Raw genomic sequence first — 72,089 nt, 5'->3', positions numbered from 1 at the left:
TCCAGCTGTTACCAACCTCTGGAATGTTTTCCTATCCTATATAGCGTTTGGCTCTTCCGTCACTTGTGTAAACATTTCCTTCTAAAATTCCCTTCCTTATATCTTATTGGTCAGGGTGATATCAAATGCCCATGCTTAAACCTGTCATGGGCAAGGGGACTGAAATTATTAACCTGAGTGCCTAACATTAGTTCACATTCATCTCTGGGACAGAGGATGAGTCCATGAAGCTCTTGGTTACCTAATGTTCATTTTCCCATTTCACCTATTTATCACCAGCAGCTGTTTCCATTACTTCTTAATCAAAAGAGGAAAAAAGATCAAGATACCCACTCAGTTTATGTCTCTACATATTTGAAGATATTAGTGAGTATTCTGAGAACATTTTCTACTCACTGAAAGCCTTCTGGGGGTGGGAGTGAGATTAGAAACTGAGACTTGCTGTGTTTTTGCATTTTGTTCAAGAATTTTCTTTCTTTCCTTTGGTTGTCACTTTTTGAAATGTATTATGTTACGTTATGCTTTTATTGGATTGTTGCGGGTGAAAAATCTTACTAATTTTTTACACTATTTTTCTCATTTTCCATTGGGAATGAGAAATTCTGTGAGGAAGTTTCCATGACCATCTTAATGCAGAAGTCAAACAATATTTATATAAAATCCAATAGGAAGCATCACTAAACTGTACTGTATAGGGATGTGTTGTTATGAGATAAAACTATAAAGGAAATCAAGGAACTAAACATACTATAAAAGTTAGGATGGTAATTAGTCTTGAAGAAGAGGGGAAGTTTTGCTCTAGAAGAAACAGGTGCTGGGGATGCTTCTGGGGGCTGGCAATTGCTATTTCTTGATCCAAATGGTAGCTGCATGAATCTTTGCTTTATAATTATTTATTAAACTCTTTATGCATGTTTTATATATCTTTTCTATATGTGTTGGAGCCCTAGTGGTGCAGTGGTTAAGAGCTTGGCTGCTAACCAAAAGGTTGGTAGTTTGAATCCACCAGCTGCTCCTTGGAAACCCTATGGGGCAATTCTTCTCTGTCCTACAGAGTCGCTATGAGTTGGAATTGACTCAACGGCAATAATTTTTTTTAATGTGTTATATTTCACAATTTAAAAAATGTTAAAACATCATACTAGCTGCAAAGTGTAGGACATTATTCCTTAAAATAAAATCAGATTATGCTACCCACATGCTTAATGGTGTCAGATTTCCCAATGCAATTCAGATGAGATCCATACTCCTCACTGTCGCCCACAAGGTTTTACAGGATCTCCTACAAGTTGTTCCTTGTCTATGTACTACGCCCTACCCACACTAGCCTTTATGTTCCTTGAATATGTCAAACTCATGACCATCTCAACACTTTTGTACTTGTTTTTTCTGCTTAGAATACTCATTTCGAAGCTCTTCAAAAAGCTGAAGGAGCCCTGGTAACACAGGGGTTAAGCGCTGGCCTGTTAACCAAAAGGTCATCAGTTGGAGCCCTGCAGACACTCCAGGGGATAAAGATGTAGCACCATAAAGATTTAACTCCGTGGAAACCCTATGGGGCAGTTCTACTTGTTGGAATTCAACTTGATGGCAACGGGTTTTCACAAAAGTTTTACCACTTCAAATGTCATATTCAGCTCTTAGTTCATTATCACTCAGATACCTTTCCTTAATATCTGATCTACATGAACACCCCTGGCCCTACCCTTCACCCCATCCTCTCCCTACCACTGCACTCTATCCCATTCCCTTGCTTTGTTTCTTTTATATGTTTATCACTACCTGAAGTTTTCTTGTTAATATGTTTACTTGTTTATTGTCACCCTCTATTAGAGTATAAATTCCATAAGGGAGGAATCATTTTTCTTGCTTATTATTTTTATATCCAGCACCAAATACAGTGCTTGGCACATAGTAGGTGTTTGTTTGTTGAATATTTGTTGAATACATGCTATTTCTTCATAAGTGCCTCTGCTGTGAATGTAAATTATCTTTTCTTCTTAGTGTGTCTCCTTTAGGGGCACTTTGTCTCCTCAGTGGGTTTAAGCCAGCGATCAGACAATGCCAACAGTGGCAAGACAAACAACATAAGTGAGCAAAGCTCAAGGAAAGGGGAGGGGTGGGAACTGTGGAGAGCTAGAGAGTGAGAGACCGACCCACCTAAGCTGGGAAGCCTCTACTCTTCTCAGGCTGACTGCGGCCACATAGAAACAGAGGCCCGGTATGGTTTGATCTTTTAATTTTCTTGAGAAAATCCAGATTTCCATGTGAAATGTCTCAAATTGTTAAATGTTGGCTCAAGTTTTTTTTAATCTTTTCTTGGGTGAATTATTATTATTATTATTTTGGAATTTTTTGGTGATGTCATGTTTTTTCACTAATGGAATGGATGCTGAATCATTGTTTGTTGGTAGTTTTTTATTGTTTGAAAAAATGGGGTGCCAGTTGCAAGTGGACCATATAGGTACCATGTTCCATGAAGTGCATTGCAAACATGGTACATATCAGTACCATGGCCCAGGAAGTGCTCCACATTTCCTGGTTATACTTGAGCCATAAACTATCTTACTCATCTTTCCAAAAAATACACAGAATACTAAATAAACATTGCAGTTGCTGCACATAAAACTGTTATCAGTTTGATTTAGAGTAGGCCATATCAGTACCGCATTTCATGAAGCACATCACACACACAGTACACACTGGTACCATGGTCCAGGAAGTGTGGGCAGTATGAGTGGAAGGTTTATCTACTAGTAACCATTAAAGGGTTAAATGCTATTTGGACCAAGTAAATACATCTGTAGATCAAATTCAGCTCTGAGGTCTCCGGCTTGGAATCTGGTTTAGGAATTATGAAAGAAACTGCCAATCACAAACCTTCTCTGGGGCAGTGAAGCATGGAGCCTGTTTTCAGATTGAATGGAGGGAAAGGAAAGAGAAAATAAGAGTAAAGTAAAAATTAGATTAATATTGCAACATAATCTTGCCACAGTGTTTTTCTGAGTGGTATTCTGTGTGACCTTTTTCCTACATCAAAGGGCTAAGATGGTTTTTAAAGGAGGAACAAGAAGGCGGAATATTATTTTTGTTTCTTGGATAAAATAAGGCAAAATGGTGTCTTGAGGAAGGGACTGTAGATGAAACTAAAGGCTCTCACTCCTTATAAAGCCCATTACTGCTATCTTTAGGGTAAAAAGAACACCATATGACAAGGAACAGAAATGCATTAGAGACAATCTGTGGAAGCAATTGAAGTAGATAAGAAGGCAAAGGAGACAGGAATTGAGTTGACTTGGATATATATGCGCACGTAAACTGGAGTGGCTTGAGAGGAAAACCCAGTTAAATAACAAAATCATTAAAGAAAAAGAAACTTACTTTTTTTGACCAATGACTACTTAGATTAATTGGATTAGTGAAGTCTTGATCTATACATTTTGGCACAAATTGTATCTGTTTGATAAATATCAGACACAATTATATTTTGTGCATTATACGGCAGAACAAAACAAATAATCTGCTCAGGCTTTCTGTTCTTTTGGGGTGATTAGGTCTGTTTCTCAAAACCAGTTTTCATAACTCCAAATAGACATCAGATTTTCAGATGATGAATGGAAGACATTTCACCTCTGCTTATTTTGATGGATGTTGAGATTGCCTTCTAGTTAACAGATGGACTAGAAGTACTTTCATTTGATGATGAGAAGTGCCTGTCATAGTGAAATCTACAGTCCAATAACTAAGAAGATTTCATGTTAATGAAATATATCAACACTGACTAAAATTTGAATGTATATAAACATATGTGTTATAAATTATATAAATATAAATATATATTATATATATTCTCTCTTCTAATATTCAAGTTTTAGTCAATGTTTATATATAAACTGGAGATGATGGTGATGAGAATTTGATCAGTAAGAACTAGAATAAAAACAAGGCAATAAGAGTAAACGAGATAAGAATAAATAGGGCTAGCAATGACTTAGATATAGGATATGGAGGGAACAGGAAAAGAAGACACTAAATAAAAAAGAAAAATGTAAAGGGAACTATGGAAATGGAAGATAAAACACAAGAGAAGCAGAATAGGAAGACTTTAGCAGTAGTAGGAAAATGTTTGACCCCAGGTCTAGGAAGTCTCATAAATTTTACAATAGGACATATGGTTGAGAAATAAGAGGTTACAGAAAGTGTAGTTGGAACAGAGTTGTTTTTCTTATGCTCTATTGATGACTTCTGAGTTCTACTATTTCTCTTTCTTAGATTTCTGCTCCAGATGATAAAGAGCTTAAGTTGGTCAGAGACTTAAAAGCAATTATCAGAAGAATTGTTGCCCTAAGTTTCAATTTTCTAAGCGTAATATTGGCAAGTGGGAGGACTTTTTCCAAAGAGGACCTAATTTGTATGACAAAGGACTTTCTGAAACTGTCTTTGAAACACTAAATTTCATCAGAGAGCACGGGCTTCTCATAGGGCTTTGGGGCTTTCTGGTCATTGATGTACAACCCCAAACCATCAATTTGTCACAAAAGTCCATTTTATCATTTTATTCTGCTTCGCTAATAGGGATTTTAAATACATTCTTTGAGGGGGCCTAAGACAGTATTTTGCTGCATTTTTTACTCTCCATAGGGCAGACAGCCAGCCACATGAACATTCACTGATTGGCTCATTAATTCTGCAAATAGTTATGAAGCTATAACTACAAATGCCTATGGAGTGCTATCAAGGGCAGGCACTGTGTTACTCGTTTAGCCTTAAAGATTAACGGATACTAGTCTCTGCCTTTAAGCCACCACTCATCTGTCAGTTTGTTGTACTGTGGTAGCCTATGCATTGCTGTGATGCTGGAAGTTATGCCACTTGTATTTCAAATACCAGCAGGGTCACCCATGGTGAACAGGTTTCAGCGGAGCTTCCGGAGTAAGACAGTCTAGGAAGAAAGACCTGGTGATTTACCTACGAATATTAGTGTGGTAAAATGTGTTCCTTTATGTGGTGTTTGGCCTTGGTTCTTTGGAAAATCATCTTGAGATATTTTTTTTCCCTTAAACCCTGGTTGAGCCCTAGTTTTCTACCCCAGAGTGTTTGCTGTGTCCAGGTTGATCAACAGTTCCTGGGTGTTATGGACTGAATTGTGTCCTCCCAAAATACGTGTTGTAAATCCTGACCTCTATGCCTGTGGTTATAATCCCACTTGGGAATGGGTTGTCTTTGTTATATTAACAAGGAAGGATTAGTGTAGGATGTGTCTTGAGTCGATACCTTTTGAAATATAAAAGAGATTAAAACAAGCAAGCCAGCAGAGGACAGATGGTGTAAGATAAATGCCAAGACACATGGAGATCTCCAAGGAACCAAGGAAGCAGAAGCTAAAGAGACAAGGACCTTCCTCCAGAGCCAACAGAGAGGAAGCCTTCCCCTAGAACTGACACTCTGAATTTGGACTTCAAGCCTCTAAAACGTGAGAAAATAAATTTGTTTGTTAAAGCCATCCACTTGTGATATTTCTGCTATAGGAGCACTAGATAACTAAGATGTTGGGTAAGCTGTAAACAATTTGTAGTTTGATACTTTTTATCTGGCCCTGGGCTGCAGCCTGCCCTGTGATTGGTCTGTTTTACATACCTTGCAAGGATTGGTCAATATATGTATACAAATGAAGTGACTATAGCCTACTGTTATGGATTGAATTGTCTCCCAAAAATATGTATCAACTTGGCTAGGCCACGATTCCCAGTATTGTGTGATTGTCCACCATTTTGTCATCTAATGTAATTTGCCTACATGTTGTAAATCCTACCTCTATGATGTTAATGAGGTGGGATTAGCAGCAATTATGTTAATGAGGCAGGACTCAATCTACAATATTAGGTTGTGTCTTAAGCCAATCTCTTTTGAGATATAAAAGACAGAAGCAAGCAGAGAGACAGGGGGACCTCATACCACCAAGAAAAAGAGCCAGGAGAACACAGCATCCTTTGGACCCAGGGTCCCTGCTGAGAAGCTCCTTGGACTGGGGAAGATTGGTCACAATGAACTTCCCCCAGAGCCAACGGAGAGAAAAAGTCTTCCCCTGGAGCTGACACCCTGAGTTTGGACTTCTAGCCTACTAGACTGTGAGAGAAAAAACTTCTGTTTGTTAAAGCCATCCACTTGTGGTATTTCTGTTACAGCAGAACTGGATAACTAAGACACCTACTATGCAAAGTAAGTGTCTGTGGCCTACTGATTGGGGATTGGTCAGTTCATGGCCCTGGTGGGTGGGCCATGCCTTGAAACTGACCAAGAATTTGCTTATATATGCAGCCAACCCCACAGAGTTTGGTGGACAGAAGAAGAAGGAAGAAAGAAGCAAAAAAAGGAGAAAAGTAGAAGAGGCAAGAAGAAAGAGAGGAGGCAAGGAACTTCCTAAAAGAACTGTAATACAGGTTAAGGGCTATAACACTGACAACAGCAAAAGGCCTAGAAAGGGCCCTGCAGCACAGCTGGTGGCAACACGCCTGGAAGGGGCCCTGCAGCCAAGTTGGTGGTGATGGCAGAAACATTTTGCTAGGAAGATAGCTAAGAAAGCTGAACAAAACTGCTACACCAGCTATGAACTTGGTTAGTGAGCAGTGGAGAAGCCAACAGCAGGGAGGTTGAGGGCAGAGAGGCCTGCATGGTTGAGATGGTGTGTGCATGGCCAAAAGGAGGCCTCTGCTGACAGGGCTGAGAGGAGCCTGTCCTGAGGGGGCCAAGAGGAGGTCTGTCCTGGGGGGCTGAGTGAAGGCCTGTCCTGAGGCGGCCGAGAGAAGGACTGTCCTGAGGGGGCTGAGTGGAGGCCTGCATGGCTGAGAGGGGCGTGCACAGCAAAGAGAAGAGCCTGCTTGCTTGCAATGCCGAGAGGAGCTAAGAAAGCTGTTCTGCACTGAAGAAGGGAGGAATGTGCTCTCCATTTCTGAGGAGCCTTCCAGACTTTGCCTACATGCTTCGTGATCCTCATCCTAAGTTATAGCCTGTTGATCCTGATCCTGAGTTGTACCCTGTTACTTCCTTAATAAACAAATTAACTATAAGTATGGTCTGTGAGTTCTGTGTGGACATTGCAACAAATTATTGAACCCAGTAGAGAAGTAGAGAGTGCTGTGGAAGAGATGGTTGGTGTCAGAATTGGTAAAAAGTTTGGAAAGTGGAGGTATGTCTGACCTCCACCTCCTGGGAATCAGCTTTGGGCTGATCCTGGTTATTATCCCCCCTGAAGTTACACAGGCTCTGATGCTACTACTGCCATTTTACAACTAGCCAATGAAAATTTTATGGATCACAACAGAATATTGTCTAAGACAGTGCTGAAAGTTGAGTCTTCTAGATATGAAAGCACTAAAAATACACAGTGGATGCAAAAATGGACTCGAGCATACCAACGATCATGAAGATGGCACAGAACAGGCAATGTTTCATTCTGTTGTACATAGGGTCAACATGAGTCAGAGTTGACTTGATGGCAACTAACACCAACAACTTCCAAGGGTCTTATAATCCAGTGGGGAAAAGGACATGAAAACTCACAGCTACAAATGCAACAGGAAAATTGCTATAATGGAATGCACAAAATGCAGAGAGGATATAAGAATAAGATAGCTTTTGAACTAGATCAAAGAAATATGAAGAATCTGCAAGGCTGGGAATAAAGGGAAGAAGGAAGTTGTAGACTCAAAAAACAGTAGTTGCAAAGATAGAAAAGCAAGAGTCACTTTGTGTTTGGGTGCACTAAGCTCAGTGCTTGGGGAGTTGGGAGAGATGGGGAGGGAGTTACAGTTAGTATGTGGTGAGAAATGACACTGCACAGTTAAGAAGAGGCTGGATCACAAAGGAATTTTTGCAATGAAGACATCTCTAGATGTAAGGGAAATGAGAGCTATTAAAGAAGTATAACAACAGGTGGAGGCGGGGCAGACCCAGCAAGGCTGTGTGCTGGTGGCTCTCTAGCTGAGTGGTGCAGCTCATCCTGTTGAGACAGGGCAATGGCGGCGCACGGGGTTAGGTGGGCAGGAGAAAGGAAAGGAAAGAAGGGAAAGACAGAAGAAAAACAATAACAACAAAAATAAATATGGTTCTGGGGGTGCTGGCTGCTGGGGGCCAGCTGGAAATGGGGTTGTGGTAAGGTGATGTCTCTCTCATTGAGTAGTGCCGCAGAGACCATCAGGAAGGGGCAGAGTCAAAGCAGGGCCTAGGTGCAAGGGAGAAGGAAAAGGGGAAAGATAAAAAAAAAAAAAATTTAGCATCGAGGCAGCTGGGCTGTGGGATGGCGCAGACCAGGGGAGGTCATGTGACAGAGGCTCTCTAGCTGAGTGGTACAGATTGTCAAGAAAAGGAAGGGTGGCTCACAAGACCAGGTGTGTGGGAGATAGGAAAGGAAGGAAGGGATAGAGGGAGAAAAAACAATAACATAAAAAAGAAGAAAGAAACAAATAAAAAGAAAAAGAAAAGGTGCTGAAGGAACCTGCCAGTAAGGGTGGTGTGGACCCGGGGAGACTGTGTGCCAGTGGCTCTATAGTTTAGCAGTGTGGCACAGCCTGTCAAGAAGGGGTGGAGATGGCACACATGTCTAGGTGGGCGGGAGAAAGGAAAGGAAAGGAGGGAGGGAGAGAGAAGAAACTGAGAAAAAAAAGAAAAAAAGAGAAAAAAAAATGGCGCTGAGGAAGCCTACTGGTGGTGTGGCAAGGACACAGGGATGCCATGTGCCAGTGGCTCTCTAGCCAAGTGGTATGGAATGGAGACAGCACAGGTGGCTAGGTGGCATGAGAAGGGAAAGGAAGGAAGTGAGAGAGAGAGAACAAACCAAAAAAAGCCCCCCCCCCACATACAATTAAAAAAAAAAAAAAAAAAAAAAACACTATTGCTTATTAAAGATTGTAAAAAACTAACCAAAAAAAGCCCCCCCCCCCCAAAAAAAAATGGCACTGAAGGAGCTGGCCAGTAGGGGTGCGGTGAATCCAGGCACCAGGAGCTGGTGTCTCTCTGGCCAAGTGACCTGGCCCATTGGAGAGCAGCAGAGGCCAAGGAGAGGGAAGAAAAGTTGGAGGTGGGAAAGCATGTATCCCTGGTTACCCAGTGCTCTGTCTCCTGTTGGGAGCTCTGTGAGATTGCCTTCCTGTACTCCCTGTCTGCGTTCCTTGGTGGCTGTGGTCCAAGATGGTGAATCTGGGTGGCATTAGCTGGTAGAGGACCTCCACTCTGTAGCTTTCCTAGTTCTCTGTAAGTTTCTTATTCCCTTCAGTGGTTGATCAAGTTCTTTATCCCTTCATTTGATGCTTAGGGTTCCAGGATTGATGTTCTTATCTGGTTCACTTAGTTTTTCAGGTCTTTGCTGTAGAGGGATGGCATGGTGCTTCTGTTTATAGTGCCATGTTGAAATCTTATACATTCTTGAAGCAAACTACATAAGTTTCACTGTAGACTCATTGAAAATCTTGGAGAGAGAGTTTGTAAGTCCAACTACCCACATTGAAAAAAGAGGATCCATTCATACTTATAATTTACCCAGAAAATAATATTGTTATCCTAAAAGTTATAATGAATTAAACACATTTAGAACAAATCACACTAGATAAAAAAACAAGTGCTTACTTTTGTAATATTAATTAACATTAATGCATATATTTAATAAGTACATAAATAAAAGGCAATACACATTCTCAGGAAATTTTTGTTGTTGTTGTTATTCTTTTTTTTTTTATTGTGCTTTAGGTGAAAGTTTACAGGGCAAATTAGTTTCTTATTCAAAAATTTATACACAAATTGTTTTGTGACATTGGTTGCAACCCCAGAATGTGTCAGTACTCTCTCCCTTTCCCTTTACACTCAGGTCCCCCATGTCCGTTCGTCCAGGTTTCCTGTCCCTTCTTGCCTTCTTGTCTTTGCTTGTGGTCAGGTGTTGCCCATTAGGTTTGCTATACTTGACTGAACTAAGAAGCACATTCCTCATGTGTGTTATTGTTTGTTTTATAGGCCTGTCTAATCTTTGGCTGAAAGGTGGATTTCAGGAGTGGCTTTCAGGTCCGAGTTAGCAGGGTGTCTGAGGGCCATAGTTTCGGGGTCCCTCCAGTCTCTGTCAGACCAGTAAGTCTGGTCTTTTTTTGTGTGTCTCAGGAAGTTTTTAAATAATAAATTAAACTTTAAACTACGTAAATGAAATCAAATTTATTCCCTAAGGAGGTGCCACATAATGATTTATATTTAGATTATTTAAATATGGTTCCCATTGGAAGCTTTCACACCTAGTACACTGGATAATTCCTATTTAATAAAATTTAGAAGTTTTGTAGTAAATCCACTGATTAGGCAGTTAATCTAGTAATGCTTAGTGGGCAAAGTACAGGATGAATTCAGCATTTCTGAAAACAAGAAGTACAACGTGAACTGAGAAAGCAGAAAATTCCCTATATCCTTTCATTTGAAGGGTAGTGAGCCAAATAAGAAGTTCATGGGAGCTATACTTGGCATTAGCACTCTCTACAGAAAACAAAACAAAATTCACATATTTATTCCTTAGGCTAAATGAGTTGGTTCTTCAAAATGTTTTCCAATACTGTTTAGCAGTTGAAAATGTAAAATAAAACAATGCTCCATTTGGCAAGAGTGGACATATTTTAAAGTTCTTTTTTACTCTATTTTGTTATTTTAAGTGGTCAGTAGGTAATTAGACAAAACAATAGGAAAACTATATCTAATATAGTCACACAATCAACGAATCTCTATTGAGCATTTATTCAAGACCTAGGAAATAGAGAATAAACACGAGACAAAGTTCCTAATCTTAGGAGTTGATGTTCTAGTTGGGGAGCACATACGTGCACAACAAACACACAGTCACATCTCCTTTTCTGATTCTGGCCCTCCTGCCTCCCTCTTATAAGGACCTTTGTGATTACATTGGGCCAACCTGAATAATCCAGGATAATTTCCCCATTTCAAGATCCTTAATCACATCTGCAAAGTCCCTTTTGCCGTGTAAAGTAACATATTCACAGATTCCAGGGATTAGTACATGGACATCCCTGGGGGGAAGGGGAATATTACTTAGCCTACCACACATAAAATTTGAGCTTTAATTTTCTTTCCCCAAATAATCAATTTCAGCTAACCATACATTAACTAGATCTTCTTCATTACCTTATTACCGTCTTTATTTGATTCAATATCACCGATTTTGTGTCAGACTGTGTCTATTAGAGCAACTTTAATTTCTCCTTCCTTTACCCTCATAAGTACAGAACATCATGAAACATCCATTTTGCCTTTAAAAATAATTCATTTCTCTTGCTTTTTCATTTTCTTTCTTGCTCCTTTTCCATCTCCTTCTTTCAAAGTTTCCAAATTGGCAAAATACAAATATACATAAAGATCAAACACATGCTGTACTTTAGGTCCAAAGCAATTTTCTCAAGAATTGGCTTATGGCTGCATATGGTCGTTTAAATATAGTAACTCGTATGTTTCTTGAAATCAACAGAAAGAAGATAAGTGTCTAATGAATAGCCCTGGGTATTTAGCATAAGTAATCTGGGATTCTTGTGCTCTTCAGGCAAACATACAGCAAAAACTTATCTAGAAAATATTATCAGTCCTTCTTCCTTCCCATAACAAACTGAGGACCTAAGATAAATTTCTTTTTTAGGATTACTTACCATCTGTCCTTCAAAGATGTCTAAGCTTGTGGAAGTCTATTTCATGCATATGGACTGAAGGTAGCACAGCACAGGGAATAACAGTGCAGTCTCTGGAATAAGACAAACCATAGTCAACCATAGCTCCATCGATTACTGACCTTGGGAAAATTACTTAAAAACTCTTAGTTTTCTTAACAGTGAGATAACAGTATTTAGCTAGGTTGTTGTGAGTATTAAAAAAAAAAAAAAAAAAATTCAAACGAAGCATTTGCCCCAAGATAGGCATGCAGTAAGTTCTCAGTAAATATTAGCTATCAGTTCCGTCTTGATCAGATCACATTAAAAATGTTCCAGACACGTCAAATCAGAGATTTTCTCACCAGCTTTGGTCAGCCTGAGGAACTGATAAAACAGACACAAACCTGAAGCAATACGAACACTGGCTAAAGAAAACGTTTAAAGCCCTTAATCTCCCTGTGCTTTTCATTAATGCTGTCCTCAACATCATTTATGGCTTAAAAAGACACAAACTGATTTGTGTTGCCATTATCCCAAAATCTTAAATATATATTTATTCAAAAGAAAACAGGAAAAGAAAGAGCTAGTCCTTTAGAATGTCTCTGTTACTATTAGTTGCATCACTCCTTTCTCTTGCTGGTAAAGATAAAAAAATATTTTTAAAAGACATCTGAAGTTTCTTTGTCCCTGGGTTAACACCCTTGGCTACTAACCAAAAGGTTGGAGTTTCGAGTCCACCCAGAGGCATCTCAGAAAAAAGTTGTGGTTATCTACTTCCGAAAAATCAGCCGTTGAAAACCCTATGCAGCGTAATCTATTCTGAAACACGTGAGATTGCCATGAGTCAGAATCGACTTGACAGGAACTGGTAACTGGTAAACGTTTCTTTGCTTTTATTTGGAGACTTTGAAAAAATTCGGACATCCTTAGAAGTAAGGATGACAAGACTTTGTCTCACATACTTTGGACATGTTATCAGAAGGGACTGGTCCCTGGAGAAGGATATCAAGCTTGGTAAAGTAGAGGGTCAGTGAAAAAGAGGAAGACCCTCAGCAAGATAGATTGACACAGTAGCTGCAACAATGGGCTCAAACACAGCAATGACTGTGAGGATGGCGCAGGACTGGGCAGTATTTTGTTCTGTTATACACAGGGTAGCTATGAGTCGAACCCTGCTCGACGGCATCTAACAACAATAACACAGTTATTCAGATAAATCTTACAGGAACCCTGTTCTTGTTTCTTTGCTTAGCAGAAAGGACTGAAAAACAAGACCTTGGTTAGCAAGGATGAAACTGGAAGAAACAGATAGTGTAATAATTTTTTATATCAAAGAAACATACACAAAATTCCAGAGATACTTGGCTGGAACTTTCTGAGAAAATCAAATAAATTAATAAATCTAATTGCTTAAATACAGTGATTTAAAACAAAGATATGGCAGTTGTCCTCATTCCCAAGATTTGCTTAAATCCTTAAACTGCTTAAGTATCAGCAGATGCTCATCAGAGTAAAATATGCAAGACTGGAAAGTAATGAACATATAATTCTTGAGTCCTAAGGTCAAAATTCACATGAGGCACCAATGCTAGGCAGAGTAGCTGGTGATATTGTGATTGTACTTTGAGGTTTAAACCTCAGTGTTTCCCCTCCATGTGACATTTTTACCAAGTGGTTATGGCTGGGTCCTTCCCCACTCGAAGCCCCCGGACAGTGTAGAGTGATGTTATGCAGACTCTGCATGTCACCTGCCCTCTATCCAAAGCCTTATTTAGGAATTCATAGAGGTGACTTAGTGGTGAAAGATTATTCAAATACTTTCCTCTCCTTTTTATTCCCTTTGAACAAACACTCAAAACTCAGAAAGCCAAGGCAGCTGTCTCACCCCATGTCTAGACCTCAAAGCCCTGAATATTCATCAGTCTTTGAGAACTCCAATTCTCATATTCAGGTAGTATACTAATCTTACTTGGTTGTTGTTTAAACACTTACTTGCTATGGTTAACATACTTGAAAATAACTTTTTTCTGACTATAACTGTGAAACATTCTCATTTGGAAAGTAAAGAATGATACAAATAAGAAAATAAAAATAGCTATGATACCACCATCAGTGTTAACACTTTGATTTTTCTTCCTCTCTATATATGTACATGCATATAGACACACGTGTTCAGATTTTTATGTTGGTTTCAAACTTTATATACAATTTTTATTCTGCTTTTATTAATTTAACGTTATTTTATTATTTCATTATTGAAACAGAAACATCTCTTCATTCAAAAAATAATTTTGGAAAGCATTATTTTAGCATCTATGTGTAGCATAAGAAAAATGTTTTCCTATTTCTCACTAACATGGCAGTACTGTAACTAAATAACAGAAAGCTAATTACTACTAACAGCAGGAAGCTGAGAAGAGAATCTCTGGGAATAGTCAGAGAGCAGAGATGGATAGAAAAGGAAGTGCCAGTCTCTTTAAACAGTACCCTGATGCTATTAATCCCTTCCAATGGCTCTTACTGCTGAGCAAAGTCCAAACTTCCACATCCGGGATTTAAAGCCTTCCACAATTTGTTACAACTCACTTTTCCACCCTTTGTTCTCACTGTAGTCTTATACTCCCCAATATTTCTGCCAAATAGACCAATTTACTCTTCTTTACATAGAAGTCCAAGGCTTTTGCCACCTTCATATCCATGCTGACTTTTTCCCTTTAACTTTGAATGTCTCTGCTCTTTCTCCTATCAACCTGTGTAAATCTTATCCATTAATTCATGACACAATTCAAATAGTACCTCCTTCATGGAGCTGTGCCTGATTCCTTTAATCTCTCCTGGCCAGAGCTAGTGTCTTCTTCCTCTCAGTTCCCATCTCTTCCTATGCATCAATCTTTACTTGAATTATGCCCTGTGAGCATACATTTTATCATTCCTCTTAGATTCTGTATAAATTTTTTTTGACATTTTCATGTCACAGTATCCTTTTGAACATTATTTTTTTTTTTGACACACACTAAGGAATTAATTTAAAAAAAAAAAACAAAAAACCTGTTGCTGTGGAGTCGATTCTGACTCATTAGCAACCGTATAGGACAGAGTAGAACTGCCCCATAGGGTTTCCAAGGATAGGCTGGTGGATTTGAACTGCCAACCTTTTGGTTAGCAGCTGTAGCTCTTAACAACTACACCACCAGGAATTAATAGTAGCTACAATTATGCTAGGAACATTCTGATTGTATTTCTTCTAAGAATGATTTTTTTTGTACTTTTGGCAGTCCACGGTATATTCAATATTCTTTGCCAACACCACAGTTTGACTACATCAATTTTTCTTCTGTGTTCCCTTTTCATTATCCAACTTTCACATGCATACGAGGTGACTGGAAAGACCAGAATGTTCCTTAGAAGCAAGGATGGCAAGACTTCAACTCATTTACTTTGGACACATCATTAGTGAAAGACTAATCGCTAGGAAAGGACACTGTTGTTGGTAAAGTAGAGGACCAATGAAAACAAGGGAAACACTCAATTGAATTGACACATTAGCCACAGCAATGGACTCAAACATACTGACAATCATGAAGATGGTGGAGGACTGGGCAGCTTTTTGTTCTGTTACACATAAGATCGTCATGAGTCGGAGCAGACTAGACCACGACATAACAACAACAATTATACTACTCACATGTCACATTGTTTAAGCAGGATTTCCTTTACTCATCTCTTATATACTCATCAGATAAAATTTTTGTGTGTGTAGTAGCCGGTATCCAAAGATGTCTCTCACTAATTCCTATTCTACTGCCACGCATGCTGTCCCACACATCAAGAAAGACACTTATTACCATCTCTCCTCCCCCCAAATCTGGGTTGGCCTTGACTTTTACGATAGAATTCAGTGGAAATAATATTCTGGGACTTCCATACGCAGGCCTTAAAACGACTGACACCTTCCATTTCCTATTCCTCACAACCCATAGCCATGTCGTGAGAAACCCATGACATAAGGAGAGGATATAGAGTAACCAACACTCTCTGCTTGACAGCCACAGTTTCCCATCAACAGCCACTGACTGCCAGATATGAGGATGAGCCATCTTGAACATTCTAGTGCAGTCAAGTACCCAGAAGATTGACTCCAAGCAACAGTACATGGAGCAGAAGAGCCAGGCATCCGACCCTCATCAGCCTGAGAATCATGAGACATGACAAAACGGCTGTTGTTTTAAGCCACTAAATTTTGGGGTGGTTTGTTAAATAGCAGAGAACCCTAACACTAATATACAAGCTAAGCCACGTGAATTGCTAATATTGGGCCATTTTTGATTGGCAATTTCTTACAGTTTAGCATAATACAAATGATGGTGCCTGTCTTAGTCATTTAGTGCTGCTGTAACAGAAACACCACAAGTGGATGGTTTTAACGAAGAGAAGTTTATTTCCTCACAGTTAAAGTAGGCTAAAAGTCCAAATTCAGGGCATCAGCTCCAGGGGAAGCCTTTTTCTCTCTGTCGGCCTTCTTCTCTTCGGTGTTCCCCCGGACTAGGAGCTTCTCTGCGCAGAGACCCCAGTCCAAACAAAGCGCTCTGCTCCCAGCACTGCTTTCTTGATGGTATGAGGTCCCCCAACTCTCAGCTTGCTTCCCTCTCCCTTTATCTCTTGAGAGATAAAAGGTGGTGCAGGCCACACCCCAGGGAAACTCCCTTTACGTTGGATCAGGGATGTGAACTGGGTAAAGGTGGTGTTACAATCCCACCCTAATCCTCTTTAACATAAAATTACAGTCACAAAATGGAGGCCAACCACACAATTCTGGGAATCATGGCCCAGCCAAATGGATGCACACATCTTTTGGGGGACATAATTCAAACCATGGCAGTGCCCTCTTCAGTGGGCAGCATATAGACTCCAGAGACTTCTTATCTTCTCTTCCAACCGTATTTATCCTGTTAGCCAGCTCTACAGGCTTTGTTCTCTAACAGGAAGCAGCCAACTAATCTAAAAAATTAATCTAGTCTATTTTGTTAATATTTATGCCTCCAAGGTACCATGTATGCACCAATTATTTTATTTGTTGGTTTACATCTTTATATTCTGTCCTTTTCATAAAATATTTGAGGTGAGTTATGGAAAACGTGTTTAATAAAATGTGAAAATAGGGGAAAGGCTCGGTTTTACCAGAAAAATTCTAAAACTAGTATAGAGACATAGACTAAGGGGAAAATAATACTCAAACAAACAAAATAGGCCATGAAATACCACACAAATACTATGGTTGAGATATGAATTTGGCTAATAATAATAATTTATTGGTAATCAAAAAAGAAAGTAAAATACGGCCTTTGTATTATTCTCATTAATCATGATTTAAAAGGAAATTAATTCCATAAGATAAGCATTTTTTCTTGCATTATAATCTAAAATAAATTTCTCACATGGGTCTTAATAAAATGGAACTGAGGAAAGTAGAACATAGTGAAGAAATGGTGTTTCTTTGTAGTATTCCTTGAAAAAAGTGAGCTCGGAGTTTTACTTCTAGTCAAGATGAGGAAACAGAGACTAGATTTACCATTCCACCTGAAACAATTTAAAAAACAGTCAAAATATCTGAAACAATCGTTTTCAATCATTGGATATGAGCAAGCAGAGGACAGTGATATCTGAGACAGTGGAAACCAATGAGGTGAGCCTTATTATTTCCTAGGCTTACTGCCTAGAGAGTTTCCAGGCCGTAACTCCTGGAGAGAGAAGCCAGGCAGAGCCCAGTGGTTTCCTGAAATCAAGGATATGGAGGTGGGAGTCCAGGGAGGCCAGGGTGGCTAGAATGTGTAGAACAGCATACTGGAGAAGAGAGAGCTATACAAGCAGATTTATGAAGATTTTCCTCAAGTCTTCAGCTGGGGTATGCTGATAATTATGTTGTATTATTATAAAACCCAAAAAATCAAACTCGTTGCCATGGAGTCAATTACTACTTATATATTATGTACAAAAATCTACTGAAGATTGGGGAAAGAACCACCCGTTAAGAGCAAGGGGAATATTTCTTAGAGTTCCACAGGGCCAGGAATAATTTGTGTTTCTACTAGCAAGAGTGGAAAGATCTCATAAATCATGGGGTATCAGGTAGAGTACTCAGAAGGATATTGACCCAGTAATAAAAGAAAATTAGCTCTAGACTAAAGATGACTTTTGTCCCACATTAATGTCAATAGATTTGAAAACATAGATGAAATTAACAAATTCATTGATAGACACAACTACCAAATAGTTGAAAAAGAAATTGATAACCTAAATAGCCCTATACCTATTAAAGGAATTGAATTTATGGTTAATAATCTTCCCACAAGGAGCCCTGGTGGTGCAGTGGTTAAGCACTCAGCTGCTAACTGTAAGTCCAGCAGTTTGAACCTCCCAGACGCTCCTCAGGAGAAAGATGTGACAGTCTGCTTCTATAAAGATTACAGTCTTGGAAACCCTATGGAGCACTTCTACTTTCTCATAAGGGTTGCCAAGAGTCAGAATCAACTCTATGGTAACTGGTTAATGGGTAATCTTCCCACACAAAACTCCAGGTCCAGATGGCTTCACTGTTGAATTATACAAAACATTTAAAAAAGAAATAATTCTAATTCTCTACAAACTGTACCAGAAAAATGAAGGGAAGGAAATATTCCCCATCTCATTCAATGAAACCAGCATTACCTTAATAATAAAAACAAAGACATTATAAGAAAACTACAGACCGATATCCTTCATGAACATAGATACAAAAATCCTTAATAAATATTAAGCAAATCAAATCCAACGACATAAATAAGTATAATACATCATTACCAAATGGCGTTTGTTCATGGAAAGCAAGGTTTGTTTAACATTCAAAAATCAATCAATATAATTTAGTTCAATAAATGTAGAAAAAGCATTTGAAAAAAAAAAAATCCAACATTTACTCCTGATTAAAAATTCTCAGCAAACTAGAAATAGAAGGAAACATTCTTGGCCCGATAAAAGGCATGTAAGTAAAACTGGTAACTAACATCATACTTAATGGTGAAAGACTGAATGCTTCACCTCTCAGACAGGGAAAAGACACGGATGTATGATATCACCACTTTTAGTCAACATTGTACTGGAAGTTCTAGTCATTGCAAGAAGCAAGAAAAAGAAATAAAAGTCTTTCAGATTGGAAAAGGTAAAACTATTTTTATTCCCAGACAGTATGACCATCAATATAGAAAATCCTACAGAGTCCTAGGAAAAAAAAGCTCCTATAACTAAAAAGTGAGTTCAGCAACATTGACAGATACAGGGGCAACATATAGAAATCAATCTTGTTTCTTTATAATCACAAACAATTAAAAATTGAAATAAAAAATAATACCTTTTATAATAGCATAAAAATATGAAATGCTTAGGGTTAAATTTGACAAAAGATAAATAAGACCTATACACCAAAAACTAGAAAACATTGCCAAGAAAATTTGAAGAAGGACTAATAAGTGGAGAAATATGTGTGATTATGGCTCAGAAGACTTAATATTGTTAAGATGTCAATGCTCCCCCAATTGATTTATGCATTCAGTGTAACTGCAATAAAATAATTTTTAAAAAAATTCAGCAGGATTTTTTTTAGAAATTCACTAGATTTTTCTAAGATTTACACGGAAATGTAAACGACCAAGTATAGCCAAAAGAATTTTGAAAAATAAGAACAAATTTAGAGGACTTACACAATTTGATTTCAAGTCTCACTGTAAAGCTACAGTAATCAAGACAGTATTGTGTAAGGCTAGACAAATAGAAAAATGGAATTCAGAAATAAACCCTTTTGACAAAGGTACCAAGGTGTCTTAAGCTGGGTTCTCTAGAGAAGCAAAACCAGTAAAGCATATAAATATATATATAGAGAGAGATTTATATCAAAGAAATAGCTCACACGATTGCAGAGGCTGGAACATCCCAAGTCCGTGGATTAGGATAGTGGCTTCTCCCAATTCACGCAGCTGCAGGGGCTGGTGAACCCAAGATCGGCAGGTCAGAAAGCAGGCTTTTGCTCACAGGCTGTGAATATTGACAAATCCCAAGAATGACAGGCAAGACCACAAGGCTCCTGATTCATGTAGCTGCAGGGGCTGGTGAACTCAAGATCGGCAGGTTGGAAAGCAGGGCTCTGCTCACAGGCTGTGAAGATCAAGGAATTCCAAGACTGGCAGATAAGCTGACAGCTCAAGTCCCAAGAACCAGAGGTCAGATGAGCAGAAGGCCACCGCAGGATCCTGAGGGAGCAAAAAGCCAGAATGTCTGCTTATATTGGGATGCATGTCACACCCCCAAGGAAACTCCCTTTCAACTGATTGGCTACTTACAGCAGATTCAGTCATGGGAGTGATCACATATAAACACTAAGAATCATGGCCCAGCCAAGTCGACACACAATCTTAACCATCACGCAGGCAATTCAGTGGGGGAAAGGACAATCTTTTCAACAAATGGTGCTGGAAAAATAGGATACTCATTGGCTGATGACCAAAAGGCTGACAGTTTGAATCCACCAACCGCTCCTTGGAAACCCTGTGGGGCAGTTCTACTCTGTCCTATAGAGTTGCAAAGAGTAGAAATTGACTAGATGGCAACGGGTTTAGTATTTTTGTGTGTGTGTGTATGCAAAAAACAAATCTTACTCAAAAATTAACTCAATTTCATCATATGCCCAAATATAGGCTAAAACTTCTAGAAGAAGCTAGGAAAAATCTTAGTGACCTTGACTTTAGGAAAGATTTCTTAAATTCAACACAAAAAGCACAAACTATTAAAGAAAACATTAGTAAGTTATACTTCATCAAAATGAACAACTTTGCTCTTCAAAGATACTGTTACAAAAATTAAAAGGCAATCACAGACTGAGAGAAACATTGCAAAACACAAGTCCTACAGTAGACTACATATATTATATGTATCTAGAACATATAATGACCTCTTACAATTGAATAATAATAAGACATACACCCCAGTAAAATATGAGCAAAAGGATTGAATGGATACTTGATCAAAGAAAATATAAAGATGGGAAATAAGCATGTGAAAAGATGCTCAACATCATTAATCATTAGGGAAATGCAAATTAAAGCCACAGTAAGATGCCACTACACACCAAACAGAACGACTAAAACTAAAAAGACTGACTATATCAATTATTGATGTAGAGCAACTGAAACTCTCATACACTGCTGATACATGTATATCCGTATCAAAACTACCACATACCTGTTGGTAATGTAAAATGGTACAACGACTTTGTAAAACAGTTTGGCAGTTTTTTGGGTTTTTTTTTAGCGAAACATCTACCTTCTGTATGACCCAACCATTCCACTCGTAGGTATTTACCAACAGAAATGAAAGCAGGCAGCCACACAAAAATATTTACCAGTGACATCAATAGGGGGATGCAAGAGGTGTGGACTGCATTGGGTGAAACTGTCAGAGGGGGTGACATCAAAATGACTGTCTATAAAATTTTTGTGCAGTGTTTCAGCAGAAATTTACTGTTTTTTATTAAAATATCCCTGTAGTTAGTTATAACAACAAAAACATTTTTCATAAGACCAGCTTGCTTGTATCAATATACCTACAATGCTAAAAACAAAACAAAACACACAAAAAAACAACCAAACCTGTTGCCATTGAGTCAATTCTGATTCATACTGACCCTATATAATAATCCACTTTTTGACCCTTCTTATGCTCTCAGTTTAGAGCTGTCATAATTACCCAATTACAATGACGCTATGAACAATGTGATTTTGTCTGCATGCACTATTGTTTTCCTTACTGCCGATGTTTTCATAGTTGCTGATTTTGTCAAATTTTCTGGTGTTTTAGCTACAATATCATGGTAATTAGTATATGTGAATCTATATCAATAACTTTTTTGAGAATGAAGTAGTAATTGAAGGAAAAGAAGGAAAAAATAAAAAATATTTCTGCTCAGTTACTAATAATGTTGTAACTAATAAAGTAATTCGATATAGAAAGATTTTACAAAACATTTTGTTATTAGTGTTCATATAATCTAAGAAATAGTACGTTTAGGCAATTTACAACTATATCACATAGTATTGTATGATTTAAATTGATAATAAACATTACTAATGATTGTATATGGTCTAGTACAGGAGAAGGTCCATGGCGGGGTCGGAGGTGAGGCCAATGACACCATGAGTTACCGCACTGGATGACATCAACCCTAGTGATGCCACTGACTTTTACACAAATGTTCATATCCACTTTATTAATAATAACCAAAGACTGGAAACAAATGTCCATCAATTGGTGAATGGGTCAACAAATTATGGTATATCATACAACGGGATATTACTCAGCAATAAAAAGCAATTGATGCTTGCAACGACCCTAATGAATCTAAAATCATTATGGTGAGTGAAAGATGCCAGACAAAAAAAAAAAGAGTGCATTTCCTCATGTGTCTATTACCGCTTGAATGTCTTCTTTGGTTAAGTGTCCGTTCATTTCCCTTGCCCATTTTTTAACTGGATTATTTGTCTTTTTGTTGTAGAGGTGGGGGATTTTCCTATAGATTTTAGAGATTAGACCTTTGTCTGATTTGTAATAGCCAAAAATTTTTCCCAGTTAGGAGGTTCTCTTTTTATTCTTTTGGTGAAGTCTTTTGATTAGCATAACTGTTTAATTTTTAGAAGATCCCAGTTATCTAGTTTATCTTTTGGAGTTTGTGTGTTTTGGTTATGGTTTGTATCCTGTTAATGCCGTGTATTAGGGCCTCTAGCATTGATTGTATTTTTTCTTCTATGAACTTTACAGTTTTTGGCTTTATATTTAGGTCTTTGATCCAAATTGAATTAGTTTTTGTGTATAGTGTGAGATATGGGTCCTATTTCATTGTTTTGCAGATGGACATCCAGTTTTGCCAGCACCATTTGTTAAAAAGAGTGTTTGTTCCCCATTTGATGGACTTTGGGCCCTTGTAGAAGATCAGGTGACCATAGGTGGATGGATTTACATCTGGGTTCTCAATTCTGTTCCATTGATCAGTGTATCTGTCATTGTACCAGTACCAGGCTATTTTGACTACTGTAGGTGTATAGTTCTGAGGTCAGGTAGTGGGAGTCCTCGTACTTTATGCTTCTTCTTCAATAGTGCTTTACTTATCCCGGGCTTCTTCCCTTTCCATATAAAGTTAATGATTAGTTTTTCCATCTCTTTAAAGAATGTTGTTGGTATTTGGATCGAGATTGCATTGTATTTCTAAATTACTTTAGGCAGAATTGTCATTTTCACAATGTTAACTCTACCTATCCATGAGCATGGTATGTTTTTCCATTTAGGTAGATCCCTTTGGGTTTCTTGCAGTAGTGTTTTGTAGTTTTCTTTATATAGGTCTTTTACATCCCTGGTTAGATTTATTCTAAGTATTTTATTTTTTTAGGGGCTATTATAAACGGCATTGTTTTCCTGATTTCCTTTTCATCATTCTCTTTATTGGTGTATAGGAATCCAACTGATTTTTGTATATTTATCTTGTGTCCTGCTACTCTACTGAATCTTTCCATTAGTTTCAGTAGTTTTCTCATGGATTCCTTTGGGTTTTCTATGTATAGTATCATATCATCCGCAAATAGGGAGAGTTTAACTTCTTCATTGCCAATTTGGATGCCCTTTATTTCTTTTTCTTGCCTTATTGCTCTAGCTAAGACTTCCAGTACAATGCTAAATAGGAGTGGTGATAAAGGGCATCCTTGTCTTGTTCCTGTTCTCAAGGGGGATGTTTTCAGCCTCTTGCCATTAAGAATGATGTTGATTAAACATCATGGTTTGGAGGCATTGATTCTTCTTTGGTTTTCCTTGTCCATTGTCCATGTTTCAAATGCATTTGAGGCGATTGAGGGCACCATGACTTAGGTCAAGTGCACCTTGGTCCTCGGGGCGACATCTTTGCTTTTTGGCACTTCGAGGAGGTCTTTTGTGGTGGATTTGCCTAATGCACTATGTCGTTTGATTTCCTGACTGCTGCTTCCATGGTGCACCCAGACTGTACAGCACTTTAATATGCAATTGCATTTTTTAAAAAAAAGTCATGTGGATTTTTATTTATTTTGGAAATCATTAAGGAGCATTTTTAAACTTGAAGTAAAAGAAACTTTCTAAAACACCTTTCCAAAGATCCATCATCAGCCCCTTGGGGAAGCATGTTCTCCCAAGGAAATACTGCCTACCCTTCTTACCTAGACATGAAACTTTGAATAGCTTCCAGTGGTAGAGAAAGGTTATTATTTAAATGGAAGAATCTGTTTTTCTATCAGCTGGAAAACTTTATTTTTCTGGCAATGAGTGTGAAACTTCACAGCAATTAAAGTTATCTTTCTAGCTTACCAAAAAAAAAAAAAAAAGAATAATGTTGGCTCTTGGTTTTACATAGATGCCCTTTATTATGTTGAGAAACTTCCCTTCTATACCTGTTTTATTAAGAGTTTTTATCAGGAATGGGAGCTGGACTTTGTCGAATGCCTTTTCTGCATCAATTGAGATGACCATGTGATTCTTTTCTTTCCTTTTTTTTATGTGGTTTATTATGTTGATTGATTTTTTAATGTTGAACCATCCTTGCATACTTGGTCTGAATCCTACTTGGTAGTGGTGTATTATTTTTTTGATATGACACAATTCTGTTGGCTAGAATTTTGTTGAGAATTTTTGCATCTATATTCATCAGAGATATTTATCTGTAATTTTCTCTTTTTGTGGCATCTTTGCCTGGTTTTGTTATCAGGGTTATGCTGGCTTCATAGAATGAATTTGGAAGTATTGTTTCCTTTTCTATGTTCTGAAATAGTTTGAGTAGTACTGGTGTAAGCTCTTCTCTGAATGTTTGGTAGAATTCTCCAGTGAAACCATCTGTGCCATGGCTTTTTTTTGTTGGGTGTTTTTTTATTACCTTTTCCATCTCTTCTCTTGTTATGGGTTATTCAGGTTTTCAGCATCATTTTGTGTTAGTTAGTGAGTTTCTAGAAATTTGTCTATTTCGTCTAGGTTTTCAAATTTGTTGGAGTACAGTTCTTCATAATACTCTGTCATGATCCTTTTTATTTCAGTTGTAACATCCTCCATTTCATTTCTTATTTGGGTTATTTGCATCCTCTCCTGTTTTTGTCAGTTTGGCTAGTTGATTGTCAATTTTGTTGATCCTTTCAAAGAACCAACTTTTGGTTTTGTTGATTCTTTCTATTGTTTTTCTATTCTCTATTTCTTTTTTTTTGCTCTGATCTTTATTATTTCCTTTCTTCTGGTGGCAGTGGGTTTTTTTTTTATTGCTGTTCTCTTTCTATTTGTTCAAGTTGTGCAGCTAATATTTGGATTTTGTCCCTTTCTTCGGTTTTGATGTGTGCATCTATTGCTATAAATTGACCTCTGAGGACTGCCTTTGCTGTGTCCCAGAGGTTTTGGTATGTTGTGTTTTCATTCTTGTTTGAGTCTAGGAATTTTTTTATTCTATCTCTGATTTCTTCTATTACCCAGTGGTTTTAAGTAGGGTGTTATTCAGTTTCCATGTAATTTATTTTTTTTCTTCGCTCTTCCTGTTAATTTCTACTTTGATGGTGTTGTGGTCAGAGAAGATACTTTGTATTATCTCAGTGTTTTGGATGTTGTTGAAGGTTGCTCTGTGGCCTAAGATATGGTCTATTCTGGAGAAAGTTGTATGTGCGCTGGAAAAGAATGTGTACTTTGCAGCTGTTGGGTGGAGTGTTCTATATATGTATATGAGGTCAAGTTGGCTGATCGTGCTCTTTAGGTCTTCTGTATATTTGTTGAGTTTCTTTACATGTTCCGTCCTTTACCGAGAGTGGTGTGTTGAAGTCGCCTACTATTATTGTAGAACCGTCCATTTCTCTTTTCAGTGCTGTTAGAGTTTGTTTTATGCATTTTGGAGCCCTGTCATTGGGTGCTTAGATGTTTATTATGGTTATGTCTTCATGATGGATCGTCCCTTTAATCATTATATAGTGCCCTTCTTTGTCTTTTATGGTGGATTTTATTTTAAAGTCTATTTTATCGGAGATTAGTATTGCCACTCCTGCTCTTTTTTGGTAGCTGTTTGTCTGATATATTTTCTTCCATCCTTTGATTTTTAATAAATTTTCATCTTTGTTTCTAAGATGTGTCTCTTGTAGACAGCATATTGATGTATCCTGTTTTTTCATCCATTCTGTCACTCTCTGTCTCTTTATGGGTGCCTTAGGCCATTAACATTCAGTGAAATTATTGATAGGTGCTTTTTTTTTGTGGTGCTGACATTTTCTTTACTCCTCTTACTCTCCTGTGCTGAATTCTTTTCATTTGTGGGTTTTTTATTTTTTTTCATTTCTTTTGTTTTTGTAGATTTTGTGTTTACTGAGATTTTGTGTTTTTCTTCTTTATTTTGATGACTGGTTTGTTAACTTTCTTTGTAGTTACCTTGAAATTTACCCTTATCTTCCTAGTCTATTATTACTTTGTATCGCCTTGCCTTCCTCTCCATCAGAAAGTTTTATACCTACACCGTTTATTCTCTCTTTTATTGTTCTGATGTTGTTGTCATTTATAGATTGACCTCTCTGGTGCCTGTTGTAATTCTTTTGGGTTTGGATAGTCCTTGAGAGTTAATTTCCTAGGTTAGTATCTGGCTGGTATGATCTTGTGTCCTAGATTCTGACGTTGATTCTCAAATCGAAGAAATCTCTTTAATAATTCTTGTAAGTTTAGCTTGGTTTTTACAAATTCCCTTAATTTCTGTTTATCTGGAAATGTCCTAATTTCACCATCATATTTGATCAAGAGTTTTTCAGGATTTATTATTCTTGGTTGGCAATTTTTTTCTGTCAAGGTTTTGTATATGTCATCCCATTGCCTTCTTGCCTGCATAGTTTCTGCCAAATAATCCAAGCTTAGTCTTATTGTTTCTCCTCTGTATATGACTTTTTGTTTTTCTTGAGCTCCTCTCAGGATTCTTTCTTTGTCTTCGGTTTTAGTAGTGAGATTATGATATGCCTTGGTGATTTTCTTTTGGGGTCTACCCTATATGGGGTTCGTTGAGATTCTTGGATGGTCAGCTTTTCATCTTTCATGATATTAGGGAAGTTTTCTGTCAACAATTCTTCAATGATCCTCTCTGTGTTTTCTGTTTTATCCTCCTGTTCGGAAACTCTGATCACTCAGGAATTTTTGCTTTTGATTGTATCCCACATAATTCTCAGGGTTTCTTCATTTTTCTTTGCTCTTTTATCTGATTTTTCCTCAAATGGAGTTGCATCCAAGAATTTGTCTTTAATTTCGCTGATCCTGTCTTCCATCGTTTCAAACCTGCTCCTCAGCCCTTCTTATGACACTGTCCATTTCTGAAATCTTGTTGTTTATCTTTTTGATTTCTAACTGTTGATTTTGTATGATTTCTAGTTGTGAATTTATTTTGACATTTTGTTCCTGTTTTATTTTCCTGAATTCTTCCATTATTTTGTCTTTATTTTCCATGAATTTGTCTGCCTTTTCCATGTATTTGTCTATTTTTTCCTCATTTTTGTCTGCTTTTTCCTTCAACTCTTGGATAACTCATTGAATTTCCTATCAGGTAGTTCTAGTGCCTTTTCTTCTACTGGAAAGTCACCTGGTGTTTTACTTTGTATGCCTACTAGAACTATCCTGTCCTGTTTTTTGTATGTTTTGATATTGCCTGTTGTCTTCAGGCAGTCAGTAGTTATTTTCTTCATTTATTGATTGTAGATTTGTTTGTTTCATCCTGATTTTTTGTTTTACTTTGTTTTGTCTGAGCAGGCAGGCTGTGCATTCTTTGTTGTTTGCTCATCTGTGGGCATGATACTTTTCACCTCTTTGTCAAATTGGCAGAGTCAGTTGCTCATCTACGGTGCAGTAGGGCAGGTCCAGCTGAAGAGAATGAGCTGGGATGGGTTGTTTGTGGCATGTACTAGGGCCAGCAGGGCAGGCTGGGAGTCGGTGCAGAGAAGGTTCCTGTAGGCCATGCCTGTGCTGCTCAGAGGTGTGATGTTAAGTACAAGGTGCAGGTAGGCAGGAAGGAGGGAAGAAGGTTGTGATGTGTGGAGCAAAAATGGGTATTGGAAAGAAGATAGAAAGGAGAGAGAAACAGGGGACAAAAGCAAACAAACAAACAAAAAATAGTGCTAAGGGAGCTTGCCATTGGAGTACAGAGACGAGAAGCCGAGAAATGGAGAAAAACAAAGAGGAAAAACGGAAAAGAGAAAATAATAATAAATAAAAATTAAGAAAAAAGAAAAGCCCCCAGGGGTCCCACCAGTTTGGCTGTGCAGACTGGGGAAGTGTCTCCCTCGCTGCACTGTACAGCCTAATTAGAAGGGGCAGAGATATTACACAACACCAAGTATTCAGGAGACAGAAAAAGAACGTAAATATAGAGAGATGAGAAACTGAGAAGTGAAGAAAAACAAAAAGGAAAAAAGATGAAAGAAATGCCCCCAGGGATCCCACTTATGCAGCTACGCAGACCGGGGTAGTGACTCCCAAGCTGTGCAGTACAACCCAGCTAGAAGAGGCTCTCAAGCTGTGAAAAGAAAAAGAAAACAAACAAACAAATGAAAGCAGAACAGAACAAAACAAAACAAATGAAAAACAAACAGACAAACAAGAACACCCTGGGGATCCCACCAGTGTGGCAGTGCTGATGGGGAAGCAGATCTCCAACTGAGCAGCACTTCACAGACTTTCAAGAAGAAGTAAATATGTCACGTGGTGTCGCAGCTCCTCACATGGGGCACCATCTGTTGCAGTGGTGGCGAATGTTGGGACGGCGGAGACAGTAACCAAACACAACCCTTACAGAGAAGTGGGGCCAGGAGGGTCACTCTGAGGAGTTGACCCCAGCTTCAGTCCCAGGAGTTTATTTATAGTCAATACAGCAAGCAGTGAAGCAAATAACAGAACAATGGGCTTTGGGTGCGGGCAAGGGAGAAGGAATTCAGGTAAACAAGCCAATCAGTAAAGGGACAACAGGTTTGGGAAAACAAGTCGTGACAAGTCTCAACATGTTGGGGACAAGTCTCAACATGCTGTGCAGCATAGAGGCCTGTGGGTGCTGCAGTTGTCAATAGTGCAGCCATGTTTAAATGGCATATATCCCCACAATGTGGAGGCAGGTGTTCAGGAGAAAGGTGAGGGAGGAGGTGAGAGGCAGGGAAGAAACCAAAAGAAACAGAGAAAAGCAACACCAGCAACAAAGAAATGACACTGAGAGAGCTGGCCAGTGTGGATGAGGAAATCCAAGTGACACAGAGCTGGAGCAGGTATCTCATGGCCAGGAGACTGTGGCCAGTGGGAAGCATCAGTGGTCGAGTGGGGGTAGGGGGAGAGAAGAGTAGAGGGGAGCTATATCACTGGTTACCAGGTGCTCTGTTTCCTGCTGGGAGCTCTGTGAAGCTACTTTCCCATACTCCCTGTCCGCTGATCTCTGATAGGTGTACGAGATGACAAATCCATGCTGCGTTAGTTGATAGGCGACTTCCACTGGTATCTCTCCTCACTCTTTGTTCTCTGTCAGTTTCTTATTCCATCAGTGCTTGGCTGAGTTCTTTATCACTTCATTTGATGCTTAGAGTTCCAGGATTGACATTTGTTTTACTTATTTTTTTGGGTCTTTGCTGTGGAGGAATGGTGTGGTGCTTCTGTCTATAATGCCATGTAGCTCCTCCCCTCTCACTGTAGTTTTGATTTGCATTTCTCTACTGGCTAGAGTGTTTCCTCATGTGTCTGTTAGCTACCTGAGTGTCTTCTTTGGTGAAGTGTCTGTTCATTTCCTTTGTCCATTTTTTAATTGGATTATTTGTCTTTTTGTTGTAGAGGTGCTGGATTTTCCTATAGATTTCAGAGATTAGACCTTTGTCAGATATGTCACAGCCACACAGCCAAAATTTTTTTCCCAGTCCTTAGGTTCTCTTTTTACTCTTTTGGCGATGTCTTTTGTTGAGCATAAGTGTTTAATTTTTAGAAGACCCCATTTATCTAGCTTATCTTCTGGCATTTGTATATTGTTAATATGGTTTTTATCCTGCTTATGCCAAATATTAGGGTCCCTGGAATTTTGATTTAATGTGGTTCCAAAAATCTTTAGAGATCACATAGGAGGATATCTTAAAAATCAACCAGAAGAATGATTTAACTGTGACTCATGACAGTCTAGGGCATGATCTTTGAACTAATAGCCAATTTATTTACCAACCACTCAATGGATCAAAAGGTAAAAACCACCAAACTTTTCAACCTAAAGATAGAAATGACACTAAGCTCTGTGACCACTCCATGGAACCCTGGGTCATCCAAGCTAAAGATTGCCCTGACCACATTGAGTGGACTGTTTTCCAAGATCTTGCTGGATTCTCAAAACGGGTTAGACTTCTCCTGCCAAGCAACTCAGCTCCGCCCTTTGCTTCTTATCACAGAGGCACTGAATGATGCGAGTGATAAAACTAGAGGACAATAGGGTCATCACCTTGAATGTAAAGAATCTAAAGATTTTGTTCTGTGTTTTAGAGCATTTAAATCAATGCTGAGTTTCTATTTTTAAAAACTGAAAGATATTTTATTTGTACATTTAGATAAAGGATTCCACACATTTCAAAAAGAGGAAAAACATTTCCCCCTTTCTAGTTATATTTTAAATTTTGCACCTGCTATCCTACCTATTTAAAAACAATTAACCATACAAAAACTGGTAGAAGAAAAACAACAGACAGAAAACACTATTTATTGAAGAGTAACATGTTGCTTTTACTTATATTTTTGATTCTTTAATTTGTAGTAAACAGTGAATAAAAAGCTGAAAGGAAACCCACAGAAAATTGAATTTAAAATGCTTAGATTACAAAGCAGAGACTTTACTCAGGGAAACTTTATTTTAATTCTTAGACTGTAAATTAATGCTCACAATAGTTGATGATAACTGTGCAATGTATGTTGGGAAGCCCAGGTTTTCAAGAAGTAAAAGGCACTTAGTGTGTGGAATATGGATTAGTGTGGGTCAGGAGTAGACACAAGAAGGCAAATTAAGTAAGAGGTGGTAGGCCTGAGGAGCAATGAGGTAGATTGAGCTACCAGTAAAGATGGAGAGAAGGAAATACTTTCAAACATTTGGATGTATATTAAATGGAAATAATGATACTAAAGAAGGAGAAGAGACCAATCCTATAGAGGCATTATTCAAAATTGCCTTCTGTGACCTTTAAAGTTATGTGTCAGCTTGGCTAGGCCATGATTCTCAGTGGTTCGGCAGATATGATGTAATCACCATCCATAATGTGATCTGTTGAGAGCAGCCAATCAGTTGCAAAGGGAGTTTCCTTGGGCATGTGGCCTGCATTCAATATATATGAATGATCTGGCAAAGTTTGTCTTCTGTCGATCCTGAATTCTACTCACTATCCGCTGACCTCCAGTTCTTTGGTACTGAGAGTGGTTCTAGAGGAACAAAATCATGAGAATGAGTTTTCTGAATTGGCTTTTAAGTCTGGCTGGCCTTAAAGGCACTGACCACTCTGTCTCCAGTAGTAAAGAGGTCACTGCTAATCCATTGCCTGAGATGGCAATAAAAATACAAAAAATATCACCACCAATGGATCAAATATTTGTGAGAGACAAGGCTCTGGGTGATTGCATATTTGATACTTTTCTATAATTTTTCAGAATGAGAAGTATAAAAAATCTGGTTAGTTGATCCTGCCTAAAGTGGTGAAAGAAAGAGATGGGCTCCGGGCTTAAGAGTCACAGGTGAAGCACTTCATGAAAGACCTGAAAGTTGCCCCTTGTGCCCTAAAAGAAAGCCTCATTTATTTTTTCATTTCTCTCTCTCTTTCTCTCTCTCTTTTTTTTTAATGAGCATTAGGTGAAAGTTTACAGAGAAAACTAGTTTCTCATTAAACAATTAATACACAAATTGTTTTGTGACATTAGTCACCAATGCTGTGATGTGTCAACACTCTCCCCTTTTCGACCACAGGTTGCCCATTTCCATTCGTCCAGTTTTCCTGTCCCTTCCTGCCTTCTTGTCTTTGCTTTAGGGCTAGCGTGCCCATTTAATCTTGTATACATAGTTGAACTGTGTGTTATTATTTGTTTCATAGGCCTGTCAAATCTTTGGCTAAAGGGTGAACTTCAGGAATGACTTCAGTACTCAGTTAAAAGGGCTTCTTGGAGCCATACTCTTGGGGTTTCTCCAGTCTCTGTCAGACCAGTAAGTCTGGTCTTTTTTGTGAGTTTGAACTTTGTTCTACATTTATCTCCTGCTCTGTCCAGGACCCTCTGTTTTGATCCCAGTCAGAACAGTTAATGGTGGTCGCCAGGCACCATCTAGTTGTTCTGGACTCATTCTGGTGGAGGCTGTGGTAGTTGTGGTCCATTAGTCCTTTGGACTAATCTTTCCCCTGTGGATAGAGGCATGTGGACAGAACTCTCTGAAAGGGCCAAAGAAGTGAAGATATTTGTGTCTCATGTGAGTGCTCACCAAACGGTGATCTTGGCAGAGGAGGATTTAAACCATCAAGTGGATAAGATGATGTGTTCTGTGGATATAAGTCAGCCTCTTTCACTAGCCACTCCTATCATTGCCCAACGGGCTCACAAACAAAGTAGCCAGGGATGGAGGTTATGGATTGGCTCAGCAACTTGGACTTCTACTCACCAAGACCAACTTGGCTACAGCCACTGCTGAGTGCGCAATCTGCCAGCAGCAGAGACAAATACTAAATCCCTGATATGGCAACATTTTTAGGAGTGATCAGCCAGCAACCTGGTGGCAGGTTGATTACGTTGAACCACTTCCATCATGGAAATGGCAGCGTTTTGTTCTTACTGGGATAGACACTTCCTCTAGATATGAATTTGCTTTCCTTGTACACAATGCTTCTGCCAAAACTACTGTCCATGGACTTACAGAATACCTTATCCTCTGTCATGGTATCCCACACAGCATTGCTTTGGGTCAAGGGGCTCACTTCACAGCAAATGAAATGTGGAAATTGACCCATGCTCATGGAATTCACTGGTCTTACCATGTTCCCTATCATTCTGAAGCAGCTGGCTTGATAGAACAATGGAATGACCTTCTAAAGACACAATTACAGCACCAGCTGGTTGGCAGTACCTTTAAGGGTTGGGGTAATGTTCTCCAGGAGGCTTTATATGCTCTAAACTGCTTCTAATATATTGTGCTGTTTCTCCCATAGCCAGGATTCATGGGTCCAGGAATCAAGGGGTGGAAATGGGAGTGCACCACTCACTATTACCCCTAGTGACCCAGTCTCAAAATTTTTGCTTCCTGTCTCCAAAACCCTATGCTTTGAAGGTCTAGAGGAGGAATGCTCCCACCAGGAGACATAACACAGATTCTACTGAACTGGATGTTAAGAATGCCACTCGGCCATTTGGGCTCCTCATGCTTCAGGATTAACAGACAAAGAAGGGAGTTACCATATTGGTTGGTGTGACTGATCCTGATTACCAAGTGGAAATTGGATTGATATTACATAATGGAGTTAGAGAAGAGTAAGTCTGGAATACAAGAGAACCCTTTGGGAGTCTCTTAGTACTATCATGCCCTGTGATTAAAGTCAAGGGAAAACTACAGCAACTCAATTCTGACATGACTACTAATGGCCCAAACCCTTCAGGAACCAAGATTTGGGTTACTCACCAGGCAAAGAACCATAACCAGCCAAGGTGCTTATTGAAAGCAAAAGGAACACGGAATGGGTGGTAGAAGAAGGTAGTTCTAAATACCAGCTACAACCATGTGGCCATTTGCACAAACGAGGACTGTAATTATTTCTAGTATTTCTTCCTTGTTTTGTTATATGTACATATATATTGACACATACACATGGAATAAGGGAGGGAAGAAAAGAAAGATATTTGCTATATATATACACATACAGATATACATATATATATAATAAGGGAGGGAAGAAAGCAAAGACGTTTGCTATAATATATACGTAGATACATATATACATATTATAATAAGAGGAAAGGAAACAAAGATATTTCCTATATATTTATGTATATACATACATATACACATTGCTGTTAGGTGTCATTGAGTCAGTTCCGACTCATAGCGACCCTGTGTACAACAGAATGAAACACTTCCTGGTTCCGAACTATCCTCACATCATTGTTATGCTTGAGCCCATTATTGCAGCCACTTGTCATTCCATCTTGTTCAGGGTCTTCCTCTTTCTTGCTGACCCTCTACTTTACCAAGTATGATGTCCTTCTCCAGGGACTGGTCTCTCCTGATAACATGTCCAAAGTATGTGAGACAAACTCTCACCATCTTTGCTTCTAATGAGCGTTCAGGCTGTATTTCTTCCAAGACAGATTTGTTCATTCTTTTGGCAGTTCATGGTTTATTCAATGTTCTTCACTAACACCATAATTCAAAGGCATCAATTTTTCTTCCGTCTTCCTTATTCATTGTCCAGCTTTCACATGCATATGAGGTGACTGAAAACACCATGGCATGGGTCAGGGGCACCTTAGTCTTCAAGCTGACATCTTTGCTTTTTAACACTATAAAGAGGTCTTTTGCAGTAGATTTGTTCAATGCAATATGTTGTTTGATTTCCTGACTGCTACTTCCTTGGACCTTGATTGTGGATCCAAGTAAAATGAAATCCTTCACAACTTCAATCTTTTCTCCATTTATCATGATGTTGCTTACTGGTTCAGTTTTGTGAAGATTTTTGTATTCTTTATGTTGAGGCGTAATCCATATTGAAGGCTGTGGTCTTTGATCTTCATCAGTAAGTGATTCAAGTCTTCTTCACTTTCAGCAAGCAAGTTTGTGTCATCTGCATATCACAGGTTGTTAATGAATCTTCCTCAATCCTGATGCTACATTCTTCATATAGCCCAGCTTCTCGGATTGTTTGCTTAGCATACAGATTGAATAAGTATGATGAAAGGATACAACCCTGACGTATACATTTCTTGACTTTCAACCACACAGTTTTGCCTTGTTCTGTTTGAAGGACTGCCTCTTGATCTGTGTATAGGTTCCTCATGAGCACAATTAAGTGTTCTGGAATTCCCATTCTTCCCAATATTATCCATAATTTGTTATGATCCACACAGTTGAATGTCTTTGCATAGTCAATAAAACACAGATAAACATCTTTCTAGTATTCTCTGCTTTCAGCCATGATCCATCTGACATTAGTAATGATATCCCTTGTTCCACATCCTCTTCTGAATTGGGCTTGAATTTCTGGCAGTTCCCTGTCCATGTAATTTGAAAAATCTTCAGCAAAATTTTATTTGTGTGTAACATTAATGATATTGTTCGATAATTTCCACATTCTGTTGGATCACCTTTCTTTGGAATATGTAGCAAATATCTTTGTTTTCTTCCTTCCCTTATTCCATTACTTATTATAAAATAAAAGATGTAAATGAGTCTAGTGTGTTTTTGGTTGTACCCATGTTAGTTGTATCATATTAGGCACAAGTGTGACTTTATAATTGTCTTTATTTAGAGATCATGTGTGGTTTAACCCTTTCATGACTCGTGGAACACATAGTAACTCAACCCATTTTTTATGCCTCTGGAGTTATTTGAGAGTATACTTTTCCTGCTGAAAGCATCTTAGGATTCACCAGCTCCCACAGCCCTGTGAGCCAGCAGCCTGCCATCTGACCTACTGATTTTGGGTTTATCAGCCTCTGCAACCATCTAAATCAGGAGAAGCCTCCAGCCTAATGTCTGATCACAGATTTGGGACTTACTCATCTCCACAATTGTGTGAGCTGTTTTCTTGAAATTAATCTTTCTGTGTGTGTGTGTATATATATATATACTTCATACGTATATGTATACACTTCACTGGTTTTGCTTATCTAGAGAACCCAGCCTAAGACAACCTCCTTGTAGGAAAATATTATGATGAGTTACATAACTGCTGAGAAGCTAGTGAAACCAGGCATGAAGTTAGTGACAAATAATCTGTTCAAAGAAAAAGCAAAATAAGTTATTAGGCTTACCAAACCATGTCGTTGAACCACTAATGGCATGCAGTATGGGAGAGTATTTACCAATATATGTGTTAGAGATATTTGGCTTTATAAAAACTGGGTAAAACCATCAAGAACTAGAGTAAAAATGATACATAATTAAAGAATAAGAGTTCATTGAAATTTAATTCTATTTATTATTGAAAACCCATGCTACAGGAAAAGAAAATTTTCATTTAGTTCATGGTATTTGTTGTGTCACAGAGTAGACCAGCAAATACGTGTTAGTATCTGTAGGGACAGGTAACTCTTGCTATGGAAGAGCCATTTTAGAATGTAGGAAAGTGCTTTTCTTTGTCTATATAGTCTACTTTGCAAAACTATTGCTTTTCTATGTTGCATAAACCTGGCTTGAAATTAAAACTTGACAGTGATTCTTCCTTTCTCATCTAGGTGCTCTCTGCCTCCATGTAACAATGAATGGGTGAATGGGGAAGCTGTGAGATAACTAGAAATTAGAAATTATCAGCAATGAAAATATGCTGGCTTCAAGTTTCCTGAATACAACCAAACACTTCGAGGGACAGAGTAGCAGGGGCAGGGGTCTGGGGCCCATGGTTTCAGGGGACATCTAGGTCAATTGGCATAACAAAGTTTTTTAAGAAAATGTTCTGCATCCCACTTTGGTGAGTGGTGTCTGGGCTCTTAAAAGCTAGCGAGCGGCCATCTAAGATGCATCAGTTGGTCCCAATCCACCTGGAGTAACGGAGAATGAAAAACACCATGGACACAAGGAAAGTATTAGCCCAAGAGATAGAAAGGGCCACATAAACCAGAGACTTAATCAGCCTGAGACCAGAACTAGATGGTGCCCGGCTACCACCAATGACCGCCCTGACAGGGAACACAATAGAGAGTCCCTGATGGAGCAGGAGAAAAGTGGGGTGCACAGCTCAAATTCTAGTAAAAAGACCAGACTCAATGGTTTGATTGAGACTGGAGGGACCCTGGAAGATGTGGCCCCCAGACTCTCTGTTAGCCCAAAACTAAAACCATTCCCGAGGCCAACTCTTCAAAGATTAGACTGGACTATGGGACATAAAATGATACTTGTGAAGAGTGTTCTTCTTAGCTCAAGTAGATACATGAGACTAAATGGGTAGCTCCTGTCCAGAGGTGAGATGAGAAGGCAGAGAGGGTCAGAAGCTGGTTGAATGGACATGGGAAATCTGGGGTGGAAAGGAAGAGTGTGCTGTCACAGTATAGGGAGAGCAAGTAAGGTCACAAAACAATGTATGTATAAATTTTTGTATGAGAGACTAACTTGAATTGTAAACTTTCACTTAAAGCACAACAATTTAAAAAAAAGAAATGAAAATATGCAAGCTTCATATTTCAAAATTATCCCCATTACATCTGTTAAGAGATCAATATTGACTTTGGTAGGAGCAGGTTCAGAGGCCAGGTAAGAATAAAGTACACAATGATTGAGAAGTAGTGAACTATATGTCTCTTCTAGATTGGAAAGGTGACATAGGGCTATAACTAGAAGAGGGTGTGAGATTGAACGAATTTTTTGTTATATATATTTTTTAAGATAGAAGAAATTGGAGACTTATAAGTCCTGGTAGCGGTGAGAGGTTGAAGACAGGAGAATTGTTTGAATGATAGACAATAGTTCCAGAAAAGGTGAAAAGAGATGGTTGCAGATTAAAGGATAAAGGATAAGCCTTGGACTGAGGAGATCCTTCCAAAATTCAAGACTCAATCAATGCCTTCTATGGATGAAAACTCACTGAATGGTTAAATTCTTAGTTTGATAAGGACCATGTTTCCCAAATACAGAAATAATAATCACCATAGATATTTATTAAACTTTTGCATTTGCAGGCCCCACCTAAAATATTTTCATTCAGTAGGTCTGAAATAGAGTCTGGAACAGAATATTTTTAATGAGTACGCAGGGGATTCTCACGATCAGCAGAATTTCAGAGATACTGCCAGGACACTCCTAAATGGCTGTGATGTTAATTTTATGTGTCAACTTAGCTAGGCTATAATTCTCAGTGGTTTGGCCAAATACTAGACTAGCTACTGTTCCATAATGTAATCTAGTATAATTAATGTAATCACCTTCCATAGTGCAATCTAATGTAATCAATCAGTTAAAAGGGGAAGTTCCTTAGGGTGTAGTCTGCCTCCATACTATAAATGGTTATTTTGGCAGAACTCTCTTGCACTCTCTCTCCACTCTGTGCTCTTCTCATCATCTATATGTGGATCTGGGAATGCAAGTCTGCAGAAGTCTCCAGCTTGCTGCATAACCTATGAATTTTGGACTTGCCAGCACCCACAGTCACATGAACCAATCCCTTGAACCCTTGAAGTAAATCTCTGTGTCTTTCTCTCCCTCTTTACACACACACACACACACACACACACACACACAAACATATATAACCAAAAGGTCAGCAATTCAAATCCACCAGCTGTTCCTTGGAAACCCTATGGGGCAGTTCTACTCTGTCTTATAGGGTCACTATGAGTAAGAACCTACTCAATGGCACTTAACAACAACAACATATATATACACACACAGGAACCTTGGCTAAGACAACGGCCATAGAATATGCAAGTGTATAATATTAAGGGTCAATTTGAAACTGACTAAACCACTTAAATAAGAGGAACCCAAGCAAGGAGAAGCTGGACCTTATGCAATTGTCATGGGGAAAATGTGCTTGTTTGTTCAGCTGTCTTCCTGGGAGTGTGAAATTATTTTCACAGTAGAGAGTGTTCACAAATCTTTGCAAGACAATAACAGACCCCCAATAAAAGGAACTCCTGAGCCTGCTGCATTTCAAGTGCATTTCACGTGTATATTCCTTAAATTTCCAGATACCAAATATGACCCCAATCAAAGTAATAGTACTCATTTAAATACATGTCTAAATATTTTGAAACAGCTTGGTAGAATTTTCTATCTCAAGGTAGAAAAGTATTTCTTAAATATGACACAAAACACAAGTCATAGTCAAAAGATTGATGACTTTGATTACATTAAACATTAAATTATATTCATCAAAAGACACCAAAAAAGAGAGTTAAAAGATAGGGAACAAACTGAGTAATGATGTTTGCAAAACAGAAAATCAAAACAGGACTAGTATCCAATATACATATATTTAAAGCTCCTAAGATCAATAAGCAAAAGATAGACAGCCACTAGAAAAACAGCATAAGAAATGTAGAGATATTTCATGGAAGAAGAAACTCAAATGATCGTAAACACTAACGATCCTTAAACACAAGAAAAGATGCTATATGCTCTACCTACATTGCACACACAGACAGGCTGTGCCTCAGACTTGCAGGTAGCCATAAGACTGCTAGGAATGAGACACATACTCCCACTGGTTATGTTCATCTGTGTTCAGGCTGGACACATTTATCCTTCCCGAAATTACACATGCCCGTTCTTATGCTGCTGGGAAGGTATGCTGTAGTCCAGGTCAGATGTTATGTTCTTGTCACTGGTGCCTTCAGCTACCACCATGCTGCCTGAGGCTTCTGCTCTGCAGCTGGCTCTCACTGGGCCTGCCTTGCCAGCATGAAGACCCCTGCACAGGATCTCCCGAGCATCTGCTGCTGGGCCCTTCTAAGCCTCTGCCTCTGGCTCCAGCCACACTATTTTGGCTTGTGGGGCTCTCTTGCCACCAGGCAACACAGGCCCACACTGCCAACGTACACTCAGGTATCTCTTGCCCTGCACAAGCAAGTGTAACAGCTCTTTTAACTCTGCTGGTAAGCCTCCTGATGAGAGCCATATGGCTACATGCTGCTGTAGGAAGATTCCTGCCCAGAATCCTCCAAGGCAATCCCTTGATGGGGCACAGTTAGGCCTCTGTCCTGCATGGGCAAGTGTTACAACTCTTTCAGCTCTGCCCGCAAGCCTCTTGCCCAAAGACACTCAGTTCTTGCTCTGTGGGTTGGCAAGCCATCTCATGCTGTCTTCAGTGTTACAGCTCTCTCTTCTGGGTCTAGGGGGTTCTCAGCATAGAGACCCCAAGTCCAAAAGTTGTGCTCTGCTCCAGACTCTTCTTGATGGCAATGAAGTTCCTCCAACCTCTGTGGGATTGGCCTTTTTATAAACCTTGTTGTTTGTTGTTAGGTGCCAACTCTAAGGCACCTAAACCTAATCCTTGTCAATTTCAAGGTATGGTTCTCCCAACAGGACCACAAACTGACTGATCACCTCGGTAGACAATAAGTCACTCAATTTGTATAGTCCCAGCTAATCATTTTGGGGAAGTTATAAGACCATGGCTGGAAAAGCCATATAAAAGCAACTCATTGCACTGTAGATGCTCAACTTCATTAGTAATTAGTAACTTCATCAAGGCAAGTCAAATTAAAAACATTATTATAAATCATTTTAAACATACTAGGTAGGCAAATTTTTAAAAGTCAGACAATACCAAATTTTGGCAAACTGTTCAGTAATTGTAACTCTTTTTACTGCTGGTAGGAGTGTAAATTGTTTCAATCACTTCAGAAAATAGTTTGGCTTTCCCTATAAACTTGAACATGTATGTCATGGATTGAATTGTGTCCCCCAAAAATATGTATATCAGTTTGGCTAGGCCATGATTCCCAGTATTGTGTGATTGTCCACCATTTTGTCATCTGATGTGATTTTCCTATGTGTTGTAAATCCTATCTCTATAATGTTGATGAGATAGAATTAGTGGTAGTTATGTTAGTGAGGCAGGACTCAATCTATAAGACTGGATTGTGTTTTGAGCCAATCTTTTTTGAGATATAAAAGACAGAAGCAAGCAGAGAGACATGGAGACTTCATTCCACCAAGAAAGCAGCACCAGGAGCAGAGTGTGTCCTTTGGACCCAGGGTCCCTGTGTCTGAGAAGCTCCTAGACCAGGGGAACATTGGTGACAAGGACCTTCCTCCAGAGTCAACAGAGAGAAAGCCTTCTCCTGAAGCTGGCGCCCTGAATTTGGACTTCTAACCTACTAGACTATAAGAGAATAAAATTCTGTTTATTAAAGCCATTAACTTGTGGTATTTCTGTTATAGCAGCACTAGATGACTAAGACAATGTGTATATCCTACAACTCAGCAATTTCATTAATATGTATGAACTCTAGAAAAATTGTTGAACCTCAGGTAAATTCTTGCACATGTTATCCAGGAACATGTAAAAGAATGTTTATAGACGCTTTGTTCATAAGAGAAAAAAATGGAGACAGCTAAATATCCATCAAGAATGAGTAAATAAATTGTGGCAAAGTCTTATAATGGAATACTATATAGCAATAAAAAATCAATCATCTATAGCTATACACAACAGCATTAATGAATCATGCAAAAACATAATTTTGTGTGAGAGTAAAGTGATAGGGAAATATACCATTTAATTATATTTATATAAAGTATAAAAATGAGCAAACTAAACAACATACTATTTAGGGCTACATACAGAAGCCCTGGTGGCACAATTGTTAACTGCTTAGCTGCTAACTGAAAGGTAAGTGGTTCGAACCCACCCCGTGGCTATGCAGGAGAAAAGACCTGGTGATCTGCTCCCATAAAGATTACAGCCCAGGAAACCCTATGGAGAAGTTCTACTCTGTCCTAAAGGGTCGTTATGAATCGGAAATCGACTAGACGGCACACAACAACAAAAACAAAGGTATAAAATCTACAAATAAAGAGCAAGGCCATGGTCAATATATAATTCAGGTTATTGGTTATTGCTCAGTGAGAGGAGGGAGTTGTGATGAATGAATGGCTTGTAAGAGGTAATACTGTATTTCATGGTCTTGGTGCTATATACTGGTATATACGTAGCTGTTCATTTACTGCTCTTTAATGTGTGCAGGTTCATCTGTATTCACTCTTTTTGTGTATGCTATATTTTAAATTTAAAAAAAATTGCAGAATCTAAGAACTCAAAAACAGATATCCCAATTCAATAAATTAGGATGGCACCCAGAAACCAGAATATCACATTTCCGTAATGATTCTAATCACTTTACTACCACTTTTGAGTTGGGTTCTTCAGTCTTGGAACTTGGCATTTCAAAAAGAGCTACAATGTGACTAAAAGAGGCAATTTATAAAAAAAATACACACGTCTTCAGTCTCAGAAATTACCACTTTACTATACAAAAAAAAAACTAAGCATTTACAAAAGAAAATCAAAAGCAGTTGCATTTTTTTAGACTACATTAAGAAAGTTACGCAAGAGTCTCATGAGCAAGCAACATCATAAAACATCTCCGTACCTTGTCAGTACCATACAGAGAAATCCTGTCAACTGTTATACCATTATAGGTTGAGGAGTTTAGTACCTGAAAGTCAACCCAGCACCCTCTTGGTTTATCATTTCCTGTACAAATATAACACTCTGGCATCTTTACAAAACATGAAATTGTTTCCAATGAACTTTATAGGAATAAAATTTTGTTATAGGAAATAGAATATAAAAAAGGTGACATAGGTCAGCTGCAAGTCAATATTAATGTTAAATTTTTCTAAGATGTATTAAGTTATAACAATTAGTTCAAGCAACACTGTTTAATTATTTTGGAGATCTCAGCATAGAGTGCTGCTATTTCAAGCAATGATTCTATGGAATAATTTTATTTTACATATTTACATATTATGTTATTGTATATACATATCAAGGAACTGCTCCAGTCATTGCATCTCAATGGCAGTGCCTATTTTTTCAGGTAGAAAGTTTTCCTTTGGCCTTTTGTTCACAGCAAGGGACACAGGCAGCCATTTCTTTACACATGTCCATTATATTCAAGGAAGTCTGAATGCTCAGCTAGTTGTTTTCCCCATGGAATGATGGGCAGTATTAAGGATTTGGACTGATAAATACTGTCTCTGGTTGAACATTTCAAACGTTAACTACACTTTTGATTTCAGTGCTTCTACAAGACTGTATGAGCCTTTCATGTTGGCTTTTCTCACAAAGTAGACGGTCATTCCAATGACAGGTATTATTAAGGAGCATGCACAATAGAGCACAAGAAGTCCAGGAGACAAATAGTCCTGGTTATTTTCTCTTCCTGGAAAATAGGGAAATGGATGCAGTTAATGTCTCGTACAAAATGAAATTGTTTAATAATAATAGTAACATGTTTTATTATAACAGTACAACTAGTTCTCCCCGAAGAAGTGACTCAAAGCAGTGACAAAGACCCAAAGTGCATATTTCTCAAATTATCTAAATAATCAGCTGGTGGTTGCTATGGTTGTGACAGGTCTGAAGATGACACTAATTGATTCCATGATCTGGGATTCAACTAGATTCAAGTTTAGTTGTAGAGTGGATGCAACTTTTTAGGACTCATTTACAAGAATAGGAATTGGTGGAAGGTGTTTTCTTTGGGAAATAGAAATATGTACTAAAGAACTGTGACACTGATCACCATGATTTGAAAAGACTAACAAGTTCTCCAAGTAAACCTTTGTAACACTTAGAATGCAACCAGTATTTAAAAAAAAAAAAGGTTGCCCTCGAGTGGACGGGACCCCATGTGTTACAGAGGAGAACTGCTCCATAGGGCTTTCTTGGCTCTCATCATTACAGAAACAGATACTGGTGTAGCAGAGTCAAACTGCCAACCTTTAGGCTAGTAACTGAGTCCAAACTGATTTCACCACCCAGGGACCTCCATCCAGTATAGGCAAATACCACCTAAGATAGTAAGAGAAAGAAATCTTGTCTACCTTTTTTTCAGAGATATATAGAAAACTTTACATTTCATATGTCTTAAGTAGGGCACCTTAGTATATATTATTCCTCTTCAGCATTCATATTATTTCTTGATAAACTGAAGTTCTTTGGATAGCATCATGTTTCATCTTAAATGTTACTTTCTCAGAGATGCTTTCCCTGACCTGCATCTCCTTCAGTCTAAATTAGGAACCCAACACACTCTCATAACCCACTACACTTTCCCTTCACAACCCTTATCACAATTTGCATACGTGTTGCCTCAGTCCTGGCAGATATGAGAGATCTGACTTTAGTGATCGCTGCATCCCCTCTAGAACTTTCAAATCACTAGAGGTCAACCAACTAGAAAAGAATCATTAGGGTCAGGTTAAGTGAAGTCAATTTTTCAAATTATTGACATTAACAACACTTCACATAGTGATGATTGCTTCAGTTTTCTACTTTCCCTTGCTAGATTAGAACTAATCAAAATATAAGGATAATATCTTAATCAGATGTCCATCATAATCATAATTTTTATTAGACATCAGTATTGATGACAATAGTATTTCTGGGCAATGGTATTTCTGCACCTACTATTTTATTTTCAATTTAATAAGTATTATCTTTTGTCTTTCAGTTTTCCCTCGGGTACCTGCAGTAAAATATAACTTGTTGCTGAGTCAGTTGCCAGGGCATTGCCAGGGAAAATTTCAAATATGATTTTCTAATAGCTGTATAAATAACACAAATCCTAAAGATTCCCAACTATCACTATCATTGGAATATATTCAAGCCACAAAAAATTAAAACTCCAGCTAAATAAAAAAAAAGACTACTTCAAAAGATGTGGGGAAAAAAAGTGTCAATTGTTTGTCTCCATTCATATCTAGTTATTTTAAACCATATTTAGGTTGAGGGTCTGAATTTCTAGCTGAGTACCCAATATTCTTTGATTTCATTTAAGTAATGAACGAAAAATGGCAAATATGTAAGTTGTTAATTTAATAAAACGCCTAGAAAAGACAACATTGCGTGAGAAAGAGTTAAAAAGTGGAGAAGTTTTGAATTGTGTCTTTAAAAGAAAGTAATTAACTACAGACAGAATTACGAAAATGTTAGGAGTCCAGTTTCCTGGGGCTAGACTCAGTTAAAGGCAGCCTAGGGCCCTGGTGGCACAGTGGCTAAGCACTCGTTGGCAACTGAAAAGTCAACATTTCGAACCCACCAGCAGCTCCATGGGAAAAAAAACTAGCGATCTTCAGCCTAGGAAGCCCCATGGGGCAGTTCTACTCTGTCATGTAGGGTCACTATGAGTCAGAATCAACTCGACAGCACACAACAACAACTAAGGCATCAAGGATTAAAGAAAATGGGAATGAATGAATTTACACCTACTTGTAACTGAGATCGCAATCCCTCCAGAATCATATTCAACCTCATTGGAAGCACGAATTACATACATCCTTGTGTCATTTTGAGTGATATGATACAAGGTAAATGTTCCATCCTTCGAACTCATAGTAACTTCATTGACGGGATCAACTCTTTTCAGGATAATTACTCAGAGAAATAACCTAAAAGTTTTACAGGTAATCATGATATTTTCCCCTTCTTTTACATTTCTAAATGGATGTACTGATATTGTCGAATTTCAAGGAGGTAATTTGAAGACAGAAAACATATTGTAAGGCTTGCAATCCTAGAAAAGTTGGCCAGATGCATAAAATTTTCACTTGTGTTCTGACCTGGGTTCAAATATTGTTTACGTTGACAGGTGGTTGCTAACTCTGATAGCCAAGTGCCAGAAGTTCTTAAGAGTTGGCATTTGTGTGTAGTACTGTTCACTCCAGGGCCAAGTTTGGCTTCCAATACACAACTGGAGCTCATTAGCATGCAAGGACTGGGGGAAACTGATAAAAGCAGACATATTCTGCTTACTTCAATGAGATCAACAGATCCTACTGTGCATTCACAAGAGGGTTTAAGAGATTAAGGGACACACAAGGAGTCGGAGTCAACTCTACGGTAGAAACTGCAGTCTAAACCAGTTGCCATCAGTCAGCTCTGACTCATGGCAGCCCCATTTGTATCAGAGTAGAACTGTGCTCCATAGAGGTTTTCAAAACTGGTTTTTCAAAAATAGATTGCCAGGTCTTTCTTCCAAGCAGCCTCTGGGTGGACTCAAACCTCCAACCTTTTGGTTACCAGTTGAGCATGCTAACCATTTGCACAGCTCAGGGACTCCTTCTGTAGTCTAGGGATTCTTTTATGTTGTTCTGGATCAAGAGTTCCACCCCGGATTGTTTATTATCCTGAAAAGAGTCAATCTAGAAAATACTCAGTTACTCCATGTTCAGAGAATCTGTTCCTTTCTGGTAGGAAGGAAGAAGGTCTATGTAGAAGCCTTCTTTTTCCCACATGTCTGTCTTACTGCTTTGAGTTGTTAGTTGCCCTTTAGTCGATTCTGACTCGTGGCAACTCTACGAGTACAGAGTAGAACTGTGCTCGATAGGGTTTTCAAGACTGTGGTCTTTCAGAAGCCAATTGCCAGGCCTGTCTTCTAAAGCGCCTCTGGGTGGGTTTGAACCACCAACCTTTCTGCTAGTAGTCAAGCGCTTAACCACTTGTGCCACTCAGGGATGACTCCTCCTGCTTTAGTTTCTCCATATCCTCCAGAGAAAGATTTTAAAAATATGGTTAAACACTTAGCAAATGCAAGACCTTAGAACCAATGATGCATGGTCAACTCTGAGAAGAGCAAATGGCAATTCCACATCCACCAATGATTAATGTCAACTTCCTGGCTAAACGCTGTAGGATAGAACAGCTGTGCTTGATTATTTCAGGAAACATTAAAAAGTAACCACAATAAAAATGGAATTCAGGTCCATTTTGACAACTCATTAATCTAATCGTAGGAATCCTTTACAATCCACCAAACCTTGGAACTATTAAAAAACAAAAACAAAAACTAACCTTTAACATCAAGTGTCAAGCTTCTTAACTGGGAGCCAACCGCACTTTTAGATTCACATTCGTACACTCCTGCATCCTCTAACTGGGCTTTGGGTATGGTATATGTGCCATCTATAGATTTTAGCATCTTGTCTCCCGTTTCTGCTTTCTTCTTCAGCGTTATCCAAATTTCTGAAACGTTTCCACATGTACAGGAAATAGTGACAGTGTCTCCTTCCTTGACACTCTCAGATGGAAAAGCTGTAAGCTGTATATCTTTTGGCACAACTGTGAAGAGAATTTAAAAGCCACCATTGATTGAGTGAAATATAAACCAATTCTATATTAATTTAATGACAGAAACAATAGCTTTCAAGGGGCTAATTAGTGCTTATTTACACTGTTTGCATTAAATGTTTAGGGGGCAAGTAAAAAAGTCAATATTATTGCAAATGATTATGTTTTTAATAAAAGGAAGACGGGTCTTACGATTCTCTCATATTCCTTAATATAATTCCTTAACCAGACAAGCACACACACACAAAAAAATGGGTGTTTAATAAACAACTACAGAATTAAAATGTGAAAAAGGAAATCTGTTTTTTGTGACATTGTTTTAAAAAAATTTTCCTTGAAGTACCAAGCTCTTTACAGAGTAATAAACAGCCATAGAATTCAAATGTGAAGAGGGAAGATTAGTTTTTTTGTTATATTATCTTGAAAATTTTTTCCTTAAAGTACCAAGCCCTTTACAGACTTCTGAGTTTTGAGCTAGATCCTCCCAGATCAAAAAAATTAAGCTGTACAGAGATGGTTTTCTTGCTGTTCTTAACAACCACAGCCACCATTTACTAATTGCCAGGCAATGGACTGGTATGTGATATACAACATTTCTATTAATACAGCAACCTGTATTAATAAGGGAAGTGCCTTATCACCATTTCACAAGTGAGATTCCTATTATGATCACCTATCCTGTGACTTGATTTAAGACTTTTTCCTCATCCAGGGTCACAGTACCATAACATCCATCCTAAGGGTTCTCTTTAAGGTTGTACATTGCCCTTTAAAGGCTTTTCTTTTAAAATGTAACTATTATCAAAGTGAGGTAACAAGAAAGTCACAAATACCTCTCTGGAAATAATACCAAGAGGTAGGAAAGGAAATGACATCTTGGTGAAGAAAAGACTCTTGATACCTAAAGGGAAGGCACCAGGGCAAATCCAAATTGAGCACTTCACGGTTTTGCCTATCCCTGGCTAGGGCCTCAACCAGCCAATGAGGAGATTACTTTGTTTCAGTCCTGACTCTCCATCTCAGAGAGAGGGGGTCTTAATATAATGACTTAACTCCCTCTCATAGCTCTTCATCACCAGGCAGATGAACCAGAAGGCATAGTAAATGCTACTCTTCATCCCAGAATTTACAAAAGGTTTAAATGCCTTATTAGGCTTCTAAGCAAATACTAGTAGGCCCCTTCGGAGATTCCCACTTAGGATCCACTTAAACAAAATATGGTGGTTTTTTTTCCTAAATAATTTCCAAATACATATATACCTCTTCTATAGTGGTTATTTCAACAATATAAACACTGCCTCATAAGTGTACCTGGAACTCCTGACACAGTTCCTGGAGCTAGCTTTCCATTTGAGGTTAAACGAATTTCAGGATAAGTGACTTTGGAATGGTTCATGGAAAAGGACCATGCCAGGAGCTTTCCATGAAAAAGAAACTGCACCAGCTCTTCAAAACCCTTAATGCATATTTTAGGTACAAATTTTGTTTTCCAAGAGAACTTTGCTCATAACCAGTACTACAACCAAAGTAATAATATCGATAATAATTTGTAATCATGCTCTGTTCACCTTGAATAATTAATTCGACTTCTTTTCTGTTTATTCCAGCCTGGTTAATCCCTTCACACACATAAATACCAGAATCTTTCATCTTTGTAGACATTAAGGTGAAAGTTGTATTTTCGGAAAGAGGCTGTAGATCTCCGTTATTTAGCTTCTTGCTCCACAGAATCTTTGGAGCTGGAAGGCCATCACTAAAGCACGTCAAGTTTACAAAACTACCTTCCTCCACAATGGAGGAAGGGCTAACCAGGATGGTTGTATCCCTCGGGGCAACTGAAAAGATAAAGCTACTTGTTAGCTTAACCTCTTACACCCTGAGTTCCAAAGAGTTTTAATAATGTTGCAAAACTAGGCTAAAGACTCGGCAGATTAGAACAGTTTATAAACCCTGACAACTTTACCAAAGGAGTTTCTGTCCCTAACTTACCATTTACATTAGCAGAATGATAGAGAGTAGAATATGCACATCATGAATATTTTCTAATACAAGTAAAGTTCGGTAGAAATCCCGTTGCTACCAAAGAATGGATGGTCAACGATGGTGTGTGTTGCCGTTGTGGTAAATTAAACATGGCCAGAAATTATTTGAATCTCCTCTCATCAAAAAAGTCTGTTTTTCCACTCCTTGAATCTGGGTTGGCCTTGTGACATGCTTTGACCAATAAAAGATTTAAGAAGTAACACTGTAGGACTTCCAAGCTTTCAAGCTAATGAAAGCTAATGAAAGAGGCAACTTTCATTACCACCCTCTTAAAGCAAACACTGTGCCCTGGTGAGCAAATCTGGATGAGTTTCCTTGAGGATGAGACACCACATGGACAAAGAGAGGCCCATACATCTTCAGCTAATGTCCCAAACATGCAAGTGAAGCCATTTGGGACCAGCCCCTTTAGTCAACCTGCCGATTGACTGACTATGCCTAAGTGAGCTCAGGTGATACCATATTGAGCAGATGAACTGCCCAGATGATCCCTTCCCAAATTGTCTACTCATAGAATCATAATTAATGGTTATTGTTTTAAGTTTTGGGAGTGGTTTGCTACAATGATCATTATTTTGAAATTTCCTTTCGTTAACTACCGCCTGGCAAACATGATAAAGAAATCCATATTAAATTTTGGACACATCACATATGTACTTACCGTTAACATACAGTGTCTCTGTACTCTGCCTTTGTTTGGGTTCAAACTCCATTTCACTAATATTTAACTTAGCCCGACAAACAAGAACTTTTCCAGTGTCTTTGGTGGTGGGGATGAACGTCATTTCCAAACTCTTGGTCTCTAGGGATTGCTTATCCATGTCCCCCCAAAAGCCTTTATTCTTTATAATATTTTCTCCCATTAGTAAATCAATCTCCAACCGGTCAAAAGGGTACACTTCAGGAACCTTGCAGCTTACGGTGACGGGGTTTTCATTCACTACAAGATCACTCATCTCAATTTCTGGATCTCTAAGGAACGCTGCAAATATCAAGCAAAAATGATGCTTACATGTGCCCTTCAAGGAAAAACTGAACCAATCTTTATTAAATGCAAAAGTCTCAAAATGACAGCTTTAATTCACCTGATATAGAATGATTATCAATATATAAAAAATGACATTAAATGTAAATACTTGTGTATGATATTAAATATAAGTAATGCTGGAAACAAAAGAAACACCTAATTCATCAACTCCTCAAGTAATTTAAAAAAAAACCCATTGACAGCGAGTCGATTCCAACTCATAGAGACCCCATGTGTTATAGAGTGGAATTCTTCCATAGGGTTTTCTTGGCTGTGATCTTTACAGAAGCAGATCACCAGGCGTTTCTTTTACAGTGCCATTGGGTGGGTGCAAACTGCCAATCTTTAGGTTAGTAGCCAAGTGCAAACCATTTGCACCACCCAGGGACCAAAGTGATAAATATACTTCTTACTTTTCTCTTCTTAGTGATGCAGCTTTGCTGAAAGCCATGACCTGATCTTTTCTAAGAAGTTGTCAGTTTCCACCATCTTATTTAGTAACTACGTATTTTAAATGTTTATAATTTACAGAGTATGGGAGTACTAGTCCCTTGATACTGATCATCTCATTCTTCAGAACAGCTGATAAAACTGGTATTAACTTATTTTACGCCTAGAAAAACTGAAACTCAGAGGATAAAAGACTTTCATTCTGCATCACACCTAGCAAGTTGCCAAGCTGAGATCAGAACCCCTTTTTCTCTGATCTCAGATCCGAGGCTGGATTTCACAGAGCCAAGCAACCCTTCAAGATCAGATAAGACCCACAGGACAGTTCTTAATTTAAACACTTTCTAATGACTGTATTTAGCCAGTAAGTTTTAAATATTACTCAGATAGTACTTCCAGTTAAAAAAAAAAAAACTATAAAAGATTTTGTTTATAAATAATAACATTTATAATACATACTATGCAAATCAATAGAAATGAGACTGACCTGGCTATCAAGAGCAACAGCAATGCTAAAAAAATTTTTTCCCTAAGAAAAATATTGTTGAAAGTGACACTTTCTCAAATATTTCCATACTGCAATAAGACTTCACCACTGGTTCTCATTTCTGTTGGAAATGTGCCTACCTCAGCAGATCCTAGGCTCTGGGTAATATGATAAGGCAATAAAATTTACCCTTCTTTTGAGAGTTTCAAATCCCTTTACAGACATACTCTAACTCATTCTGGACAAAATCCTGATGGGTAACACAAGTTTGGGCAGGGTTTCTGGTGGAAAATCTCCACAATATGTTCTCTTGAATTCTGCTGAATAAAATAAGGCAGAGTAACTCTCTCAAAGAAATATCTTTGTGGTCACTTTGCCAATTTTGTCCCTTATTCGTTACAAACTGAGGAATTCCAGCAGCGTCAAATTCTTAAGAGATTTGAGGTTGTAAAGGATTTTTATGAAGGTGAGAAGAACGGCAAGGAAAAGTATAGATTATATATTACACTGTAAATCAGTATTAAGAGGGCGTCTGTAGTGCTGTTTCCTAGTTCTGAGCTGTTTCACCTGAGCTGCTACCTGACAACCCCCATCTCCAGTCTAACGCCTGTCTTCATATTTGGCTTTCTCCCGCATTCTATTGACTCACTTCTTTTCCTTCCTTCGGGTTTCCAAATGTGTCTTTAGAATCAGTAGGTTCAGGCCTTATCCCAATTGAAATGGTTGAGCAGGCAGTCACTCCCACCCAGTTATCTGAATGGGCACTGATGCTTGATTGGGAGGTGTCTCTGACTTTAGTGCTAAGTACTTTCCCCCCACTCCTTGGTTACTACCACCTCCAGTCCAATATGCACACAGAGGGAGCATTGGTGTGTTCAAATGAATGACGAGCACATCGATAAGACACAAACTAAGGATTGTGAATGCTGTGTACATATACAATACATGCTTAAGATTTAGGCTGATTATGTTGCATCAGACAATTCTGATTCACAGATATGTGAACCATGTTGTTACCTCCCATTGAGTTGCCACTAACTCATGGCTACCCCATGCACAATGGGATTGTACCCTTATGATCCATAGGGTTTTTATTGGCTGATTTTTCAAAGGTAGATCCCAGGCCTTTCTTCCTAGTCTGTCTCAGTCTGGAAGCTCCACTGAAACCTGTTTAGCATCATAACAACATGCACCATCTCCACTGACAGATGGGTGGTGGCTGTACATGACCAGAATCAAACTGAGTCTGCTACATGGAATGTGAGAATTTTACCCCTGAACCACCATTACCCCCTTAGGAACCATACACAATGCTAAATTCCCTTTCTAAACACATGGATCTCATTGTATATCACAGACTGTGATCTTTTTTTCCACCTGAGCTTAAAAAAAAAAAGTCATAAACAATTCTGAAAAATACTTACAATAGACTTGCACCTGGATTCCTTTTTCCAGTTTCTTATGCCCACAAGTCACTGTACACAGGTAATCGTGTTCGTTCTCAAAGCTAATGGGACTCAGGGTCAGCGTGGACTTGGTCCCCTCGCTTCTCACCTTCCCACTGAGTGGGCTGTCTATCTGGGTTCTCCAAGAGAAAGATGGGGATCCACAGCCTGTGACATTACACGTCAACACAACTGAGTCCCCAATCTGAGCAGCAATCCGGGACTTAGGGGAGACCTCGACTGTAAACAGTTTCTCTGAGGGGAAAGAACAAAGCGAAAGGAAGGTAAGACTCTTTTCTTCTTCCACCACATTGCAATATATGATTCCCCCCGCCCCCATCTCCTTTTAGCTAATACCTCTGCCAAAAAGAAAATACTCCTTTCCATGTTGGAACCGTGAGAAATGAGACCACATCTTTTAAGAAAGAACCCAGGACAGTCCATTGATTCACTCATTTAACTGAATGAACGTAGATAAAGATTTGTCAACACAGAGGTTGGCATCTTTTTATAGCATCGTCCAGTCTCTTCTCAAATGTAGTTTATCAAGTCCTTGCAGTACTGGATGAGAGCTCAAATAGTGTAAGTGGCTCCTATGTGTCAGATACTGTGCAAACCACTTTACATATATGATCTCATTTAACCCTCACAATAGTTTTATGAAGGGGTAATATTATTTCTCCTTCCCTCCTTCAGGAAATTTAAGCTCAGAAATGTTAAACAACTTTACACAGCTTACAGATTGCAAAATTAAGACGTAAAGCCCGGTGGGTTTGATTTCAGATCCAAAGCTTTTCCTTTGCTAAAACAACTAAACCAAGTCATTGTCATATGGAGATAAAACAAGATCTAAGGTGGCATACTGGTTAAGAGCTACAGCTGCTAACCAAAAGGTCAATAGTTCAAATCCACTAGGCTCTCCTCGGAAACCCTATGGAGCAGTTCTACTCTGTCCTGTAGGGTCTCTATGAGTCGTACTTGACTCAACAGCAATGGGTATGTACATAAGAGAGGTACTAGAAAACCTACAAAAAATATCTTCTAACTAGATATATCTGTAATAGACCAGTGGTTAGAGATTTCGTCTGAACAATAGAAAGCTACACCATTGAAAGCCACATGGAATCAAATTGAAAGCTAAGTAAAAACCTAAGCACTATAGTGATACACAAGTCACCTCTAAAATTTGTTTGATGCAATAGAAAAATGCTTTAAAATTAATTCAGAGGCTGAAAGCTGAGATGTGAGGGCAAAATCTTAAGTCTCAAATATCCAGGAAAGCTGTTTGGCTACAGAACTATCCCTGCTGGGTACACAGGCTTCTTTTGGATGACTGTTGTTTAAGGGGAAAGGAACTCTAAATCCTGCCCTCTGCTGCCCTGAAGAAACTGGGGGTTATTGGCCAACTCCGAAAGTGACAGATGAGATGCCACAGGAAAGAAATAAAATCTTCCTTACTGTAAATATCAGGCTGGGGATGGAGGAAGGAAATCTCAAGAAATAAGTAATCCAAACACACTGGATTTTGCAAGATTCATGTCTGTGCAGGTGAAGTTATTCTTCTCGATTGGTTTGTCTAATTGCGACATGTCAATATCTTCCAAATATGACTTTCCTCAAATTACCTCATTAAACTAATGTGCTATTGATTTTGAAAGACAGAAGTCATTCAGAACAATAACCAGAGCTTCCTAGTTCCTTATATGCCATTGTGAAAATGGGGATCTTGAAAAACACATCCTCTTCCTGCCTATGAACAGTTCGCAGATCATTCTTGACTGTAGCTGCTTATTTTACACTGTAAACTTGTGGCTCCTAGGGAAGTAACTCTTATAGGTAACTGAAAAGCTGCTTTGAAAGCTCATTTCTGTCAATTCTACCTTCAGTAGTTAAGGAAGTTAGAATACCACTCCGATGCAAAATGCAAAACAACCCTCCCCAACCCTAGAACGTATTTCTTTTTCACCACTGAAATGGCAGACAGTTTATTAAGGAGTGAAGTTTATTCCAGGATCGATGATTAGCTTTACTAGCTTTTATTAGTCTAATATCTTTGCCGGTCTCTTGGGAATGCTAACCTAACATCCGACTGAGTTCATTTACTAATGGTGAGCTTGAATTTTATTTTACTTTTTTAGCTATCCTAGTTTAAGCTCTACTCTATGTTTAAAAATTTTTTAATTTAAAAGCTTCATTTAAAGAAAATTGTCTTGTCCTTGTTTACAAGTTTTTCATCGAACAAACATTCACTGAGAACATATTATGGGCCAGGTACTGTACTAGACATTCAAACATTAACACACACACACAAAGAGAGAGACAGACAGACAGAAATCCCGACTTTAAGGATCTTACTGTTTAATGGAAAGATACATTTAAAAGTTTTTTTTTTTTTGGCACTTACTAAAATATATTCAACTTACTTGTTTATATGCCTGACTTTCCCTCCTAAAATGTAAGTCCTCCCCCACCCCCGGGCAGTCTTCATGATTTTATTCATAATTCCCAGCATCTAGCACAATTCTTTGACTCTTAGACCAGGGTTTTTAATATGTGTTGAAATGAAAAGAAGTGCATATATGTCTATAAGAAGAGTTGAGTGAACGCAAAAGGAGGAATGACTAACTTTGCTTAAGTGAGTCTGGAATTGAGAGGCTGACATGAGCTTTGTCTTGAAGCCTGGGTAAGACTTTGCCAGGTGAAGGAAGGGGAAAGGGCATTCCACACAGAAGGAACAGCACGCACTGAGGCACAGGGTCACAAAGGTAGTTTCTGACCAGATTGTGAAGAGTTTTATGTGACTATTTTACGACACGTTCATTTTAATTTATATGCAATTAGGGTTTCAACTGAAGTCATATAATATGAGCACCTTTTTTGTTTAAACATCATAACTTTGGTAGCAGCACATAGGATTGATTACTTCGGGGACAGAATGATAGCAGGGAGACCATTTTAAGGCAATTAGCTACAGCTGAAAAGGCATGTGGTTTTTGCATTAAAACGGGCCTGTGTGAAAATCATAGTAATGCCACTAATGAATTATTTAACCCTACACAAATTATGAACTATGCCTGGCCTCAGTTTTTATCCACCTCATATGGTTGTGATGAAGATTAACAAGATAATATATATAAAATGGAAAAGCGAATTCCTGGCAAATATTAGGTGTACGATCAGTAGGAGTCAGTATTAATCTCTTTGTGAGTCTCCATTCTCTCATCTAGAAAATGGATATAAAATACTTTGTTATTTCTTACAGATTACGGATAATGTCTATAAGTGCCTGGAACATAGCTAGTGCTCAGTAAATGTTATTTAAGAATATCTTGCAGGAATCCAAGTAAGAGATGATAAACTAAGGCAATGGCAGGAAGAGTGAAAAAAGAGGTCAATTCTAGGGATCATTTTGAGGGAGAACTGATAGGATTTGACAATTTGGAACGGGAGCATGAATTTGGGAGTCGCCAGCACATGGTAGTTCAAATCTTGGGAATGTATAGTGAGAAGAGAAGAGGGCCAGGGATGAAAGCTTGTTAACACCAATATAACAGGGGGCTGGCAGAAGAGCATAAACCAGGGAATGAGACAGTGAAGGACAATGTGAGATGGAAAAGAATCAGAAAAGCAGACCCATATGGAAGCAATTTCCACATTGAAACCATTTCACCGTTGCTCTATTGCCAATGGCAGCACCTTTCTTATTCCTTTTGCACATTCTACTTACCTTGAACAATTAATTCCACTTCTTTTCTGTTTCTCCCAATCAGATTAACTCCTTCACATATATAAATTCCAGAATCTTCCACCCTCATGGCAATTAAAGTGAGAGTTGCATTCCCAGAAAGGGGCTGTAGATTCCCATTATCTAATTTCTTGCTCCAGAAAATCTCTGGAGCTGGCAGGCCATCACTGGAACACATCATGGTCACAGAGCCACCTTCTTGCAGACTTGTGGAAGGGTTCACAAGGATAACTATATTCTTGGGTGAGACTGAAAAGCAAGGCACAATGTCAGCCGTTGCTAAGCATCACCTTGATCCAATAGGGTAGTATATATTTTTTTTCATAGTCTGTATTCATGTGCTTCCAACAATTTGATGAACTGTTGCTGCTAAATTAATGTAAAGAACTGCTGAGTCATTAAAGGATAGTCAATCCAGTTTTGGACTAACTTGAATGAGTTACATTTTTTGATGTTTGTTATTTTCAGATGGTCATAGATTCAGAATTTAAGAAGGGCCTTTAGAGTCATCTAGTTCAATCTCTCACCCAAGGTAAGAATCCCATCTAACCATCCTTGCCAGTTGCTCATCCAAGTCAGCTTCAATACTGACAGAGAGTGGCAACATGCCACCTGACAAAGCAGTCAATTTGATTTTTGGACAGTTCTAATTATTAGAACATTTTCCCTCTATTGAGTGGGATCTTCCTCTTTGTAACTAACTTTTAACATTGGTCATAGCTCAGCCCTCTGCTGTTACACGGAATAAATTGAATCCATCTTTCATGTGACTGCTTTTTAAATACTTAATTATAGCCCTCTTTTCCAAGTATTGTCTTCTCCAGGAAAAATACCCTCTATCTTGACTATTCTTCTCAAAATATTGCTAAAGAGCCTTTCCATCTTCGTCTCTTTCTGTTAAGCATGCTATAGTTGGTGATACTCTTTTTAAAATGTGGTCCCCAGAGCTGAACGCGCATTTGAGTCTAAAACAGACCTCAATGAGTCCACTTGTGGAACTGCTCTATGGGACTGAAAGACTGTCTTAACTCCCCTGCAGTCTCCTAGAGCCTGGGGGCACTCAAACCCCATCAGCTATCTCCTACTCAGCGCATGCACACACACACACACACACACACACACACACACAGAATAAGCGCCCACCTTCTCAAATCTCTATAGCTGTGCAGCTAATATTTCAAGGCATTTTAGGAGAGTTTACAAAACATGATTTAAAATATTTTCTTGTTTGATCCTATTTGCTACAGTCAGGTGGTACTATTATTCCCCTTTTATAGATTGGGAAATGGAGGCTTAGAGAACTTAAGCAAGTTCACACAGTTAATGGAGTCAAAACTTAAGCTGTCTTCTCAACCCAAATCCAGTGCTCTTTTCACTGAATCATGCTGATGGCAAATATTATGTTCACCATGAATAAAAATGGAGTAAAAACTACAAACAAGTTTTTTTCTTGTATTTAGTTGCTAAGGTTATTGCTGTTCACCAGAACCTAAATTCCCATAAAAACTAGGCTACATACACAAGTACTTACTGTAGACTTGCAGTACTTTTGTGGTCTTTCTTTCTGCGAGTTCAGGATCAATTCCAGCAATGTGTAATTCAGCTCGGCAAAAAAGGGTTTTTCCAATATCCTTGATGACAGGAATAAAGGTTACTTCTAAACTCTTGGTTTCCGTGGACTTCTTGTCCATGTCCTCCAGAAAAATCTGACTCTTCATGACTTGGTCGTCCTTCAGTAAATCTATCTCCAGCCTGTCAAATGGGTAAACATCAGGGACCAAACAAATGACTGTGACTGGCTTTCCAACCTCCAATGAGCCACTCAACTGGATCTCTGGGTCTTTAGGGAAAGCTGCAAAGGCCAAATGAATAAATGTGAGTGGGCTTTTAGCTCATGTTGCATGAGATTCCTTACTGTTTTAACACAAAACAAACCAAGTCTAATGCTTTGATAAATACAGTTTTAATACCGCAGAATCCATTGTTTGCATAGCCTTGCAAGGATTTGGATGGGTTCAAGAAGCAAGAATCAAAATCAGCCATCTTTTGGAGGGCTCTGTTCCTATATGTATTGGTTGCCTGGGTTGCACAAATGGCTAACCAAAAGATTGGTGGTTCAAACCCACCTAGAGGTGCCTCAGAAGAAAGGCCTGGTGATCTGCTCTGAAAGGCAACAGCCTTGAAAATGCTATGGGGCACAGTTCTACTCCACAACACGTGGGGTCACCATGAGTCAAAAATGGCTTCATGGCAACTAGTTTGGGGTTTTCTTGGTTTACTTCTGTGTGTATTAAGGGATGTGTGTTACTGGAATAAAAGAAGAGACAAAAAGTTAATGTTTATGGAATAATTATATGGGCCAATCACTGTGCTACACATTTAACATAAATGATTTTATTTTACCCTTACAAAAACCCCAAGAGATTGAGCCCACATTTCACAGATATGAAAACTGAGACTTAGCACATTTGCATAACTTGACTGAGGTGTCACAGCTACGTAAAGCTGGGATTTAAACTCAGAATTTCTACTACTTTGGATTGCTACTGCAGATTATTATGTCATTCTCTTGTTTTAGTCAGGGCAGATATATTTCCATTTTACAGATAAAGAACCTGAGGCTTAGAATGTCACTGCAAAGAATAGTTATTAGGCAAGATATGCTAAGAAATGAAAAGAGCAACTTTAAATAATTGACTTCTGAGAATAGTGCCCCTGACAGGAATTCATCCACCAGAAAGGTACACCTGTGCAATCTCAAATTCAGGTTTTCCTCCTGAAATGCCCAACACAACGTCCCAACCAGTGCTCCGCTTGTACCTTCTAGTACCAAGGAAACATGGTATTTCAGCCAGCCATTGCCTCCTATGCAAAGGCAACCATTTCATCACAAACCATTGCGATGGTAACACATGGCTGGATTCAGGGCCCTATGTAGTAAGAAGAATACAAAGGCCCCAACTCTAAAGAATAATACAATCCAGTGTGGAGTGGAAGCGGGACTATTAAACATAATGAGAGACAGACATTCTTGGAGAAAAAACCTCAGGCAAGATAATTAAAGCCATAAGGGTCTTTTCTTTTTTACAACTTCAACGTTTTTGTATTTGTGAGCAAAGGTGAAGGAACCACCAATGCTGCTACTAATGAAAAAGCTCAGTATTTTTTCATTTTTCATCAACAATTTCTGACCCTCATATGCTGTAAGAAATGTGCCTATAATCCACACAGTTTGATGTCAGTAATATAAGAACTTGCTACTTATCCCTGTATTTACATAAAGGGGCCTTTCAAGGAGTTCAGGGGGCGCACAGGCAGAAACTGTGCACGCAGGACCAGCATGATTGAAAGCAGCCAGGCAGACGCAGTTTCTTGGAAGCATTGGCAACACACGTGGCTTGCTGAAGAATCAATTAAGGTCACTGGGCAAAGTTGGGCTCCAGGATAGCCGAAAAGAATCAACATCACTATAAGGTAATCAAACAAGGTCGTCATGAAGAAATGACCATAAAGGAATCCAGTTTTTTTAGAAAGAGTGGTCATCAGCAGTGAAAAGCAGGTGATTTATTTCAGGCTGGTGTTACTCCTCTTGCTAACTTTGTGTACTGAATTGAGACTGGACCAGGATGCATTCTGGTAGACTAACCTATCAAATTAAGGTAAATTAGGGGTACTCATTTACGAGGCCAATGTAGTTCATTATACAAATATTATGAGGTTCAGCTTCAAGGCTTATTGGAACAAAAAAAAAAAAAATTCTAATTTTATCTTCACGAAAGTCAAATAAGTGAAATGTTTGCAGATATTTTTCTCATGTCTAAGGGGAAAGCTGTATTATAGATCTTCTACTTAACCTTTAAACTGGTTTCAAGCACCAAATTGCATAAAGATAAATAAATGAAAAAAGCCTAAAGGATGTAATTCATAAATCATTTAGACACATTGCCAAGTAACAATGTTAGGACTTAATCAAATGGAAATATTTTTAAAAAAATAAAGAGAACCCTAGAGATCGTATTTCATAGCTAAGAAAACCAAAGCCCAGAGGTTAGATCTTACTCATGAGCTCCATGTTTGTGGCAAAGTTGGAAATAGAAGCCAAGATTTAGGTTCCTGATCTAGGGCTAGACTCAGCTGTCTCTAGCTTTTTTGATGCAGTGTGCTCTCTAGCCAAGAATCTGAACGTGAATATTCGCCTTTTAAGAAACTATCTTAAAGCAAAATTGAGAGAAAACCAAAGATTCTCTGAAGCACTCACAGTAGGGTTCCACCTGGATTCCTTTTTCCAGTTTCCCAGATCCACAAGTCGCTGTGCACAGGTAAGAATGGTCATTGTCGAAACTAACAGGATCCATGGTCAGCGTGGACTTGGTGCCCTCACTCCTCACCTTCGCATTCAGCGGACTGTCTATCTGGGTTCTCCAAGAGAACGATGGGGAGTCGCAGCCTGTGGTGCTGCAGGTCAGTGAGACCGACTCACCAATCGGAGCAAGAACTTTGGATTCAGGGGAGATCTCGATTTTAAAAGCTTGAGCTGGCAAGGCAAAAAGAGAAAAAGCAAACTTACGCCTGGTGTCTTTGGTATTCTTACTCCCTCTTCTCTGTTCTAGCATAATGTCCAAAATATGATCTGGCTGATCTTCTTAAACTGATTCAAGCTAACTGCAAAGCAGCCGAAAGGCACCGACATCTTTGCCAAAGGAGGTGTGAGAATCCTCTTTACTTAGGAGAACTCTCAGTTCTAGCCTTGTTACCCATTTATCAGTTGTTTTATTATTTGCTAAGTTTGATCTCATCAAGAAGTACAGGAAACTAACTACTAGAGATAGAATCCAGATTACTCATTTGACGTTGGAAAAAAAGGTATCAAAAAACATCAATTTGCAGCTCCAACTATGACAATATAATTATGTGTAACAAAACTCAACGGCACACTAAAACTTAGGTTAAATTAAGTTTCCCTACTGTTCTAAAAATCCTACTGCCTTTTTTCACTGCCTCAGCACTACTGAACCCAAAACCAAGGCAAAAACGGAATGTTAGTATTTGAAACAGATCAAGGAGAATCACTTACAAGCTGCAAACACCATCCAAAGTATGTTTGAAGTTCCAAAGATTACAACCATCTTCCGAGGCATTTTAAGTTGCTTCTGCGATGAGAAAATACCGTTCCCAAACCTCTCTTTCTGTCCCACTGAAACTGCCGGTAAAGAGTCTCCAACTCCCGAAGCCAGTGAGGTCCAGTGACGAGTGAAATAGAAAGTCTGCTTTTTATAAAGGGTCTTGTTGCAGAGGCGGAGGGAAATCCCTTCAAGGGGAAACCCGAGGCAGAGCCAGGGAAAAAAGTTTCACTGACACCCAGCCAAGTTCCGGCATTAACTCTTTCAGTTGCTCTCAGGACTGAAACTACGTCTCTTTCCCGGAAAAAGAAAACACTTCCAAACCTATCAAATTCAAGCTTTTATTTATTTATTTTTATTTTTTTAGGAGTTGATTTTCAATCCCAAAAGGATATCTTTGCTAAATAGACATAAGGTAATACTCATTGTAGAACTAGGCTTTCCGAATCCATGGAAGAAGGAGGGAAAAAAGGGGGGGAGAGGAGAGAAAATAGTAAATGGTACTGTAGTTTTTGAAGTGGATAAATAATCAGTGCGTCATGTGGACTGATGTTTTTCCACGAAGAAACTATAATTGCAATTCTAAAATAGAGATGCAATTTTTTCTTATAAGAAAAAGGGAAAGATCCTTTCTTTTGATGAGTCATTTTCGGAAAGGGAGACAGCATGATTTCTTAGTTTTATACTTCTTATTCATAAATATAGTTCTTTGGACAACAAACATGAGTTTTCTGAAATGATATTCTTGAGTAGAGAGTAAAGGAATGTAACTGAATTTTACCACCAAATCAGGGACAATCATTTTTTCCTCTTTGTTTCAGAAAAGTGGTTCAAGTGCTGAATAATTGGAAGTCTTTTGCAGACTTAAATGCAAATGTATGGAATTCATCTGAAGTGGTGAATCTCTTGGGCTATGGGATTTAACCACAAACCCCAGTTAAAGCATGAAAAATAATGTTTTTGCTATGGGGAGGGGATGCTAATGAATTTTGTTATCCCCACCCCACCCTTACCCCTACCCCCATGAAATGATTTTTTTTGAAAGCTCAGTTAACTGGCTGTTTTAACACTGCACACTTATAGCCCAAGTCCTTGCAAAATGCTTGCTCATCAAAAAGAAACCGGATTAGCCACTTCCTTGAGTTATATATGTACACGTCTACCTTCCACAGTGGATCATCAGTTCCTTTCAAGGCAGGGACCAGTTCTTGTTCATTGTGTGTCTACCTCTAACTTCCCAAAATCTACTGCATGGTTTAACACTTATAAAAAAAAAAAAGTTGTCATTAAGTCGATTTTGACTCCGAGTGACCCTATAGGACAGAATAGAACTGCTCCATAGGGTTTCCAAGGAGCAGCTGGTGGATTTGAACTGTCAACATTTTGCTTAGTAGCTGACCTCTTAACCACTGCCCCACCAGGGCTCCCATTTAACACTTAATGAATGCAAAAAAGTGTTGTAATAAATATTATATATTTAAAATTTGGAAAGGAAACTTCCAAAATACTAGCAACAATATACAAATACTGCATGAGAAAAATATTAGAGTCCACAAGAAAATTCCAAAGCTCTTCATCTATTTATTAAATGTTAATATTGAGTCTGTACTATTTTTCAGGCACTGTATTAAAGTTTCCAAGACAGAGAAAATCCCTCTTCTATAAGAACTCACGGAGCCCTGGTGGCACAGTGGTTAAGAGCTTGCCTGCTAACCCACTGCTCCTTGGAAACTGTATGGGGCAGTTCTACTCTGTCCTATAGGGCTGCTGTGAGTCAAAATTGACTCAACAGCAATGGGTTTGGGGTTTTGTTTTTTTTTGGTTTTTTTTTTTGGTATAAGAACTCACAGCCTCACAAATATGTGTGTAGTAAATAGCACTGTACTATGCAACAAAGGCCATAACCCTGGTTTGGAATCTACAACTGTCCCTATATGGCTAGAGAGACCTCCGGAGCTTCTTTTGGATATTGATGTGGCTCCCTCCTATCCTTAGTAAAAAACAAGAAGAAGTGGCAGGAGCTATCCTAGTGCTGTGGTAATATGTAAGTGTGACTTCACCTACTGAACATCTAGGAATCAGAAAAGTGGCTTAGTGAAAAATTAACTGGTAAACAAGTAACCGAAGGGCTCTTTATAATATCGGCATCATGGAGGAAGATTGTCAGCACCATTTACAATGGCTGCTTAACTTCAGAACAGATTGAAAGGAAATTATGGAAGTTTTAATACTTTGAGGCACAAAGACAAGTGGCCAATAGGTCCCAAAATGGGATCACTAAGACCAAGTCATGGTAAATCATTTCAGTTCTGAGTTTGGATATGATTCCAAGGTCGGCACATTGGAGAAATGCCTAATGGATTTGGTTTATAGTGGTTTTAGCAAAATATTTTATGAAGTCCCCCATTATAACTTTGAACTAGATGCCATCTGAGGTCCTACCTGCCCCTCTTAGATTGGGTTGATTGCACCCTCTCCAGTGGCCTCGCAACTACTGCATACCTGCGTACATGCTGCATTTACTTGTTAACATGCCTACTTTACTAATTTGGCAACTCAGGAGGTTTAATTTTTTCTGTCTCAGAATATAGCCCAGCTAAGGCACTCATTAAAATTTGTACAATGAGTGAGTGAATAGAGTTGCAAATGTAAGGTTAACAGATTGGGGCTAACCTGTCTAGAGGAATTGTTACAGGGTTTGTCTTTGAACTCATTCGGTTTAATATTTTTGTCAGTGAGACAAAGGACATGATTATCTAAATTTATTCATAACGCAAGACTGGGAGAGATAGCTAACTTTAGAGATGACAGAATCAAGATGCAGGAAAATCTCAAAAGATATGGTCCAGAAAACGATATGAGAGTTAAAGGGAATGCATTAAAATCCAGCATTTAGATGTAAAACATCAAGTGCTTGAGTACAGGAAAGATTTGACTTGGTAGTCCTCCACAGGAAGATGCTCTGGTGGTTTTAGTTAACCACAAAGTGAGCATGCGCTGACATTGCCATGAGCAGCCAAATAGCTGTGATAAACTTAGGTTGCACTCATAGCAATTCAGCCTTCTGATCACCTGAGGTCATGCTCTTTGAGCACTATGCACTCACCAGACCATACTGAGAACAATGTATCTGAATTCTGGTGCCATTCCTTAAGGAAAAGACTGACAAAAATAGAGGGTGTCCAGAGGAAAGTTGTTAGAATGGTAGATGTCTCCAAAATCCCTGACCTAGTAGGAACTGTTGAAGGAACCAGACATGTTTTGTATGGAGAAGAAACACCTATGAAGCAATGTTATAACTGAATGACTGATGTGCAGAGGAAAGAATATACTTGTTGCTCTGTGTTATACCAAAGTCTAAAAGCAGCACCCATGGGTAGATAGGCACTAGATTATTAGCTCTAGAAGGGCAGGGACTGTGACTGTCCTATTCACCTTTTAGCACTTCAGCATTTAACACAATGACCAGTAGATAGTAGTAAATACTTGTTAAATGAATAAATGACAACAATTTGAAAGAGAGCTTGACTCAGAGACCAACAGAACTGAATTCAAGTTCAGCTGCTCCACCTAGGAGTTGTGAAAACTTGCACAAGCATATGCAGCCTCTCTGAGCCTGTTTACCCATGTGTGAAATGGGGATAACGGTACCATTTCAAGTGATTCATGTGATTTTATGACTATCGAATCAAAAGTAATAATGAATGACAAATCTCTTTAGATAAATGACAAAAATACTATAAAAATGGCACATAATAATATTGTTGTTGCTAGGTGCTGTTGAGTCGATTCTGACTCATGGTGACCCCATGTGACAGAGTAGAACTGCCCCATAGAGTTTTCTTGGTTGTAATCTTTACAGAAGCAGAGTGTCAGGTCTTTCTCCCACAGAGCTCTTGGGTAGGTTCAAACCACCAACCTTTACAGTTAGCAGCCCAGTGTTTAGCCCTTGTGCCACCAGGACTCCTTGTAATAATATTAAGAGCCATATTAAGTTCATTGTGAAAAAGGATTTTCCAGTTATGAAATCTATTCAACCATAGAATGGGTCACCTTGTACTCCCAGTCACTGCAAGTGTCCAAGCAAAGGTTAGATGACATCTCTGAATAATGTAGTAGAGGTCAAGTTTTGTTTTATATGAGATTCAAACTGAATGGCCAGTAAGGTACCCCCCAATGCTAAGAGTCTGTTATTGTGGGCAGTAGTATTCGTCCTTTCTAGCTTAACTTCACCAATTCCCTCACTGTCAATATCAAACTTCTAAATATCTTCTAATGTAGTGTGGTTGCACCCTAACACGCTTCAGACATACTTGCAGTTTCAAATCTTCTAGGACTTCCAGTAGTCAGTTTATTATGGACCTCCCTGGAGCAGAAGTTCGTAACCTTTTTTTCTGTGGTGACCTAACACAGCTGAGGGAGTCACACTCCTAGCAGCAATTCATACCTGGGAGAGAGGAGAAAACATTCCTTTGTGGAGGGCATATCAGAAGGGGGTGGGGGAAGTGAAAAACCACTTCAGTATATTCTACGATGTCGACTCCTCTGCTACTTTGAGTATCACTACTTTAGATTGACCTAAATGATCTATACCTATGACTCAGTTGGTTTGGTTGTACGTAACAGAAACTTTTTACAGTGGTTTAACCAAGCAGGGGTCCAAGGGTATGTAGGTCAAGGCTGGAAAACATCAAGGACCAAGACAGATTCTAGTTTCCTAGTCTGTCATCCTTAGCACGTGACTTTCGCTTTCATAATCCCTCCAGGCATTACATTTGCATTTCAAGCAAAAAAAAAGAGGGAAGGGTGAAGGGCAAAAGATCAAAGCCAGTGAAGTTTATTCCTTTTTAAAGAGTTTTCTCAGAAGTCCTAGGTGGGACTTCTCATTGTAAAGGTGGAATATTGACTATTTTAACTGAATGTGTTGTTGCCCCAAATAGATCAGGATTCTGTTAATAAGAAAAAGGGAAGAATGGGCGCTGTGTAGGCAAGTAGCAGTGTCTGTTGTAGTTTCCTAATTCAGTTCAATTCACAATATGTTTATTGAGAAACTACTATTTGCCAGATGCCATTTTAGCCCCGGGAATATTCAAATGAGAACATGGACAAAGTTTCTACATCAGAGTGAAGGAAAACCGCACAGTATCTGTAAAGAGGTTTCACATAGTTAAACTTGTAACTCCGAAGAGGAGACCATTTATTTATCTCTTGTCTGTAATCAGGAAATAAAATATATTATAGCAAGTTAATATAAGTTTGAGATTTTTCTGGAAAGCAAACTGCAGAGAGATTCATTGTCTGGTTTAAAAAAAAAAAAAAAAAGCCTATCTCACCATGAATTTGTTGTGACTTTCTGAAATTTTGAGGAAAATATTTCTTATCATTAAGAGTTAAAAATGTCTAATAAAACACACATAATGAATGACTTATTGCATTTGTAATATAGCACTGAATTGTTACATAAAATAAGAAGAAGAACTGCTAATATGAAAATTATTTCTCCTTTCTCTTTTGTAAATTTATTTAACAAAATTCAGAATTTAATCACTTACGCTTTGACAGTCCCTCATGTTAAATTCAGCATTTCATATGGACAAGGGTGCCTTTGTGTATTCCAGTTCTTCTGTCTGGAATGATCTTCCCCTCCTCTCTGTTAATTTCCATCTCCAGCCTTCTTAAAAAACACCTTGCCTTGAAATTGTTCCGTTACTTACTATTTCCAGCATTTGCTTTGCTTTCTCAACAGACTTAACTCTTTGGGTATAAGAGCCATGCCCTTTTTAGCATAGCACTGCTCTGATGCTCTGTCTGCCCAAGTGCCTATTAAAGACTATTTGCTGTTGAGTCGATTCCAACTCATGGTGACCCCATGTGTGTCAGAGTAGAACTATGCTCCATAGGGTTTTCAATGGCTACTTTTTTGGAAGGAGATCGCCAGCCAGACCTTTCTATTAAGGTGCCTCTGGGGGTACTTGAACGTGTATCCTTTCAGTTAGCAGCCAAGCCCGTTAACTGTTTGCGCTCCAGGGACTTCAAGTGCCTATTAGGTGACATGAAATAAATGCATGCATGCTTTCGGAGCTGATGGGTGCTATCACTTAAATAGATAACTACTGAGGCAATAATTCAGGAAATTTCTCTCCATTATTAATAATACTTCACATTTGTGTAACTTTATCTAAATAACTTCTGAAGTGCCTTAAGATTATCACCTGTGAGCTCACAGCAACCCTAGGAGATAGGTAAGGTGGGTGTTTTAACCTTCATAGTGTTGACTGGGAAACTGAGGCTCAGAGAAATTAGGTTACTTGAGCAAAGTCACACAGTAAGCAATAGGAATTGGGTCTTAAACCCAGTAGCATTCATCTCAGTTCACAACTCGTTGCACTACACCAAGTTGCCTCAGTATTAGTTGGAGGGATGTGTTTTTTAGTTCAAGGATCAATGTCGTCACTTAGAGAACCCAGCAGCTCATGTGCTCTAATATCAATCAGCTACTATGAATATGACAGGTAACTCAGGAGACAGCATTCACCTCTCCTCAAGTCGATGACTATAAGCTTCTCAATACCACCTTCAGGGCCATTTTTGAATTTTAAATACTGAAGTGACTTAAGCTGAGCATTCAGAACTGCTGCAAGAGTCCAAGAAGGAAAGGAGTGAGCAGACATTGTGAGAACACTTTGCCCAGTTTCACTCTTTAGAGCCTGACTAAAATTGTAATTCTAAAAAAGAATTCCCTTTCCCCCTTGTTGGAGGTTAAAAGGAAAATTAATGGAGCCCGTGAGCATCAAAACATACCTCCTATCCATGTTCTTGTAGCTGCCAGCAGTCAGCCCTAAGTAGGATTCCCAGCCCTCTAAGACCATCCCACTATACTTGCTGGCCCCCAGTGAATCCAACTCCATTCCTCATTTGCAACATGAACAAAACTAAGGAGTGAGGAGATGAAAACATTCAGGTCCCCTCCCAATACGAAATGATTGCAAAACCTCTGTTTACATTTGTGAGAAAAGACTTGGAGCGGACATTTCATGGACTTCCAATAGGTAGAGACAAATAAATAAATGGGAAAGACAAAAGGAGAAACTATCATGAAAGAAAATCACTCTAAACTGAAACCTATTATATCTATTAATAAATTACTCATGTACTCTGGGAACAATCTCACAATGTACAATGATCCGTGTTTTGTACAGAAAGCAGATTGAAAAACACACGTTTTTTCTGTCCTTTCACTACAGCATGAGCATTCTTTTCCCAAAGCATAATACCTTTGGAAATCTCTTTTTAAAATCTGATCATTTCATTTAGAGACTAAATTAAAATCCCAATTTTCATACTCAATGCATAAGATTTTTCTTTTGGAACCTGGAGGCATTTTGAGAGCTATAGCTCAGTATTTCACTGTTAAACTGTTTAAGGAGACATTCTGACATTTGGAGGATACCATGCAGAAAATGAAGTAGTCGGGAGGAAGGAAACGTGGGTTCTTGTCTCCATTCTGTAAATAAAAGGGTAATCTGTGGCGAGTCTCTTCACTTCTAGGGTCTAAGTTCTCTCAACGGCAAAGTGGAACAGGGCAGGTTAGATAGTTTCTAAATTCCTTCTCTTTCATCATTATGATTTCTGCACCAATAATGAGGACCCACAGAGCCACAGACAAATTGGCCAATTGTCTGGTGCTGTAGGCATTATGACTAAAAACTTACCAAAATAGGACCATATGCCTTTCCAGGAACACCATGGAAATCCTGTTTCATATCTTAAGGTCATTGCAATTAATTTTTTTTATACTTTAGATAAGCTTTCTGCTCTTGGCTGCAGGCTCTGGGCTTCTGGGTTTATTCTGTGTGTTCTAATGTTTCAATTCCTTAAAGAGATTCTGAGTCCCTTGTCATGGACATGTTTGATTCTTGTCCAGTTGGACCACAATCAAGGTTGGTGACAAGATGAATATTTTTTGAATCAAGCATGTGCTAGGTGCTAGGGATATAATGGTAACAAAACAAACAATATCCCTGCTTTCACAGAGATTATATTCTAGTGAAACAGGACAACAACAACAAAAAAAAAAGTAGAGCAGATTATCTAGCAGAGGGAAGGTAAGTTAGAAAGGATAAGGGAGCAAAGCAAACACGAGGTGGAAGTAGACAGTGTTTGAACAAGGGGAGCTTTCAGAAGCTGCTCTTCTCCTTACCCCTATCCATAAAAAATCTGTTACTGCCGAGTCAATTCCAACTCATAGCGACCCTATAGGGCTTCCCCCATAGGATTTCCAAGGAAGGCTGGTGGATTCGAACTGCTCACCTTTTGGTTAGCAGCCGAGCTCTTAACCACTGTGCTACCAGGGCTCTATACATAGTCTATTAAAAAAAAAAAAAAAGTTTGTTAGTGGCCAGAGATATAGAATATAGTGTGAAAGAAATGTCTTCAGAAGTCACATTCCCTGTGAAATTGGTCACTATAGATTAGTAAGTAAGCACAAGTAAGACAGTGCTTACCTTGCTTACTGGATAATTCACCCCTCAACAAATACTAATGATATAAACACCAAGCCCTGACAAGCTAAATTAAACTTGCCATCCCTTCCAATTTAAACATTGCATGTTCCAAGATTAGCTGAATTATAGAAACACGTCAATAAAAAATCTCACATTTGTAAAGTGCTTTGTAATTTTTTAAATGCTTTAATATATTTTATTTAATGTGAACCTCTTAACAATCCTAGGAAGTACGCAGGGTGAATATTTTTATCTCCATTGGAAGGAGGAGGAAACTGAGGGTCAGAGAGGTTAATCGACTTGCTTGAAGGCATACAGCTAGGTAACGGGAAAACTAGGACTAAAAGCTAAATTTCCTGATCTCTCATTCAGTGTTCTTTTCACTCTAGCACACTGTCAATTTCCAAAACAGTCTCAGTTCAGCTCAACCCCAGGCCTTTTTTTGGTCTTCCTTTCCTGGGATGAGGTATCATCAGATGCAAACTATTTTTACCATTTTTTCCCCCTGAGTTCTCAAAATCAATTTGCCACTTCCAAATCACACTTCAAATTCATTACCCACTTAAGGAAGTATATCTACAGAAAGTAATGTTGTGAAGTAAATCAAATGAATTCAAAACTTTCCTGCTTTAGATCTCTGTATATTTTTGTTGGCTCAGAGGTACGCGTTGGAAATTCCAAGACTTCCATATACATAATTACAAAAGCTTACTTGTGATTTGCCACATTTTAGCTAAAACGGGACTTCAGAAAAATATCCTGTTTTTTGAAGCTTTTTGTTCCAGGATAAATAGTGTAAATACGAAATGGTTAAAATGTTTAAGAAGGAAATTGTAACGCAAGTATTGCATTATCGTTATGGAGATTACAAATATTTTCTAAAAATTCCCTAGGCAGGCTTTTAAGAATCCCAACGAGAGATAATAAATAAACAAATGGGGAGAAATGCTGAATGAAAATGAAAGTGGACAGCTTTGACCTAAAGGATTTCTACATTTGAAGGGCTTACCCATTAAACCAAATCCATTGCCATCATGATTTCGACTCATAGTGACCTTATAGGACAGAGTAGAACCGCCCCATAGGGTTTCCAAGGAGTCGGTGGATTCGAGCAGCTAAATTTTTGGTAAGCAGCTGTAGCTCTTAACCACTTAGGCACCCAAGAATCAGTGAACTCTATTCTCCTGTCCTTCCCAAGACTGCAGATCTTTGCTTCCCAAGATCTTTGCTTCCGATGACATTGACCTTCTCAAGCCAGCAGGCACCACACAGCCTGATATTTTCCATGCTTTTCAGATTTCTGGAAGAGAGATGATAGAGTCTGACAATTTTGTTTTCTTCTCAGGTCTGTTTTTCAAGGAATTATTACAATACCCCCCTCCCATTTTTTTTTTTTTTTTGAGATAAGGAAGCCAGACAAAACTTAGAAGAATTGTACAATCTAACTCCTCTTTAACGCAGTGAATCCAGAAATACCATCTTGAAAGTCCAGAAGACAAAAGTTCCAAGATCATTGTCATGGATTAAAAATGTGTCCCCCAAGAATATGTGTCAACTTGGCTAGGCCATGGTCCCCAGTATTGTGAGGTTGTCGTCCATTTTGTGATCTGATGTAATTATCCTGTGTGTTATAAATCCTAGCCTCTATGCCTGTAGTTATGATCCTATTTGGGACTGAGCTGTCCATTATGTTAAGGAGGCAGGACACAATATCCAGGATTAGGTTGTATCTTGAGGCAGTCTTTTTTAGATATAAAAGAGAGAAGTGATCAGAGAGGAGAGGGACCTCATTAACACCAAGCAAGAAGAAGCAGGAGTGGAGAGTGTCCTTTGGACCCAGGGTACCTGTGCTGAGAAGTTCCTAACCAGGGAAGGATTGATGAAAAGGACCTTCCCCCATACCCGACAGAGAGAAAAAGACCTCCCCTGGAGCTGGCACTCTGAATTCAGACTTCTAGCCTTCTAAACTGTGAGAGAATAAATTTCTGTTTGTTAAAGCCATCCACTTGTGGTATTTCTCTTATAGCAGCACTAGATAACTAAGACAATCATAAATGAGATGTTTATGCTGGAAGAGGTCTGAAAAATCACCGAGCCCTGTGGTTCTCAACCCCAGAATGGTGATTAGATATAAGCAGTACCAACAATAACTTAGTATTAATAATAATGTGTTACCATTTGGAAATGATGTACTTTTAAAAATAGATTAGGTTAGAATCCACGTAATTCCCAGGGCAATGCTAACATGCTTACTCACTTGCATTCCGAGTGTTTTCTTTACTGGGAGTAAAGAGGTGGAGTTACGGCCAGCTTGCTGGGAATTGCTTATAACTCTCAGTCTATCTTATCTATGATACAGAGAGAAGGATAGCCAACCGTCTACTAATTATGATGTTGTTGTTGTTGTTAGCTGCTGTCAAGTTGGTGCCCAACTCATGGTGACCCTACACACAATAGAAGGAACCACTGCCCTGTCCTGTGCCATCCCCATGATCAGTTAAACTATTGCTCCGTAAGGTTT

At 38.6% G+C, this 72,089-nt stretch overlaps 1 protein-coding gene across 3 annotated transcripts; it reads right to left on the bottom strand.

Moving 5' to 3' along the window:
- Positions 1-42,678: 42,678 nt before the first annotated feature.
- On the bottom strand, positions 42,679-61,180 carry VCAM1 (vascular cell adhesion molecule 1). 3 transcript variants are annotated; one of them, XM_004385723.2, is made up of 9 exons: positions 61,019-61,180; positions 60,203-60,478; positions 57,476-57,796; positions 55,927-56,193; positions 52,179-52,454; positions 49,452-49,772; positions 48,316-48,582; positions 46,472-46,738; positions 42,679-42,839 (listed from the first exon to the last, which is right to left on the bottom strand). In XM_004385723.2, exons 1-9 carry the CDS (start codon positions 61,080-61,082, stop codon positions 42,679-42,681), a joined length of 2,220 nt encoding a protein of 739 aa, XP_004385780.1. In that variant the 5' UTR covers positions 61,083-61,180. The 3 variants fall into 3 exon arrangements, with proteins under 3 accessions (XP_004385780.1, XP_004385781.1, XP_004385782.1); XM_004385724.2 differs by having other exon boundaries at positions 60,389-60,478; XM_004385725.2 differs by lacking the exon at positions 52,179-52,454.
- Positions 61,181-72,089: the final 10,909 nt, after the last annotated feature.

The sequence above is a fragment of the Trichechus manatus genome, unplaced genomic scaffold, assembly GCF_000243295.1.
Source record: "Trichechus manatus latirostris isolate Lorelei unplaced genomic scaffold, TriManLat1.0 scaffold00144, whole genome shotgun sequence".
Taxonomy (NCBI): Eukaryota; Metazoa; Chordata; class Mammalia; order Sirenia; family Trichechidae; genus Trichechus; species Trichechus manatus.
This window is presented reverse-complemented; position numbering and strand designations above follow the sequence as displayed.

Coding starts and splice junctions, on each gene's coding strand:
- VCAM1 (XM_004385723.2), bottom strand. CDS start 61,082: ATGCCTCGGAAGATGGTTGTAATCTTTGGAACTTCAAACATACTTTGG. Junction 57,797..60,202: donor AATCCAGGTGGAACCCTACT/GTGAGTGCTTCA, acceptor TGGCCTTTGCAG/CTTTCCCTAAAGACCCAGAG. Junction 48,583..49,451: donor AGAGACACTGTATGTTAACG/GTAAGTACATAT, acceptor TTATCTTTTCAG/TTGCCCCGAGGGATACAACC.